Source organism: Semicossyphus pulcher, unplaced genomic scaffold (genome assembly GCF_022749685.1).
Source record: "Semicossyphus pulcher isolate SPU_LCO1_2020_fin unplaced genomic scaffold, fSemPul1.0.p SCAF_4, whole genome shotgun sequence".
In the NCBI taxonomy this organism is placed as follows: Eukaryota; Metazoa; Chordata; class Actinopteri; order Labriformes; family Labridae; genus Semicossyphus; species Semicossyphus pulcher.
This window is the reverse complement of record NW_027211715.1, coordinates 2212411-2284499: the sequence shown is the minus strand read 5'-3', so window position 1 is coordinate 2284499 and position 72089 is coordinate 2212411. Positions and strand designations below refer to the sequence as shown.

The 72089-nt window shown below is 46.4% G+C and overlaps 1 protein-coding gene across 4 annotated transcripts; it reads right to left on the bottom strand.

Moving 5' to 3' along the window:
- Positions 1–22302: 22302 nt before the first annotated feature.
- Positions 22303–71530, bottom strand: lnx1 (ligand of numb-protein X 1). Of its 4 annotated transcripts, none has more exons than XM_069680392.1 (11): positions 71338–71530; positions 62579–63089; positions 38962–39215; positions 34827–34982; positions 32781–32989; positions 32068–32496; positions 29652–29786; positions 26322–26499; positions 24991–25237; positions 24155–24313; positions 22303–23280 (listed from the first exon to the last, which is right to left on the bottom strand). In XM_069680392.1, the coding sequence occupies exons 2-11, from the start codon at positions 63031–63033 to the stop codon at positions 23145–23147; spliced, it is 2358 nt and encodes a 785-aa protein (XP_069536493.1). In that variant the 5' UTR covers positions 63034–63089; positions 71338–71530; the 3' UTR covers positions 22303–23144. The 4 variants fall into 4 exon arrangements, with proteins under 4 accessions (XP_069536493.1, XP_069536494.1, XP_069536495.1 ...); XM_069680393.1 differs by having other exon boundaries at positions 38968–39215; XM_069680394.1 differs by lacking the exons at positions 62579–63089; positions 71338–71530 and adding an exon at positions 53796–53931.
- Positions 71531–72089: the final 559 nt, after the last annotated feature.

Here is a 72089-nt window from a genome sequence, read left to right as displayed (position 1 = left end):
CACACACACACACACACACACACACACTGCCTCTTATGCAGTGCATGATGTGTTCAATGAGGCTCTGATACAGCAGCCGTCTCTTTCTCTGACAGACTGAAACATGATGTTTGCTTAAGGAAACTCGGCTGTATTTGTTGATCTGTGTGATGCTCTGCGCTGGTGCTGCTTACCAAGCAGTCTGTCTGTCCCCTGGGATGGGAGTGAACTCAGTCACGACGTGTCCCCTGTTTTAGATTCTACATTCATGTTGTATCAGGATGTAAAAGAAACAGAGTGTTCTCACTCTACAAAGACATTGTGTTAAAGTTTGAATGTAAGCTGAAACGAGCAGAAGAGACGTTAATGAGCTGCGAGCACGTCTTTATTCAGACGCCATTACAGGAAGTTCTTTTTTTCTCTGCCTTTCTCTTCTGCTGATTAAGTCCTAGTGACAGAAAGGGGTTAGTGTCCCATCTGTGTGTGTGTAGTGCACGTGTGTGTGCACGTGTGTGTGTGTGTGCGGGCTGGATGGGGGTGGGGGGGATATTTAGGACTGTAAAGGGCTGTTTTTTGAAGAAGGCGAGATGACCCAGATAATGAGGTTTAATGCGTTAGAAGACCTGCGGGGGGTTGACGTAGGGACATGTGAAGTGAGATCAGGACAGAGTACGCGTGTTACACAAGAACAGCACATGTATCATATAAGGTGAATATGATAACGGACTCTCTTTGTGGCACTGTTCTGTAGTTACAGACTGTTTGTCATTCGACCTCCTCCACAGACAGTCGAGGGCCTCTGATGTGATTGGAGGACGACGTGGACCCAGCAGAGTTAAAGAGCACAGATGTATCAGTGATGGAGGAGATAATCCTCAGGTAGAGTGTGTACATGTGTGAGTGGGAGACGCAGACACAGTTGCTAAACCAATAAAATGTTATATCTACATTGCAGGTGGTTCATGAGACGTCCGCCGAGGAGCATAGAGTGACCCCTTATGATCTGCTCTCTCCGTCCAGTGTCGGCTCTGTGTTTTCATTCAGCCCTTCATCACGTGAGTCATGCTTGTTTACATACGTAATGCTAAGTTTGTTCAGACTAAAAGCAGAATGAATGTTTGCATGTCAGGATGACGTGAACGGTCTTTGCACAAGTAAGCATGACTGCCTTACTTCCAGCATCCTTTTGACCCTTTTATCGCAACTAAATATCAACAAAATTGCTTTATTTTGGCTTCATAACGCTGACGTAGGTCAGCGAAAGTTCAATCTAAAGTCTATAGTCTGAGACGATATCGCCTCTGGGCACACCGGTGAACGTGCCGGGCGGTAAGCGAAAAACGACTTCCGGTCAAGACTTCCTTTTCCGCGTGCTGCATTGTTACAGAAAGAGAAACCGTTCTCTTGTGATGTACTTGTTATTAACGGGTCTTACCTTTCAAAGATTCAAGCTTTGTCAGGTCTGTCCTCAAGAGGAGAAGAAAACCATTAAATGCTCGTTTGTTGAACGGAGGTCCGATCGATCTGATGCATTCGACAAAGTCGGGAAATCTGAACGCTGAACGGCTTTCGTGACACAGCGTCAAGGGAATTCATCTCAAGTTGAATTTTTGATCTAGAACAGATTGTTAGCTGTTAGCTGTTAGCATGCAGATGTTTATAGAGATTAATAAGAAGCTAAATCGTCGTCAGATCACGCTGATGGGAGCCGGGATGGCATTACGGCGGATTACGTTCCGCGTGCTTTTGCTCTCCACATGGACAGTTTTTTCTGCATACGCCGCAGCCTGCTGATACGTGCATGCTACAGCTCGATCTGCAGCAGACCACAGCCAGCGTTGTGCTGCTGCAGGCTAACGTTAGCACACTTTACTTTATGTTGCAGCTCCCCGCTAGCATGGTTAATTACGCTACAGAACACTTAGCAAGCCAGCGTAGCATTGAAATAAACAGTGAGTTAGCTATCGTCCCTAATGTTACTCTAGTACATGACTCGAGTGAAACGGGAACACGGAGCCGCCCGTCCATGTAAACAAAGAGCTGAGAACGACACACAGGGAGTCTGACTTCACTCTCTTTTAGGAAGTTATTTTTCCAGGAAATATTTACAGAAGACATACTTGATTTCCGACATATTACTGTGTAAAATGTCACATATTAAGCCGTGGAACAGAACCCAGGTAGTTGGTGTCCATCCCTGAAATCCTGGTACCGAGCCTGACCAAGCAAACAGGCCCAGAGAGGCAGTGGTCAGCCTTTAGCAGCTGGAGACGGCAGTAAATTGAACCCACACATCGGAGAAGGTGATTAAATTAATGGAGCTGTGTGTGCTCTGGGTGATTTTATGACATACACACTGAGTATATCTGTAAGGGAGGATATTTGTTGGTTATGTTAAACCGATGCAAATAAGCAGAATTATCCCGCGGTCAAACTCGCAGGAGAAGTGCGAAGGAGAAAATGAGCTGCTCCTCCGGTGTGAACGCAGCTTCAGACCTAACAGGCTGCTGTTCTTGTGTTTTCTCATCTAATGCTGATTATGAACACACGAGCTGCCTTGTAAAAAAGCCTGGGGAGCAGGTTTCTGTGAAATATGGATATTCAGGTGCAGAGGGCCCCGTTAGACCCCCTGTGGGCCACATCACGCATCACGCAGCTGCACGAATGACTAACAGCAATCTGAGCGTGTTTGTGTTTGTGAAGCTGCAACACGTGTCACAATAAATAATCCTGTGGGGTTGAAGGACAGAGGTGAACATGTGTGTGTGGATGCGTGTGTGTGTTTAGATGTATGTGTGCCATCCAGGTGCTGTCGGTCTCCAGACTTCCTCTTGGTGTTTGCAGTGAATCAGATGGAAACCCATGAAGGCTCCCTGACCTGAGCCCACAGCTGGGCACATGCCGTATCTTCATCTTCAAAGGTTCCAAAATAGATCCGCCGGTTTAGACCCCCTTCTTGCCCCTCACACCCCCCCTGTGAGCCCCATACAGCCGGGTGAACCCTTGCCAGAGCCGCTAATACAACCAAAATATCAAACATCCTGCCGACTGCAGCTTTGAACAGTCCACTCCAGCTTTGAAGTGTATCTGTGTGACTCTCGTCCAAGACCCTCCCCTTTCTTTAAGTTACAGGCCCGGCCTCCTTTTGTGATGCAAATGTGTAACATGATAAAAATAGCCCCCGGTGAAGAAGTGCAGGGCCAGCATATTGTGGCATGAGAAATGTGCTGAACAGACGGAGCGTGGGGAATACAGCGGAGGGAAAGAAGGGCGGCCTTTTCTTCTGTTTCAGTTTTTGTTTGTCTTTCATTCAGGTCACATTAAAGCGGAGTGTTTGATCGCTGCAGCTTTTGGAGTGGAACTGTGTCATTGCAGGTTGTTCTTGTGACATCTATCAGTGCAGCACAGTCAAGGTGAGGCCGTCTGCTGCTCTGCGCTGCGGCTAACGCTCTCCACAGCCGGTTAGTGGGTCACTACAGTCAGTGCAGAAACACTGTGTGTGAGCGTCCTCTGATACACTGACTGAAGATCAGAGCTGAGCACATGTGCAGACCTCTCTGAATCGACCACTCACATCAGGGTATTGACGAGAACTGCTGACCTCTGTGGCCCTTATCATTAAAGGGATCATTTCAATTGAAACGAGGATTAACATCACTCACATGCTCTATTAAAACACCGGTGACATTTAGAAGACAATGAACATAAAGTATTGCACCTGGAAGCTCACCTGGTCCACGCTGCAGCAGCCCCAGGTTAAACTGCAGCTCTCATTTCCCGTCTCTCTGCAGCTTTAACGATCTTATGAAGGCAAAAAGGGCCAAATGATAATCGTTAAAAAACAACTGCATTAAGCTTCCTGCCTCGCTGTCATTCCCCAGAAAACAAACGCAGTAATTCCTTTCTCTGATCGATCACATACATAGAAAGTCGCTCCTTGTATTGATTTTCTGAGCTTTAAAAGCAGCTTTTTTCAGGGAGCAGCTCGTGGCTCTGCTGCTCCCACGTCAGGGCGACTCGTGCACATCTGTCCGTGCAGATTGCTGTATCTCAGAGTGCAGGCGACAGCAGCCTTTACCTCGACTGTAGTGCAGATCGGCAGCATGTGGTGCGACGTGAAATATCAGCTCCATCTTAGACCCTGCGGCCTGGAGTTCTGTGAAACATTAGCATGAGACAGAAAGCCACGCAAGCACAATTAGCCCTCAGCCATTAGCTCTCTCATACGCTGCCAAGCATGCAGCTCCAGCCCTCATCAAACACTCAGCTGAGATCTCCACAGGTAGAAACAATTACTCACTCACGCTAACATCGATGCCGTGTGTGTGTGTGTGTGTGTGTGTACAAGCTGCTGTTTACACTAAGTGCCTGTGTCTGCTTGTGTTTAAGTTTCAAACACTCTTTAACACATATATCTGGTATTTTATCCATGCTCAGTGATTTTAGGAACCCTGAGCGTCGCCTTAAGCCATCACCATATTTGCTTGTTAAAATAAAATCAGTTGGTTTTCATGCAGCACGCTCCATGTTCCTGATGAGTCACGCTTTTGTCTCTTGGTTTGCCTTCTTGTTAAGAACAGCCTGAGGTCGCCCCTCAGCTCTTCACCTCAGGCCTCTCTTTCTCACACTGTTGTAGGAGTTTGTGTATGCGTGTGTGTTTTTCCTCGAGTGTTACGTGTGTCTGGTGTCTGAGGCCTTGCCGGGTCAGTCTGCCATACAGAGCGGTTCAGGCCCTCTCACCTCTGTGGGACGTGTGTCTGAAAGGGAAGGACGATGTTCGACCTTTCACGTACAAAGCAGCGGAGCTCTGCGCTCCTGTTATTCTTCCTCCAGTTTCTAACATGTTTTATTCTTCTTTATTCCGCTCTCACGTTAGGGTCTTTATGGAAGAAAGTCGGGGATGGCATCCAGATGTGGATGTGTGTGTTTGACTCAACTCTTCAAAGGAATCTATGAGTGTGTGTGTGTGTGTGTGTGTGTGTGTGTGTAAGTGAGTTTGTACATGTGAGTGCAGCCTAAGTGTGTGATTTAGAAGTGATTGTGTTGCCGTGCACTCAGGCGTCTGACTTGTTTTACTGACGGGGGAAAATGTTGGACTGTTTCTGTCGCTCTGACGTTTGAGGCTGATCTCATTTCTGCACGTTCAAAGGAGCATCATGAATTATTAGGACACGTTGCTGTAATGGTGATGTTTTTAAATTAGTCGCTCTTGTTCCTGTTGTTTGTTCCACTTATGAATGCTGGCTCACGATATCGCTTTTTGCCCTGCCTCGTGTTTTTGAGGAACCGCTCTGAGCGCCTTGAGTTGAAAATACTTTCTGATTGTCCAATCGGTTGATAGGAGAGGCGGGCCTTCTGTCAGTTAACAATATAACGATGAGGTTAATGACAGCTATGATTCAGTAGTTGCCTTAACAACAGTAGAAAAAAAAGTCGCAGCGAGCTGCTCTTTTTTTAACCGTAGGCTTCAACAAAAAAGGCAGTGCGGTGCGCCTCATGTTTACAGCCTGCAAAACGCGTTCTGTCCGATCGGCACTTACACAGACTCTGTTGTTGCTTTTGGCTGTTGTGTCTGAAGTTAACTTCGTTTTCTAACAGCTGTTTCTCCCAAATACATCAAGTTTGTTTTTCACAAAGCAAAGTGAAGAAAATGATTGAAACTTTGGGATTTGTTCTAAATTTGTAACTTTTGTTGCTTCTGTAATTTTGCAGGGATGAGTTGTTTCTTCTTCACCTTATACACCTTGTTAGCTTGACATCAACAGACCACTTTGCAGATACAGATCAGTCTGAATATCTCATTTTATTTTCAGTTACTGAAGGGCGTTAACAACAAGTGCTAACCAAAGGTCCCTGGACACAACAACCAATCAGATCAATGAAACGCTTGACTTAAAAGTAGACTACTCGGCTAAAGGCAACACTTACTATTTGTACGTTACTTGAAGTACCAGAAAGTTCTTTAATATTGACATGATAACAGATTCACAACAAGCTGTGCCCAAAGTCAGGGGCTGCATCCTTCGAAGGACAGATTTGAAGACGTCAGAGCTGCGCGTTGACAGCTGTCCCACTTTGAAGGCTCCTTCAAATGCGTCCTCCTTTTCCCGGGCCGCAAAGGATCCATCGGGTGCATCCTTCGCGGCCCAACGTATCTCGGGATTCATTGTGCGCCACTTAAAATGAGACGGCGGCCGAGGAACACACTTTAAGATGTAAAAGTTTTTGGTTTCAACTCAATTGAATAGCTGCGACACAAATTTTTAAAAAAAAAAAGGTCTTTAAAATAATATTTATGACAGTTATGACAGCTAGTTAGCCCGCTAGCTACCTGTTGCTAGGCGACAGGATCCACATTTGGTGACGAAAGGTTAAGGGCGAGAACAGCTGGTGACGCAAACAGGAAATCCTCCATAGACCGGACCGTCTCATTTCAGTTCGGCTTTAGCATCTACACTTGAATGACTCTTTCGAGCGCGTCCTTCGAAGGCTGCAGCTCCTGGACTGAGACACAGCTAACATTTTACTTCAGCAGCAGCCATCTTGGTTGTTTAGCAGACGCCTCCACGGCCCATAAACCCGTCCCACATTAGAGGAACAGGTGTTATTGGCCTGAAGGGGAGGGGATGAACAAATTGTCTGCAGATTTTTTTCCTTGAATTGTTTCTTTCTGGCTGAAATAAACAATAAAATCTGGCTAACGACGCCAGAATGATGCTGTGTTGATGTGTGCGCTCCATCCCCAGGCCAACATTAGAGTTTACACTGAAACTGAGAGCGTTGCATTCAGAGTTCAACTAATTTAAAATGAATAAAGGATCATAATAAAGTAGATATAGTATCATTGCAAGTATTTTGTTTTGGAAAAAGACATATCAATGTGTTTTTTATGAGCACGACTCTCAGCTGTCTGGTGAGATTCATATTTTCAGGTGGAGCGTAGTCACAATATATTTACTCTAATATATAAACCTGGTCAGCTCTAACAGTCATGTCCTTTTTTTCCCACAATGCAGCTGTCCTTTCATGGCCAAGACCGCCTCCTCTCTGCATACCTGCTACAGACAGGTGAGTCCGTGAAGATGTCATAGTGGAGACATGTTTCTGTGGTGCCGTCAGGGTCTGTGTATATGGGCCAGGAGAAACAGCAGGGGGGGGCAGAGACAGTGTCAGGAACACAGTACACAGATCTCTATGCAGATGCAGGTTTGACTCAGGTGCAGATGCAGGTAAGAAACAAATTCAGCAAAAGCGTAAAGAAGAAATTCATTAATCAGACCTGGACTGTGATCATTAATAAAAGCAGCGTTAGTGCTGAAATGTTAAAAGAACATAATTGCACTTGGAAGCAGTTTTCTCCCGTCTGAGGGAAACCTCGTGGCTCTTAATCGACACCAAACACAGACGTGTTTGTTTCTGACGTTTCTGAGCTGATCGGAGGAAACTCTGCACGCTGAGCTGCTTTCTGCTCCTGCTGCTGGACTTTTGTCCAAATAAGGTAGAAAGCAGGACAGGAACCTCGTTTGTGCATATTTATCAGCATCCGAGACGTCCTCCACTCCCCTCTTCCGATCTGTGTCCCTACGTGTCTGCAGACTCCCACATTTCAGCTCTAATTTGCACTATTCAGATCACAAGTGGGCCACACTGTACCCCAGGCTCTTCTGCCTTTTCTTACAGGACCCTGAATGCAGCTCCAGATTTCAGCTTGTTTCTCTTGGATGTTGTCTGTTTCCAGCCTGTCTCAGTCCATCTCTCTGTTTGTCCGTCTCTCCAGCTTCCTGTCCCTTCATCTCCTCTCTGCTCTCTCCCTTTCTCTTAATTTGCTGTGTCTACATGTGCCTGAATCCACTCTGTACTCGCTCCTAAAAGATGGTTTCTCTCAGCCCATCTGCCAAATCCTCACTTCCTTCAGGGACTTACTGTTCCTCTGAACTCTGCCAACCATCTCCAGTGCGCTTTATGAATCATTTCCTTTTTAACTTTTCTCCAACACACATGTGTGGAGTCTTCACAGATAGTCCCTGCCTCGCTGATGGTGCTCAGCCTCTCCCTCGGGGATATTAGGAACAGCAGGTATTCCTGGCACGATGTGGCACCTGGCTTCCCGTGCTGCGTGGAGGGCCAAGGGCCCACAGGGCTCCAAATGTCCATATTTAGTTTTTGAACAAAAGTTAAGTTCTTTTTGCCAATAACCTGCCTTCAGAGGAGATTTGTAGTATCACTGTGCTTCTTTACACGCAGTCTCCCATTCAGTCTCTAAATCCAGTGTAAACGTTGAGCACGTTTATGAAAGCTCTGCTGAATCAGTCTGAGAAACACCAGCAACACGACTGTTAGAGACGTTGTCCTATAATATGATGTGGGACATTATTGTGACATTATTGTGACTGATCAATAATCACAGGCAGATTCGGTGGATCCGTTTTAAACCATGTGATCGGCTCGACGAGGAGCTCCAGAAACATCAAAGGGAGGTTTCTCAGCTTTCAGTGAGTGAGTAAGTGGATTAATGTGGCTGCTAAAAACACACTCGCTAATATGAAACATCTCATATTCTGAAGTCGAACATGTTTTTGCAGAAAAATGATGCTGAGGCAGTAACTCACTCGACAGGCTAATAACACAGCGTGAGGATGGAAACAGCAACAAACAGGAAACATATTGAACCTCAGCTCGAGCTGATTTTAATAACTCTGGTTCTGGTCTGAAACACCTCCTCGTTCTCACTGCTTTGATGCTGTGAACTGAGGGCCGAGTAGTTCTTAGTTTCAGTGCATTAAAAAGGAACATGTGAATCAAAAGAGTAATATGGTTACCGATGCTGCCTAAAGAAATCATGTCTGCCGTATCAGCAACCACTAATTTAGCGTCTCATATTTCTGCTTTTATTCTCATTAAAGGAGCTGACGATGCGTTTTAGAAGCGGTCAGACTCATGAGTGTGTCTGCCGGCCGCAGGGTGAGAGGTGTGAGGTGTCTCGGAGCGCTGCACAGAGCGGTGATGAAGCGTTACAGTTATTATCCTCCTGTTCGCGTCCTGCCAGCAGCCACATGCTCACTCAGCCACACTCGCTCCTCCATTCACTCTGTCTGCCTCCATTCACAAACAAGCCTCTCCACCTCTCCACGGCTCTGTTACACCACAATAAAACTCCAGAGAGAGAGAGAGCTGGCCGGCTCGGTGCTGACGTCGCTGATGGAGCTGCTGAGTTCAGGATTTATGGTGCGGTGTGTTTGGACTCACACCTGGAGGGGAGCAGTGCCATCACACCACATTCATATTACTTTCAGCACACTCGGAAGCTTTCACTTGACGTGTGTGCGGGTCCAGAAGGGTCCACGTGGACGTGCTGAAGATCCAGATCGTATCGTTAATACAACCTCCCTCCGCTCCTGGTGTTGGCAAGCTCTCGGAGCCCTGACAACGAGCCAGTCACTTCAAACAGTCAGAGACACAGCTGTGCATCGGAGAGAGCTTTGATCAGACCGGCCACTTGTTTTCTCTTATTCACTCATTCATCTGTAAATGTGGCTCCTCGTTCTGTTTCCTGTTGCACTTATTGAAGCATTACCTGAAGTATTATCTGTACTTGATAAAAAACTGGCACAACATGTCTGCTAGAAATAGATATGGACAACACGAATACAGCAAAGAGCCTGGAAACAGTCATGTGGGACTTGAGATGATGTTGTTGTGTTTCCCTTTCAGAGGACGCTCTGAAGGCTCTGATGACCCCTCGACCTCACTGAAGCCCTCCTCATCAGGTACAGGTCTACCTCTGTGAAAGTCCGGAACACAAAACCCGTCCTGATAATGACTTCAGTCTAGGAAACAGGATGCACAGCCAAGAACCAAGATCTAAGCTGAGTGTTTCTTCTTGGTATTAAAGGGCCAGTTCGCCGATTTTTAACCTCTGTCCTGTTGTGCTGTCATGGGCAGCTAATGCCAAAATGCAGTTTGTCTCTGTGCCTGTGGAGGACGCTATTAGCTCCTCCAATGGGCCCTGGAAAACCTCCGGCAGACTACATAAAACGCGACATTTCGCAGACTGAACTACACTTCGTCAGTCAGAGGACGTTGAAAATCGTCAGGTTTAAAATGTCGACTGCAGACCTGAAGATTTTTTAGACAATCCACCGGTATGTTCTCGACGTGTTTCGGATTCTGTTCCGCTCTGAGCCGTTGCCTGCAGCGAAGCGGCAGCATTTCACTCCAGCGTCTCTTCCTGGGCCGTTCCTTTCAGAGGTAGGGGCACAATGCACTCTGGGTGTTGTAGGAATATAGACTGGGCGAAACCACGAGCTGTTTGTACAACTTTCTCCACAGCTATGGCGCCAATTTCAAATATTATTGCTTCTACTGATTACAGAGAACACCAGCTTTGACTGACGGGGTAATTTCTCCTTTAAGGCTTAAATGTGTTTAAAGATTCTTCTTGAGGATCTTGGAGTAGTGAGACACATCAGGACAATGAAAACATGTAGTTTGTGTTTTCTCTTCTGATCAGTTTGCAGCCTTTTGAAGGTTTGATAATAAGAAAACTCACCTGCCCTATTTATTCAGTTTGAACGTCCTGTGTCCTCAGTATGAATATTTATAGATGCTGCTGCTGAAACGTTCCCTCAGAACACCTTCATTCATCAAACATCAGTATTTTTATTCAGCAGAAAATAACTGTAAAGACGTGACAGGTGCTCTGTGACCTGGTGAGTTCTTCGTTATTACAGGAAATGGAGTGGATGGAAACAGCTGCCAGCTGCTGCTGGTCATGCTCCCCTTCAGTCAGCTGTCTGGCACCGCTCTGTTCTCTTCCTCAGGTGTGTCGTCCTTAATCCCAAAGAGTACGGCCTTCAGCGCCGCAGTGATCAGCACTACCAGGGCCCGGGGACCCCGGGGCCGCTTCCTACGGCAGGAGAAGAGAGAGGAAGGAGGAAACAGAGAGCGCGGCTACGACAGAGACGGGAAAAGAGGCAGCGATAAAGTCTGCTCCTCTGCTCGCAGCAGGTTGGTCCTGACATTATTAATATTCATGATCAGATCATCTCAGGTCAGTTTTTTTAGGCCCTCAAAAGTTGCATGTTCATCAAGCACAAGACGCAGCGCAGCCTCTTCCTTCATGTCCCTCTTTTAACTCGGGGTGCCTCTGTGGAGGATTAATGTAAATGTCTGCTGAGCAGCTGTGGTGCTCTGGATTGGGCAACATGCTGTACAGTGTGTTGGTTTAGGTCCAGATATCCAGTCTGTTTTAGGCTCCTCCAATAAGTGTGCATCTGAATCCAGCCTTTCTCTGACACACACTCACAGACACACACTAACACATGAACACATGTGTAGAGAGAGCATGATTTGCTGTTGAGTGATTGAAAACGTCAGACGAAAGACAAAAACAGAACAAAGAACGAGGAGGAGGAGAGGAGGAGGAGGAGAGGAGGAGAAAACGGTCTGTCTGCCAGGTGAGACAGGAGTATGATGTTGGCATGAGCGCAGGGTTATATTTCAGCAGGGATATAGCTGTATGTGTTGCTGAAGCTTCTACTGCCAGACTCAAGTGGCAGAGGACCAACGTTCAGAGGACACGTGGACACCAAACCTCTTGGATAAGAAAGCACAGGGTTTTCTTCTAATTGCACACTTCTTAGAGTGATTTGTAGCGTGTTGAGTGGCTTCATTTGTTCTCTTGAGTGTTAAAGTCTGAGATTGTTTAGTAAAAGTTGCAGCTGCGATCTTGCTCTGAGCCTGCCTCATATCTCCAGCTGATAGATGAAGTATAACCAGGTCTGACTGTAATGAGAATATGCACAGCTCAAGAACTGCACACTACTGCACAATAATAATAAACTATTGTGACACAAATCCAGACTATTGCAAGACCAGGAGAAATTGTTGCCAGCATGCAAACCTGCTTGTTTGTTCTTTGCTCCGGTTCGGCGACACGGCCGAGCTGAAATCTCCATGAGGGAATATTTTGCTGGATTCTTCCTGGAAGTAATGGAGTGTTCTCTGCTCTGCATGCAGCCTGAGCGCTTCTCCCCGAGGCTCACGGATGATAAGAGCCAATCGGATTTACACTCCAAATGTTCACACAGTGGCCTACTAGCCCACTGTCGCACCCAAACCCTCATGCTCACATACATGTAGCAGCCAAATCCTGCCCTACTTTCCCTCTGCACACTCTCTGTTGACCGGTAGCCAGATGTCTATTTAATTATTATCAACTGTGGCAGCTGCCAACAGTAATACACACAGCACTCTTTCCTCCTCCTCCTCTCAGACTCCTCGGCTGACCTGAGGCTCGGCCTGACTGAAACGTGAGTGTGACATTTTGCTGTGCTATGAGAGTTCCTCGCTGAACGTGAACATGTTAGTGTCAGGGATGCTGCAGCCACCGACCTTGACCGAGACACTGAACTCTAGTGTCAGACTGTCACTGTCTATTGCCTCTCAACAGTTCAAACTACAACACGCAGAGTCCTGAAATGTGGACTATTTTTTCAGTCTGAGGTATCAAAAGCTGTAATGCTGTTTATAGCCATGAAGCCCTGTGTCAGCAAGAGCTGCAGCTTCAGCATTAACGAAGCAGAATAACAAAGATGACAGCCGAAGTTTCTCTGCGCTCTGTTCAAATATCCTCCGACTCTCTTCTGCTTTTCAGCACTTCTCCTACTTACGGTGAGTTTGTGCTGCTGTGTTTGTGTGTAATGAGGACTGGCTTCAGGTTCGCGTACAAAGCTCAGAGAGAACAGTCTTGTGGGTCAAACGAGGGAAGTGGGACACGAGGACAGCTGGGACGCTGAAGGCGAGCGGCGGAGGACAGAAAACACAGGACTCACATGTGTGTGACAGACGCAGAGCGAACGCACAGGAGAGCTTCACATCATAGATCTGCTGCCCACGCCCTCTGCTGATGTGGTGTCCTACATTGTGGTCACATGATCAGCCTCACACTGCGCGTGTCACACACGCGCTCATACGTACAGGTTATGTGTATTGTGTTACAGTGATTTATGACTGTGCTAGGAGCTATTTTTAGACCGCAGCCGGAGGGATTCATCGTTACTGCGTGTGTGTGAAGAGAGAGAGAAACAGATGGAGCCCTCCATCGTGTTGTTTCCAGCCACCCGTACTGCTCATGTGTGAGGTCACTGTGAGGGTTACTTTGTGCTTTTGGGCTGCTGCTGCTGCTGCTGCTGCCACATGTCCTGCGCTGACTCACTCCCAGGCAGAGTGTGGCACGGCATCAGCTACTGGTTATCAGCTGTGGTTGTGACCGCAGGCCTCAGATTAACCACAGCTAATAGAGTCCATAAACTTGACACTCACATTTATGACCACAGATTTATCCACTGAGGGATACACAGGGCTTCTCACCTCCAACACCTTCTACTGTTTACCAAGCGGCAACTTCCTGGGCTGAAAGAAGCTGCAGTTCCTCTGGTGTCCACTTGAGGCTGTCTCCAGCAGTGAGTCAGTCCCCATAGAGCCCCATGTTAAACTTTACAGCAGAAATAAACATGTTTACAGCCTGGTACAAAAAACACTTTGGGTCTCTATAGCTCATTTCTCTCTTCATGACAACTGTACGGGGAGAATCTTTATACAGCTCACCTGTTTACATTATATTAAGGCTTAAAGTGATGCAGCATTAGGGGCGTGGCCTCTTTGAGTGACAGGTGGGAGCTGCTAGCTGTCTGCTAGGTGTCCCCTCAGCTAACTCAGTCACTGAACGTAACCTCTGGGCCGTGTTTGTGCTGTTGGAGCCTTTTGGAGATTTGTTCATGTAAATATCAGACAGATAATCTGTGTGCGCTTTATTGGACGAACAGACCGTCCAACACGTCTGTGGATGGTTTTCGGTTACCTTAATTCTAGCATTTATTTTATTTGTTAGCACTAATTAAAAAGCCGAGCTGAGCTGTGGCCAGTTACACCTTCTTGTCCAAATATGGTCCCTTCTGTTGGAAAAACAACAAGGTGACAGCTACGATGCAGATCTGAAGGCCTTCACAAGTCAGTTGAAAAACCAATGGCTGACTTCATGGTGGCTACATCCACTGTTTTTACAATCTATGACTTTAACCAGTGAGTGCAGGCCGAGGAGCTGATGAACATTTAATCTACAAGACTTCAAGTCACATCTCGTGACAAATTCAGATCCCATCGGCTATAGTCTGAGGACGATATCTGGGGACAACGCTGAACATGCCGGGCGTGTAGCAATAAACGACTCCCTTCTCTGTGCGCTGCATTGTTTACAGTCCAGTTAGCAGCTTGAGAAGCGACCGTGTGTTCAGGTCTGTCCTCAAGAGGAGAAGAAAACTAATTTAACATGACAAGCTTGTTGAACGGAGGGCGGAGCCATCATTTATGATGCATTCGAGGAAGTCTGGAAATCTAAACGCTGAACAGCATTCATGACACTGTGTCAAAATAATTTATCTCCAGTTGGATTGTTGATCTAGAGCAGATTGTTAGCTGTTAGCTGTTAGCATGCAGATGCTTATAGAGATTAATAAGAAGCTAACTCGTCGTCAGATGACGCTGATGGGAGCCGTGATGTCATCACGGTGGATTACGCTCCGCCTGCTTTTGCTCTCCACACAGACTGTTTTTTCCTGCATACACTGAAGCCTGCTGATACGTGATTGGTCAATACTACTCAGACTAAATGGAAACCAGAACACTTGCCGTCCCTAACATCCACGTCCCTGCCCACAGATTCTTCATAAATAGAGATTACGTCTCTGGATGATAAATGTTGCTCTCATCTTTCCAGCTGGCACCCCCTCAGACTCTGTCATCGTCTCTTTCATGTGCACATATGCACACACTTACACGAGACACTGCCAACGCACAGTATCCACTTTTAATGTTGTTCCATTTCCTACACATGGCACAGACGCACACGTTCAAAGAAACCTCTTTTAAACACCTTGGGCAGCAAAGCGTTCACACAGAAGTTCACTGGATAATAAGAGTGTAGAATTCTCGCTGCGATGAGGAAATTAAAATGATAATTGTGTCCCTGCTTAAACGTGCACTAAAAGCTTCATTAGAAAGCGCTGTGAGGCTGGTTCACTGTAACAAAGGCTGACTCTGAATATGGAACAGGAAGTGGTAATTGAAAAAAGGGCAGCTGTAACACAACGCAGAGAAACAGAATTAGGGCAACGCTAATTCACAACAGCTAAATCTGGTAGACTTTACAGCCTCCAAACACATTAGCACCTGTCGACAACAACAGCCTCATCCCGCCTGATTCAGTGCACAACGGAGACAACTTTCATAAGTCCTGCCTGGAGTTCAGAAACAGAGCTCTGACGGCAGCCATGTGTTTTGGATGAACAGTCTCGTCTCAGTTCCAGTTTAGGAGGCGCGGTGAGATCCAGACTGCAGCTTTGCTTCCACCGCAGGCAGAGATGTGGAGGTAAACCCGTCTTTTACTTGGTTTCCTCGGATGCTTTTGTGCCCAATGCAGCTTTTATCCCGGCTTCAGGGTCCGTCTTAGAGCTTTTACATTCCTCCACCTACATCTGTTTTTATTCTTTCCCTCCCAAACCAACTTATCCCTTAATGTGACATACTTTTTCTCTTTCTGACTCGACTTCAGGCATGAAACTCGTTTCTTTCCAGAGCTCGTCTCAGGGTCTGGACCTAATCTATTTAAATGTTCCCTCTGCAGGGCTGAGTTTCAAAGCATTGGGCCCTACAGTCTGTCTTTATACATGAAACACACAGCATCACTTCTTGTCTTAGCTTTACACACGTAGCTGCATTACATTCCTGAAGCTTCTTTTTCCTGCCATCCACACCCAGCAACACTTGCTCACCTGTTTGCTCTGCACAGGTGATCTTTAACAAACATGTTTATCTGCTGACCCGCTCAGCGTCAGGTTTCACTTTTCTTATTTTATATGTTTAAATCGATCTGAGGCCCCATCTCTGAAATATCGGCTTCTAAAACCTCTTTCCCACCTGAACTTATCGTGTTGACGCAGGTTTTTCAGATCTGGGAAAACCTGCTTAGAGCTCTGCTCGGACGGAGACGGGCGGAGTTTGTAGCTGAGATGACGAGGAGTCGCAGAAGTTACGGAGCAGGGGGCTGAGATTAGCGAGACGACACGGGTTTTGTGTTCCCATCAATGCCGATCGGAGCCGAGGCGATAATTACCCGGGTCTACTGCAGAGTCATGTGACGCGGGTCTGAATGCTGATTGGAACCTTTCCCACTAAGCAAAAAAGACGAGTGTTAGCAGGTTTTTTGACCAGTGGGAAAGCGGCTTAAGTTGCACTTTTGTTTTGCTTGGATCAAACTGATTCACATCGGTGCTTTTACACAAACATTGTTTCATCTATAATCCAGTAATGTTTGGCCAAATAAAACCATGGGGTAAAAAAAGTAAAGCAAAGTATCTGAACAATAAAGACATGAAAGAAAACTTCCAGCAGCAGAGTTCTTCCTGACAGAACCAAACCTGTTATACAAAAAAGTTTCACCAATTCAACCCTGAACATACATTTAGAAGAGTCGGACATCATCCCTCACTTCCAGCGTTCCCATTGAGTCTTTGCTCGGTGGTTACGTTTTAACACGGTGAATATTAGGGAAAGTTTTGGATTTCTGTTAAATGTTAATAAAAAATCTGATGTCAAAGTCTCTGCTGACTTTTACTGTGCAAAGGGTCTGTGTCTACTCACGGTGCTTTTTTGACCTCAGCTTCAGAGCGCTTCTCACCGGTGCTTACTGTTGCTAGGTTACTAAAGTTGTCTGCTGGCACTTCACTGGTAGTGACCGTTCAGTCTGTTTCAAATCACTCTGTGCTTCATATTTGATTTTACTCACATTTTACAGAGAAACATAAAACAATGAGAGGAATCGTGTCCCGACGTTAGCAGCAGCCCTCGAAAGAACGAAAGGATTAGCTTCTCCTCCGCCATTGTTGTTCACAAAGTTGATATAGTAAGTCCCGCCCCTTCTTGATTTTGATTGGTCGGTGAGGGAGAAGTGACATTGATGAGTGCGGCGGTGTTTAACTGTTCTCCAGCTGACTCTGAGGGCGCTGCTGAGCGCTGAAAACTGCACTGTAAACGTAACCGTTAAATATGTCCTATCAGTCACTCAGAGCCGAATCTGTTCTGCAAGACGGATTAAATTAGTGGAAAACAAAAAATAAATACAATGTGGCAGCCTGCCAGGTATCTCACTGAATATTTCCTCAATATGTGAAGAGAAAACTGTGATGTCATTAAAACATATTCACCGTTTAATCTAACACAGAGCTGCCACCGACCAATCAGCTCTCTGCAAAAATACGACATGGACTCTAGTGTTCAGCTTCTAATGAAATGATGAGTAAGAAGAGATTTTTATAGATCAGTAGAATCGCTGAATTCTTCCCTCTGAAGCAGCAGACAGAGGGACAGTTTAACATCGACGGTTACAGCTGCACTTTAATGTCTTTCATCCCGACAGTCACAGCCTCTCGGGCTGCTCAGAGGGACTGAGCGGACTCTGAGGGGATGTTAGGACGTGACAGACCGACGGCTTTTCTTCTGCACAAACAAAAACCTTTAACTCTTTATACGCATCACGTAGATGTATGTGCTTGTAATGATATGATTATTTTAAAAACATTTCCTGGTTGCAAACAGAGGCAGCTGATATCTGTTCATATTCAGGATCATAAATGTTACTAACCTTAAGAGAGCCACACTAAACTACAGGCTAGCTGCTTCTGAGGGTTTGCTGGTGCACTCAAACATGATGCAGGACATCATTATAAACCCTCGGATCAAACAGTCCCAGAGCCTTATTTTTCCAGGAACACAATAAATAAACAAACCTTGAATCTTGTTATTTTCTGCATCAATAAAACATCTTTATTTTACCATCCAAAGAACTCACACAGCTGCTGATCAGTTTCATGGTGCGTCGCCGTCCTCACAGCAGGTGTGAGATCTTATTTGTGACACTGAAATAAAAATGTTATTTGGTCTCTTTAATAAAAATAATTTGATGCACATTTAAAGGAGCACAGAAGCAGGTGTCATTAGTCTAAGTGGGACTGACTGTGCAGCTCCTGTTAGACACACGGCACCATGGGACGTGTCGGAGGGTCGTATTAGCAGAATTAACATATTAATTGGCTGTTTTATGTAAATATGAGGCATGATTATCACTGACATGAATGTGACACGGGGACAGGTGAGGATAGAGGCAGAGGGAGGGATTGGAAAGCTGCATCATGGTTTAGGAAGTATTTTCCCTTTAAATTCAGCTGTAAAGTTCTGCCACGCTGGAACAGGCGCTCCAAACTGTAGCTGAAACACCTCCTGCTCCCCGACTCGTCACAGCCCCTCCCTCCACTGGCAGCTGCTGCTTATTTCTGTGGATATTACTTTCATGTTAATTGTGTCAATCACAAACTGTGTTTCATATCCGCAGTGAGGCTGCTGGGCGTCTCGGCTAAACGACTGCAGGGACGGAGAGGCCCGAATTACACGGCGCTCAGGCTCAGTCGTCTTATGAATCCTGCGACTGTGCCGCCCTGACAGGCCGAGCCTCCTCTAATGAATCAAATCATAAAATGTGAAAACAAATCCTGAGGCCGGCCAGCGATAATTTACTCCTTCTAACACGGCCTCCTTGGGAACTGTTTGACTGTGTTCCTGGTGTTATGCGAGCTGCTTGTTTCTGTGTTAAAGCTAATGGCTCTGAGCAAGAACAAATGCGGGCCTTGGGTCCTCATCCAGCTGCTAACAGAGGAGCTGTCTCCAAATATTGAATATATTTAGCTTTGTACTCGCAACAACTCTGCCCCGAAGGCTCCCTCTCTGTTCCGTGGAGCAGTGAGTGGGTATAATTACTGCAGCCATGTGTGAGCTGTTTGTGTAGCAGTGCAGTATCTGTGGACTATTTTGGGCCGAGATGAGACTTTTATAGAAGCACAGAGAAATGTGATGAATCTTAAAGGTCAGGCCGATTATTCTCACACTGCCAGCTGTGCCAAGTTGAGGGCGAGAGGGAAGCAGTGGTAGACTGTAAGGTTTCCTCTTTAATGCAACAAACAGCCTGCAGTATTATCTGTATTCAGTGTGCTGTGTTTGGGCCTGAGGGACTCTTCTTCCTCCTCTATAACAGGAGCATCACTTCCCAGAGATGTGCGTGTGTGTGTGTGTGTGTGTGTGTGTGTGTGCAGTTTGTTTATTGAGAGGCAGCTCAGGATACACTGCTCACATTTCTCCAGATAAAACAAGGTCGAAACAACAACTACCAAAGATTCCTCCTGACGTTATGTAACATCATTTACAGCTGCTGTAGATATTCTCTAATAATCCCCGTGCTGTGGAAGCAGTCAGAGCGGAGCTGCTGCTGCTGCCGTCCTCGCTGAGCGTTTGTCTCACACACTTCCTGCAGAAAAGTTTACATAACCGATTAACTGCAACATAATGAGCTGAGAGTCTATTAGTGCTAACTTGTAATTATGTTGTCGTGAATCGTGTTTCCGGAGGAGACGGTGTTGCAGCTGACCTGCCTCTGATTACCTCTGAAGGTCGCCCTGTAATAGGCCGCATCCTTTAAACATGGCAGCTGCTGAACGGGACGCTGTGCAGGTGGCTCACAACGTTTTAAACCATCACTTGTCTCCTCTTGCTTTGACACCACATGTTTGTCGGTTTTTGGTGCAGATGAAGCATTGCATTGTGGGACAGTTAGCTTCCCGTTTAGCACTCCGCTAACATTAACGGTGATTAAATGTAACCGCGCAGCACTTCTCGACCTTCTGATTGTTTTTGGACCTAATTGATCAGTTTGTGACAGTAAAGCACAGGAAGTTGTAATTACACGGTTTGACCAGAAGGGCTGGGTTTCGATACGGTTTCTCAGTTGGATTCGATTCTGATTCACAAGGTCCCGATCCGAGTTGATATCGATTTTTGTCAATCAGAACTGACCCTAAAATAAGTTACATCACATACTTTTTATTTAACATGACCAACACACAGCAGTCAACACAATGTTAACAATTTATGAATTAGACAGATTATTAACTTCTTTTCCATCCGTCTCTTGGTTTTGATTAAACAAATTGGGCTTCAACTTGCGCGAGATTTGGCCACGAGATCCCAAAGCGCGAAGAAGAAAACCACACGAGAGTTTTAGGGAGAGGCATCCTGTGTCATGAGTCGTCATTGTTTAGTTTTGTATTTAGTATCTTGTGTTCCTGTCTTGGTTTAGTCTGGTTTAGTGATGCATTTCGTTTAGAGAGTTTCCTGTTTTACTTTGTAGTCCTGCGTCTGGTTTCTAGTGTTTCCTGTTTTATTTTGTAGTTCTTGCCCCTTGTATGTCATGTCTTGTTTTACTTCCTTCCTTTGTTCCGTTTCCCGCCTTTCAGATTGCGTGCCCCGCCCTCATTGTGTTCACCTGTGTTAATTAGTCTCACCTGTCCCTGATTATCCTGTGTGTGTTTAGTCTCTGTGTTCCTACCCGTCTGTGCGAGTTCATTGAGTCTGTGTCCGTGACCTCGTCATCCTTCATCCAGTAACCTTGTTCGTCGTGTTTCCTGTGTGGACTTTCATCTTGGCTCTTTGTGTTTCTCCCTCAATGTTGATACCTTTACTCTTACCGAATGAGCCTTTTGTTTTGCCTTGTTTTGTATTTTGTTTTATTTAAATATATCTTGTCTGCGTCTCGGTTCTCTCAACCTTCTTGTTTCAACTGAAACCATGACATATTGTATAACAACATGCCGAAAATACATGACGCTAACGAGTAACATAAACTTCAGTGCAAAACTAACTTACATATTCATGGACGCACACACGATAAAAAGACTCGGACAGCGATCCCTGATGTCTCCGTAGTAGGTGCAATGAACAAGTCCGGGCATGTCTCCCCCACTGCTGTGTTTTGGGGGGATGCGCTGGGTCGTGCTGCATTCAGATACGCTCAGAAACGTGAGTGATCAGACACATTTTTACACATATTTTTAAAGATCAATCTGGGGATTTATTAATCGATATTGGGTCATTCAAATAAGAATCGATTTGATTCCAAAAAATAGATTTTTTAAACCCGGCTCTATTGACCAGTCTGTAATGTAGTTCTGAAGCTCGGCGCTGTTCCCGGGGGGCTTGAAGCACTCGGATGGTTTCAGAACTTCTGGGTATCAAATAATCCAGTGAGTCACTGACTCGCAAGTCACAACCGCTTAACCAGCGAGTTTCTGACTGAGTGAGTGATTCAACTTGTGTTCAGCTTAGGGAGCGAGCTGTGCTGGGCGAAGGACTGCGGGAGCAAGTACGTTGAAACAAGTGGTTGTTTTTCTCACAGGGCGACGCTTGCAGGGTGGTGTCACCTTAAAGTCGCAGTTTGCAGTGGGTAGTAACACGTAGGAGGGCTGAGGCAGTGAACAAGTTAGTGGAGATGAGGACTCGTGACGTGTGAAGTGATGATCAGTCTTCTGCTCTGAATATTAGATTTATTTAGCGTGGTGGAGACTGCAGCACGGCTGCTTGGCTTTAACGTAAAGCTCTTGCTGTGACTCTCGTGTTAGGCTCGCTGTTACTCAAAGCCTTTGCCGGGGGGGAGGCTGCAGAGGCTCAGGCAGGCAAACAGCAGGCCCTGTGCTTCTGGTTCTGCTCCCCCGAGTTCTGACTTATCTCTGTCCCAGTGGAGGAGAGGGAACAGAGCAGCCGTCTCATTCCAGGGCCATGAGCTCTTTCTCCTTTTGTGTTATATCCCTCCAGTTTCAAAGATACGCTCCGTGCATGTGTGATGTTTCTCAGCAGGGAGGAGCAACGCAGGAGGACGACAGAGCGAGGACACAGACGGCGGGGTTTAGAAAGAATCAGCAAAGGAAACAGAGATAGAGAGAGAAGGGACAGAGACGAAGAGGGGGGATCGCAAACATCATCATACAGGTCACACACACACACACACACACACACACACACCCACACGCACATATACTCCTAATGAAAAAGATTAAAAGACGACAGATGTATTGTGATTGTGATCTTTGCTTTGGCCGTAGCAGCAGGAGCAGGAGGAGCAGGAGGAGCAGGAGGGAGGCTGGTGAGGACGGAGAAAGTCAGAGGAGCCGCAAACACAAAAAGCCCAGAAGAAAAAAGAAGGACAAGCAGAAGAAGACGTTCTCTGCTGACCGAGAGAGGAAATTAAAGTCTGACTGACTCTCAGCCTCATAATCTGTTTAATGAGCAGAGCTGCCCGCGGCGTCGCGCTGAGATCTGACTTTATGAGAGAAGCTAGGAGACTGTGCAGCTTTTAAGTGACGTCTCACGCACATCTTTGTTTTTCAAATGACTTTATTGATCATTTAACCAAAAGTACCATCAGATATACTACACAGGCCGAAGCGTGACAGACAGAACCACAGCAGACGGGCCTCAGACCGTCCACACACAAACCAAGTCAGATTTTTTTCTTAAAAGTAAGAAAATGAGTAAGGCCTCCACAATGTCACCTAATTAAATATCTTTTTTAACATCTTATGAACACACTGATCCTTATTTTTTATATATTTTTTTATTGCCAGTGGTTTGATAACTAAGCAGCTTCTGAAACCAAAGAAAAAAACCTCAACACAGACTTCTACTTGGCAACGTGTCGTCAGGTCAACGGATGAAGATGACAACCACTGTCAGTACAAACAGGATGGAGCCTAGTTCAAAGGCCATACCACAAACAAACAGAAGAAACGTATTACAAGTGCTTGGATCAGAACTTTTTTTAGACACCCAACATTTACAGTAAAGAAATGTGAGTCCAACTTAACGCATACCCTAATATTTAACTACTGGAATTGGCAACGTGTTGTGTCTCCTCTCCATCCACCCCTCTGGGTGCTGTGCCAGAGAGTGAGCGTGTCCTCTAAACAGATCTAAACATCCGAGCTTGAAGTGGCTCCGTCGTGGATCCTCCCGCCTCAGCGTTCCTGGAGGGGCAAGTCAACCTCTGGTAAAAATCCAGTCTCGTGTTTGTCCCTCTCCAAACTCCTGGAAAAGTCTCAGCTGTCCGTCAGAAGTGAGAAATCCACACATGTACTGCTCTATTCTAAGCTCCTCCCACACAGCGAGGTCTGAAGCTCCGCCTCCCACATTCATTGTTCGGTGCCGCTGGCGCAGCGCTGGAGGGCGCAGAGCTACATCAGGCTGCCCGGCCACGACACGATGGTCAGGGTGATTCTGCCCCGGAGCTCCTTCAGGAGACGCACCAACGCCGTGTGGGTCATCCCCCATGTGCTCTTCCCGTTCACCTCCAGCAAAATGTCCCCACACCTGCAGAGCGACAAGGAGTAAAGAGTTAGCTTTAGTCAGGATTATTGAAATAACATGGGAAAGACTGAGCGTAACAAGAAATGAGGGCTGAAACGAGAACACCTGGACCCCGCGGGATCCGTGTCCGCCACGTTCCGTGTGCACGCGCCCTACCCCACAGGAGGCGTTTATGGACCGCGGTGCAGCGGAGCGCTGGCCCACGCAGCTAGATTAGCAACATCACAAGATCCCGGGAGAACTACATTGCAAAATCACGCGATAACAATGTTAAAAGATCAGTTTGCACATCCGAGATAAACTTCCCATCGTGGCGTAGAGTAACCTCTGGGACCCTCTGACTGACTGACTGGCCTTGAGTCACCGTTTATGACCTAATGTTGATATGGTGAGAGGATATAAAAACGGTCTGTACATGGTGTTAAATATACTCGTGTGTACTTTTAGCAGAGCAGAGTGGAGAGGCGCTTCTGGGGCGCGTGTTGTGGAAACACGAGTATTGACTAGAATGGGCACGATCAACTCCAGAGGTCGTGGCGCACACGGAACGCAGCGGACACGGATCCTGTGGAATATATGAGTAACCGTTATTCTTGTTATTGATGCATTTTTCTACGAGAAAGTTATAAAACTCAAAAAAAGTCCAATAAAAATGCTTCTTTTGTCAAACCAACACGTCAAAACCCAAAGACTCTATAATACTCTATAATCCTTACATTTAAAAAAGTGAAACCAGCAAATGTTTGACAATATTGCCTGAAAAATCACTTAAATTTGAAATTAATTTGTTGTTGCAGCACTAAAAGAAATGATTTTTGATCTTTCCCGACACATCGTGCTCATGAGCAGTACAGAGAGACAAACAGAGGCTGAATACCGTATCCTGCCGTCGTTGTAGGCCGGCGTCCCCTCCACGATGGAGCGGATAAAAAAGGATTGATTGCAGTTGACCTCCTCCTGACCTCCCACGATGCTGAAGCCCAGGCTGCCCGAGGTGCTCCGCCGCAGGACGATGTCTTTGCAGCAGTAGAGATGCCTGCACGAGCCAAGAGAGAGATTAAAAACACTAATCTCTCTACTGCAACTTTAACTTTACACATACTGTGCTGTATATCTATAGACTGAGTGTGTGCTGAAACCAGGCGTGCTCTGAAGACAAAGGCCGGGTTAATCTTTGAATGAAGGTGTGACTTTTCCTCCCAGGAGGTGAGACACAAAGAGGGCAGTGCGACTTCTATATCAGCCTCATAAAGATAGCTCAGGGCTGAGTGAAAATTATATTCAAATCCATTTAGTGTCCCCGCTGGTGTGGACCACGCTCCCGTGGTGGCTCAGGACTCAGTTTAGACTCCTCGTGAATTCAGTTTGAAGAGAAACATTTTCATTTCACTTCAGGCAGACACAGTATTTGTTTCCTGTCCTCCTGACGATGCAGTACAGTAAGATTAATTCCTATTTTCATCTAACAGAAAGTTTCTCACTCTCTGAAGTTCTGCTGATAAAACAGCCGTGAATATTAAGGCAGAAAAGTTAGTTTGAAAGTATAATGAGCTCTCTCCCCAGCTGCCTCTGTCATAATGTCAGTTGGCACCAGCTGGCAGAGGTCACAGGGACCAGTGAGGGGGTGGAGATTAAACTGGGCTCAGGAAAAAGAAGCAGAGAAAGTAGAAAAATGTGTTGTGCGTGGAAACAGAGACAGTGATGGGCGCTCACCTCGGTAGCTGCAGCCATGACACCCACAGTGGGGAGTAATCGTCGTTGGGCAGTGGGCTCTTGGTGCTGTCTGTGGGTGAGGGTACGAGACAGGGCGGCAGCACGCACTCCTGCAGGCTCTCCTCCGGAGGACGCATCTCCAGGACCTTGAGCACGACAGGAGAGGAGGTGTTCTTCAGGTTTGCCACGGCCTCGCCTCGCGTCACCCCCGTCAGGTCCACCCCGTTCACGTTTAGCAAGATGTCGCCTGCAGGGGAGGAAGTGAACAGCACAGCTCAGCGTCTGCCCGGGGTCTCTGCCCTCATTAAATGCTTTTCAAAAGACCTCACAGGGCAGGGACTCATCATCTGCCTGATTAATATTCAGCTATCTTCCTGCTTCACACAAAGGGATGGAAACCAGGCAACACCTGCGCTTTAAAAACCTCCTAATGATGAAAGTGGTGCAAAGAAAAGCAGACAGCACAGTCCAGCCTGCGAGAGAGCAACTCAAAGGACACGTTTGCTCTGTGCAGATATGCAAATGAGAATGAAGAGTCCACCACAACACACAAACATGTTTCATAAGAACACAGGGACAGCTGCTGCTGCTGCTGCTGCTGCGTCCCATATGAATACAGTGATGTGCACCTTGAACCGTGCACAGGACAAACAGACTCAGTTTATGTCTCCAAAGCAGCATTTCTCTCATTCCTCTCACAAACACATCCTGAGACGGGGATGCTGAGTGTAATGACAGGCCTTAATATGGTAATGTTATAGGGTGGATGTGCTGGAATCAGCAGTCTGGGCTGAATTTTCTCCCCTTCCTGCCTTCAACTGTATTACACCTTATCAGGACTGATGCTCTCACAGCTGTTTGTGTGCAGCTCCGTGTTTTTGCTCTATTTCAAAGCTGACTGATTCCATATAACAGAATAATTAGGCACTCCACAAATCCTGCTCTGGAACACAATAAGTCCTGAGTACTGCTCTGCTCGTGTTTGTTTGCCTTTTTGTTTAAGTGTGTTAGAGCCAATTTGCAGAGCAGTGAACCACAGCAGCACCGCTGAGTTCCTCTGCTGGTTGAATAAACTTCATAATGAAACATGAATCTTAAGTGTTCATCAATCATCCCGTCTGTTATATAAAAAGTATTCATCATCAAAGCTGAATCCCTGACAGTCTGCCAGCCTCACAGAACAACACTCCATTCTATCAGTGAGTAATTATCTGCACAAAAGCGCTGAACAAGACATTGTCATAAATAACGCGAGTAATGTTCTGATAATTATTAGACTGAGTGTGCAGGTAAGTCATAAAAAGAGTCATTAAGGAGCAGTTCATTATTACCTTTGCGGATGGAGCCCTCCTGTCCCACCACTCCGTCAGAGTCCACGTTTGTGACATAAATGGGGAGGTCCCACCCTCGGCTGGACATGCCGCCTGCCACCGTCATACCCAGAGAGTCATACGGCTCCTTGGTCAGAGTCACTGTCTTCTCATAGCATGCTGGCTTCTGACAGGCGTCCTGAAGCAAACAAGGAGAGAGCGCCTTCAGGTCAGGTTCAAAAGACTGGAAGTATATTGGTAATATAAAAGCAACAGAGCTGTTTGTGTCCCAACACTTCATGTAATATTTTTCATATTTTGCAATAATTACGTTGAAGAGTGGACGTCTTCAGGAGGGGCATGAAAGTGATCCCCCATTATGTTCTAAAAAGTGAGAAGACTGTTGACACAAATTGACCATGTTTATTTTATGGACATTAGCAGTAGCTCGGCTAGCAGCCTCTTTAGCGGACATCCTGTGTCCGGTAAAAAGTGTTGGAGAGACACGGATAATTAACCTGAAACTGCTTTATTTAGTGTTTTTACTGGCTTCACTTACTGGATCTGTTTGTTTTGAAGAGTAGAAATCCTTGTGAAGGATGAACACTGCAAAATTTCTATCGCACAACAATCTGAGCTAATAACAGGATGTCTGGTGAGGAAGCTGCTAGCCGCTCGGCAGACTTCCTGACACTCGCGCTTTTTAACATGAAACTAATTCGTTTCACATTGCTTTGCATAGTAGCAGACTTTATTCAGCTTTGTTAAAAAAACAGAAAGAACTAAAACAAGTTAGAAACAAGCTTAGCTAATGTTAGCAGCAGCTTGGCTAGCAGCTTCCTCACCACACATCCTGACACAGATTTATCTTTTAACATAAAACTGCTGTATTTGGTGTTTTACTGGGTCAAATTGTTTTGGAGAGGAGGAGATTATTTATTTTATAGATTTGTTAAAAAACACATGAACAATGAAATAAATCAAGCTAAGCTAGAAACAAGCTTAGCTAACGTTAGCAGAAGCTTAGCTAATGTTAGCAGAAGCTCAGCTCTCCTGCTCACATGCTGTCTGTCAAAGTGTTGCAAAAACACTGATGTTTGAAGTTAAACAGATTTATTCACACTATTTAACAGTTTTGATTATCTCTACTAAAGACAGAAACAATACATTTGTGGTGTTTGTGCATGTCGCGTGAAACATCCGTTTTTTCCAAGCCTCCACCATTATTAGGAAACTCTAAACTGGCAGCCTTATCCGATGTTATGTCTTGATCGATATTTAAAAATTAATCAATATACAACAAATAATTGAGGTCCTATTTGTTGCCACATCCCCCAGCCCTGCAGTGGTAATAGACATAAAAGGACGTTTATAATCAATGTTGTTTTGTCTTACGTCTCTCTCATTGTGTATCCACATTTTAACAAACACAATAACTCAAAGCAAACATGATATTAACTTAATTGTTACACCAAGGGCACCTTCTATACACTACATAATCTAATTAGATTCAGAGGAGCACATTTGCATATTAATAAAGTCTGTTTTCTCAGGGACGTGTGATCGCCTCCCTCATTGTAGCAGAATTCACATGAACACCGCCCATGCTGTGCAATGGGACCAACAGTCCAATGACATAGACGCAGGTGGTAATTAATAAATGACCTCATTAGCATAACTGGTGATGTATAATATATGATGGTTATTAAGGCATCAGGCAGCTCAAGTGCCTCTTCATTTTGAGTCCACGTTCGATATAGAGGAGATGATTTATTCATAGACGTCATGATGTGCGTTTTGGTGAGCGAGTGAGTGTGTGGGACGAAGCCAGTCGGATTTTATTTAGTGTGTTTGTGTGTCAGACGGGGGACAGCCACGCAGAGCAGAGTAGTAATGAATAACACATGGACACATTGAGGTTGATGGGATGTAGCTTGTGCTGCGTCGCTAATGTGCTGCATTCACACATTTCTGCAGCGCTCACACGAGGAGATCGCTCACTGTCACATGACTGACCCCGGGGCACGGCACTGAGTATATCTGCATGAACGCTGCACACACACACTGTGGGCTGTGGGAGTGTAGTGCACTGTATGATAATGTGTGGGGTGTTATGTGCATGCTACAACTTTATGAAGGGCCAAGAGTAAACAGATTAGACAGTTAGGTTTCTGCATAGTTTACAAAGTCTGTCCCATCCAACTGAATTACAGTAAACAATAACACTAGAGCTAACAGTCAATTAGCTTAGCTTAGCATATAGACAGGCAGTAGGGGATAAACAGCTTGCGAGGTAACTGCCATTTTGGTTAATAGGTTTATTTTCTTTCTGCAAGATAAATATGAAGCAAAGATAGACGACATGACAGCTTCCAAAAAGTGAAGCCAAAACATCTCTATCGCCCCCTGCTGCCTGGCTGCAGTGTAGGTCATAATATATCATATTTGATGCTTTAAAAAGGGGGCGTGACCTCATGATTGACAGCTCTGTTGACAAATGGGGCTCCTGCAGCGTTCTGTTCCCGAGTAGCTGAGTAGAGGAGGAACGGCGAGAGGAGACGTAACTAACACTAACACTACAGTCATTGAACTTTCCATCAGCGTGAATATCTGCTTCAGACCGACACAAGAAGCTGTTCTGCTGCAGACTGAGCCCACCTGAGGGCTCCAACACACCAAGGCCACAAGGTAAAGGTGTGTTTGGGTAGAGGAAAGGGCGGGATGTCGATACTGCGGCTCCACCAGCCGATCTCTACTGCACACACTCTGGATACAGATGAGCAACATGGCAGCGCCCGCTGGCTTTAGCATCACATTTAGTGTTCATACATGAGAATGGTATGAATCTTGTAATTGTACTTTCATCTAGTTCTTTCCAAATGTCGATGTATCCCTCTCACAGGATGTATCCTGTCTGAATGAGATGCATTTTTAAGGACGCTGATCTTTGGCTGCTTTTATAACACATTTGTTATCATATATTTTCTACTTGAAACTACTAAAAACTGCAGCTGTTAAATCACTGTATGAGTCTAAGAACAGGAGACGTCACCAGGTTCAGTGAGGAAGTGAAAATCTTTCAGCGGAGGATGGCGGAGGATAATCTTAATCCTGTGTGGGGAAAAAAAAACACGGCTGATGTGGATGCTACAATTCCCTGAGAGGAGAAGACTGCCGGCTGTACAGCTTGAATGACACGCTCTGCTTTGATGGGGGAATAATACCTCCACGGATCATTTGCACCTGAAAGGGAATATTTATCATGGGAAGGGGAGACGGAGGAATAAAGCTCCCCTCTGTGTATCGGTGCTGCTTGTGTCTCATGTGTATGCGTCTGTGTTTGCTGCTCACCAGGAGTGTTTGCTCGATATCCACGGGGGAATATGGTGGGGGACCGTCCATGGCCCACGGAGCCTCTTGCAGGATGTCTGGGGTGGGCAGGCAGATCTGACGAGACACGATGAAGTGGACGCGCTCCTCGCTCGCCTGCAGAGCATTAAAAGACAACAGAAAAATTAGACATGAGAAGCGAATGATAAATAAGTGAAGGTAATTTTAAACCAACATTGAGAAGACTGTTCCATTTAAGGCTGCAGCAAAACAGCGGTTAGCTTAGCACAAACATGAGAAACAGGGGGAAGCAGTTAGCGAGGACTGAGAGCTCCTGTAGGGCTGTATGGAAGTTTCAATACTCTTCAACACCCCCATATTTTGTTTTCGGACACTGTATCTATTCTAAAAGCTTTGTCAGAATTTCTGTTTACATTCAGCTGAGACAGGATGGAAAAAGCACATATTGCTAGCTTAGAGAACAAAGAACACATGTCTATGAAACCGGCATAAAGAGCACAATATATTGCATCGCTTACAATATCACGACAGATGATAATAAACAGTAACCTGTTTATCGCGATTCGTATCATATGGACAGATCCTTTTTAAACATGGCCCGTCCTTACACACCATAAATGATTTGTTTTATTCCTTTAATAACCAAAGTGTAAAAACTACAACGAGCCAGATGTTGGGCAGCTAGCAAGAAATGACCGGTCGTCGTCACGAAATGGTTTGGCAAATATCGCCTGTAAAACAATGACCTCTGGCCCTACACTGTGGTTAGTTTATTAACCTGTTTAACTTTGTGCTGGTTGGTGGATATTGTTAACTTCAGACTAACTTTTTATCCCTGTTTCAAGTCTTTATGCTAAGCTAAGCTAACCAGTTGATGCAGAAGTCTTTTAACAGAAAGATGAGACGAGATAAAGAGCTCCAGAAGAGACTCTCGGGTTCCACTATTTAATTTAGAGGTTTGTTCATTTGCAGAAAGTGACGACTGGTTAAGAAACCAAAAGCTTGAAAAATGCAAAGAAAATAAGTTCATGTTGAAAGAACAGAAAGTTTTCACTCAGGAAGAGTTCACAGATCAGTATCTGGTGAATAACCTGGTTTTTAATCACAGCTTCAACAACAGTTTTAATGGTTCACATCTGGATCGGGCGGCCATGACATGTAGAGAGAGATGCTGATTTAAGGAACATTTGGAGTGGGCTCTTTTTTTTTTAAGATCATTTTTTAGGCTTTTTGCCTTTATTTCACAGGACAGCTGAAGATAGACAGGAAATGTTGGGAATAGAGAGTGGGGGGTGACATGCACCAAATGATCGGCAGACCGGGAGTCAAGCCTGCGATCAGTGCGTCCAGGATTGTGGCATCTGTACATTGGGCGCCTGCTCTACCAACTGAGCTAAACCAGCGCCCCTGGAGCGGACTCTCAATTTTTTCCGGAGCTGAAAATCTTCTTTTCTGACAAAAACTAAAGTATTCTGTTTATTCAAAAAATGATGAAATATTCCATCAAATCTGGTCATACTTCACTGTTTTTGAAGGTTTGGTTCGTTCACATTAAAAAATGTAATTTCATTTGTGCTCTCGGCGTTGAAACGTTTCATTTTAAAAGTCGTTTTAATCAAACGCGTTTTTATTCTGTGAACACCACAGATGAAATTGAATTCACCTCCGAGGCAGAATAGATCAACATGTTTTTGTAATTTGTTTTACAAGCCTTCTGAGGAGACTTTAATCTTGTAGTAACCTATTTTGTAAGACTGTGACTCAAACTGCCGGTCCAGACTCTCATTCACACATTCACATGCAAATAGTCCAACAGACACAGACCGGCTGGCTGCTTCTCTCTCCCCCTGAGATCCCTCTGCTCTCTGCAGCACTGAGCTGACTCCTGAATTAGCCAGTCCGGCCCATTATTGCCTTAATTGGACTAATTTAATTTCTTCCCTGCCAGTTCTTAATCTCTGACAGAAAGTGTCTGCTCGCAGAGGCCATGTTGGCTCCACTGAGACCCACGAGAGCCGGTCAGACTGCTCCGACAGGAACTCCAGACCCAGAATCTCTGCACACTCGGCCGCAAACGCACTGCAATTAACCACGATTAACCACAAACACACCACCAGTGACTGGCATCCACCAGGAACCAGCGGCAGCCGCATGGCCCGCTCCATCAGGGAATCACTACAATTAAATACCATTAACTGCAGTGAGTGCAGACACGACAGAGCAGCACAACACAATTAGCCTGAATCACCACAATTATCTTTAATACCTCGGGGACCCGCGGGAGACCAGAGCACAGTTGTTTATGGTCTGGAACAACATGTGGACTCATTTGACTCCAACAACTGTGACCTTTTCTGTAAAATGCTGAGACCTGCGTTCACACTGAAGATCTTTAAGGAAAGACCCTCTGACTGACCTGGATGAGCAGAGCGGCGTGTTCTGGTGCTCCGTAACGTAGATCGTGCCCGTTGATGGCGAGCACGCGGTCCCCGACACACAGCTGTCCGTCCCGTGCCGCCAGCCCGCCCTCCAGCAGGTGAAAGATAAAGACCCCGTGCTCGTCCGGCCGCCTCACTAGCTTGATACCCAGCTGCTCGTCCGGGGCGGTTTTATTCAGCACCACGTGGATGCTGTCGTCCCTCAGGGGAAGGTGTGGCAGGCCGTGAGACGGGTGGCCCCCGGCGACATCGTGGCCGTGCCCGTGGCCGTGTGGGTGGCTGTGTGAATGTGAGCGGTAGCGATGGCGCTGTTCTCTGAGCACGGTGAGCCGGAGGAGCTGGCAGGGCTGTTTGAGGGTCGCCACAGCGAAGCAGTGCGGTACGTTGCTGATGTCAATGCCGTTTACCTGAGAGGGCAACAGAAGGCAACAGAGGGGCAGTTTAGAGCAAACAGACTTCAAACAGTAAAGATGCAAGTTTGACAGCAAAGTCAATGAAACTGGTTTAAAAAACATCAACATGTTCACACTTTTTATCTGCAGTATGAACGCAGCCTTAGATCTTTGCTATTATGTACAAAAGTCCCTTTATTACATATTTAAAAGACTTTTGGGTTTTCGTTGGTTTTCATTTGAGACTTTCAGCTTTGATGCTTCTGACTCATTTGTGAAACCATCTTTTACAGCGATACCTTCAGGATCATGTCCCCAGGCAGCAGGCGTCCATCCCGGGCGATGACGCCTTCTCTGTAGATGTCCTGGATGAGGATGCGAACCAACGGGGTCTCGTTCCCGCCGACGATGCTGATGGCGAGCGGTTCTGAGGGATCCACCCGCGTGATCTTAATACTGGTGAGTTCTCCATCAGGGATCAGGTGATGCAGCTGAGGAAGAGCCAGCACTGAGGGAGAAGAGAACAGGCTGAGTTTAGTTCTAACTGGAAGACGACAAGAAAAAACAAATCTGACAAACAGCCAAATAAAACAGGAGAGGAAGTGGGAGAAAAAGAGAAACGTGGAGCGAGAGGAGAGGTAGACGTAGTGGAGAGGTTCAGCAGTGGAACCAGCTGTCTCTACTCCCTCAGGTTACTAAAACAAACTTGTACAAGCCAAGAGGGAAAATTCACTTGGCTGATCATCCCCCTCCATGTTTGTTTCATTAGTCACATACATCTGCAGCAAGTATGCTTGGGAAAACCCTCCATTTCAGATTTCCGCAAAGTTATTACTCAGGCGGGGATGAAAGTAAAGTTACAGAGTTTGTGTTTTTCTTGTAAGAACCAAAATAATTCTGCTCACGGTGCTCAGAAGTACGATTGCTCAAATTTGTTGGAAATTTTTTCACTTATTTTCAGCCCAGCATACACAGGCGTCTTCTGAACAATAATTAGATAATGAGATTTGTGTGCGCACAAATCTCACTGCAAACCTCAGAATCACACAGAGATACGTCCTTGTCTGCTGGTTTATCTCCCTCTGTCTGTGCAGGCTCGCCTCCCCTCATGCCAAGTGGTGAATTACACTTCACAGCAGAATGACACATCCTGGATTGGACCATTTGAAGGTGGGTGGGGATCTTTTTGTGGCCATTTTGGCCAACAGCCTCGGCCAATAAATGACAGAGAAGATGTATTCACCCCCGTCTTTTTTCTTTCCCCTCTTTCCTTCCCTCAGTGGGCTGTCTCGGCTCCGTAACCTCGGCCGTTCGTTCTACTCACGCTGCACTTTCTCCTTTCCAAAGTCAATATTTTGTCGTTATCGCAGCAGATTGCTTCCAGGGTGGAGACCACATTAACACGGGGACCTGCAGCTATTATGTAACCCTTCTTTCTCTTCATCACACTCCCTGTCATTGGCCTCTCCTCTCCTGCATTTATTTGCTTCCTTATCTCTGTTGTCTTTTTCTGTATCCACTCCTCCCTCCATTTGATCTTCAGCCTTCCATCCTCTCCCTCCATCTTTGTCTCTCCAGCGCGGCCAATGAATATTTAATCTATTCTCTCAGTCATTGATGGCCTCAGTGAATAATCTAGTCCCCGATCATTCGTCATCCTTCATCCTTACGTAATACCACATTCCTTCTCCTCTGCAGTTCTTCTCCGACGTTACGCTCTCTTAATGGTCGACTATATTTCCTCCACTTTGCTCTCACAAGGGTCTGGCTGTGGATATTACATTAAATACCTCTGGAGCACATTTTCTTCTCTACATAACATCTTATGGATCGAGTATTTCAAGAACACCGCTCTCCTTGGGGACTACTCCATCAGGTTGGTGCAAACTTGTTGACCCTGGCTGTGCTGGAGGGAGATAAAGGAGGGGATGAAAAAGGCAGGGAAGGACTGGGGGTTGAGGAGTGATGGAGGACGTCATCAGCCACATCTCCAGTGACCTCCTGTGTCCCGTCCCGGCCTGAAGTGCCTCAGGCTACCTCTCTCCCTCCTGGTCCGCCTCCTGTGATGCACCGGTGGACTTATGCAATCTGCAGCTGAATTATTAAAGCAACATATGCTTCTGTTACACTGTGGGCTCCCAGCCGTGTCACCCTGCTCGCACAGCTGAGGGAACATCACACATACGCACATTTGGTCACACGTTGTGCCATCACTGGACCGTCCTCGGGGGAAACAGGAAGTGCAGATGCAGCAGTGGCATCACACCACAGAGGCACGCTACAAAGGGCACAAAAATACACACACTAAAGACAGAAAGACAACACATGCAGGCTCTGATCCGTACCTTCCTGTGGCACACTGGAGTTCCTGACGTTGTCCCGCTCCTCGGACGTCTCATTGCTGACTGCGTTGCCGCTCTTGGTCCTCCGCAGGACGCTGAACGCCCGGTTCAACCTCCTGAAGGATCGGCTCCTCACTGAAGACCGGTCAAAGTTTCTGACTGTGAGGAAGACAGGGGAGAAAAAGAGGCCTTTTATAGTTTAACTCACCCTCAACATGCCCGGACATGTCTGAATCTGCCTCCTCACAGCCAATCAGAGGCCCCCTCATGGCTCAGTGACTGTTTGAGGCTTGTGTTGGTGTGTTGCTATAGGTACTACGAGAAGCCGACATACCTGTTTGATCAAAGAGGTCCAGTTTGAATAATACAGTCATTAGTTTCAAGGTTTACCAGACGCCACAACGAGGCGACTAGAACCCTCCACAGGTCTGCATCCAAAGAGCTTTTTGTTTAACAAGTGGGCGCCTGTTAGTATGTGCACAAGGACACACACTCGCAACATAATAAAGAGCAGTTTTTTCAAGCTTATCTCTGTCTGTCAGATGTTTGGCCCCTTTGTACAGGCAGGAGCGTCAGCCTCCCTGTTCTGTAGTAAAGGTACGACGATGCGATGAGGGGGTAATGTTTTTCCACTGTTATCAGGCGGGGGGGTAATAACAGAGCAATTTAAGTTTTTCTGATGCTGTTGTGTAACACTGTTGTGCTCCTGGAACGCCTCCTAAAATCACACAGTGCAGAAGGAAGATGCCCGCGTTGTTTATGCCTTAAAGCCGGGGTAATGACGGAGCGTCTTTACTGCGATATCGTGGGATCTCTTTGTTTCTCTGGGGTTCACTTTGTGCTCCTACAAATACTGTTGTTCTTTGCACACGAGGGCCGTCATGTGCTGTGTGGTTTTCTTGAAGATTTCATCCCGTCTTCACCTCAGCTCATATTCTGGCTATGAAAGTAAACTTTTCGTGGAAATGGCATCCCAACATGTGAGCGCAGAGGACTTTATGGATGAGGACACACTTGATGAGAGCTATTGCTGACTTGATATTCTGCTGGATTTATTTAAATCAGAGGAGACTAAGATCAACTTTATTGTCATTAAAACTACAGACGACATTCCAACGAAATTACTCATTAATAAAAGTGGACAGTAAACTACAACAGGAGCACTCTATAGCTACAATAGTAATATAATAATGTGAATATATACTGTCTATATAAACAACAAAATGCTAAGAGTAAAAATTAAAGTGTCTAAAATGCTTCAGGTAACTGCAGCACAGTTATCAGTATATTGCAGAAGAAATGCAGGCTGCTCCATTGCAATGCATCCTGGTACATGTAGGCACTGCTGGCATGAATTTGCAGTCAGTCCGACTAATGTCTACACTCCGAGAATCTGTGAGCACACATCTCATACCAATTCTCTGTGTGTCCAAAGTAAGAATCTGTGTCGATCGCTGTGTGGAGCTTGGTGGAATAACTTCATGTAATGTAGCATGAGTCCACGGCCTTGCCCTGCAGCTTCATCACCAGTGGGTGGTGCTCAAGAGCACAAAACTGAAATATCCGAGATTGTATCTGTAAGATATTCAGAGGTATAAAAAATGAAACATTAACATGTTTTAACAGTTTTGAAACAACTTGAAGGGGCGGCAGTGGCTCAGTGGTAGAGTCTTCCAATCGGAAGGTCGGAGGTTCGATCCCCAGCTCCCCCAGGCTACATGTCGAAGTGTCCTTGGGCAAGAACCCCTGAGACTGAACCCCAAATTGCTCCAGGTGGCATAGCCAACGGGTATGAATGTGATAGCTGATAGGTGACAGTTGGGCACTTTACGTAGCAGCCTCTGCCATCAGTGTGTGAATGTGTGTGTGAATGGGTGAATGTGACATGTAGTGTAAAAGCAGCTTTGAGTGGTCGCAAAGACTAGAAAAGCGCTATATCAGTACAGTCCATTTACCATATAAGGTTGGAGATGCAGTTGTTCAATCGTAAGATCTCGGTGAGAAACACTCGATTTAAACACCTTTGTTTACGAGGAAACACAGCGCACCTTTAAGGAGAACCTTGAGCCAGGTTCGGCCTTTTTGCCCGAACACTGTGTTTTTCTCCCGCAGCCTTCTGTATGTGGACGCTCGCTGTGTCGACACAGCGCTCTCACTGAGAGGAACAAAGAGTTTGTTTTTTTATCCTCCCGTCCATCCTCCCCTCCCAAGGTTTATTTAGAGAGCTGCTTCCAACAAGCTCAAATAAAGCTTCCTTTCTGTGGATGGAGGAGCTTTCAACTTTAATTAATAATTCCAGTCTGTGCCGAGTATAGTTACATGGTTGCATAACTACAGAGCAGTGATGTAACACGCCATGGACTCCAGAAGAGACCCTCCCAGAGCGACGGTTGTCTCGTACTTCTCTTAGAAGACGACAGGCTGGTTCGAGGAGGCTGCAGAGGAGAGGCAGCAGCCCCAGCCTGGCTGCACTGAGCGGGGCACAGAGAGCTCCTGCAGCACCCCCCTCCCCTCCCTCCCTCCCTCCCTCTGCAGGCTCGGGAGATGCGAGGCCTCCTGACAGCCACATTATTCTTTAAAAGCGCCAGCCGCTTCTGGAGCTGACAGCTTGTTCAGCAGTAGTGGTGCTTGTGGTGGTGGTGGGCGCTCAGCCGGCCGGGCCTAAAGTGCTGGTGCAGCGTCATTTGGTGTCCCCACTGCCTGCACGCTCACGCTAACGGGGGGTGGGCTGAGGGAGGGAGGAACACTCGTGACTGCTTCCTGGTTACACAGGTGGGAGAAATGGAGGGAGAGGGAGATGCATTAACACGCACCAGCATCGGCTATATTTAACCTCCCTCTCCTTCCAGTTCTCCTTGACGGTACAGCGTCCCCGCCCTCTCACTGACTCGCTCTCGCTCTCTGTTTTTCTTTACTGTTTTCCACAAAGAGAGATTTTATGGATTGCTGGAAAAACAAGGCAGCACAGCTAATTGGCTAACAGGATTTCTATCAGAGAGCATTAGAGAGAACAAAGACTGTATTTGAGGTTGAACGAGCGCCTGGTTACATGTTGCAAATCTGCAGGAGTAAATCTCACATCACTTACATCGAGAGGAAGTAACAAATCTTTTGTTATCGTACATCAGGAAAGTTATCTGTATTATATAATAAGAGCAATATAGTAATTATTTTTACAGGCTGCTTTAATCTTTTGACGAGATTTATGGATTATTTGTTTACATTATTGCGCGCCTGACCTGTTTCTTTCTCCGTTCTTGCGGCAGGTTGTGGCCGAACTTTTGATGCCACACGCTTTCACCATGTTTCCATTTCAAATGTCACGCTGTAACCGAAGACATTAGGGTAGCGATATTAATTAATGGGGTGACGCCTGCGAGCTAGCTCAGGCAGACAGCTCGAGCTGCACTGATTTAATAACTGATATGCGTCACTTCCACAGTCTCCTGACAAACCTTTCCTCCCAATTGGCGGTCTATTTAAGCTGCAAGATTTCTGGAGTCTATCTCATATCAGTGATTCCTCTGCTGGTTGTAAGTGCAACAAAATCATTGGTCAGGACGATTCAGTAAGTTCTGGATATCCGTAGGAACATGTCCCCACCGTCCCTGCCCAGTTCTACGCCTTCGAGAAGAGACGGGGATGAAAGTGAAGCAGCCAACATGGCCGATGATGAGCTGCAAGACATTCCCCTTTCAACTGATTTATACGCTGGAAAAAAGTTAATGTTCATTATTTTCACTGTATTGTTTTTATGTTATTTGAAGTTGGAATTATTTCAGTGATATAGTCTCCAAATATGAAGTTAGCTTCAGTTAGCTTAGCACAGAAACAGCCAAAGGGACACGTCTTACTTCATACTGAGGACTGAAATCAGTGCTTCTACTTTTAAAAGAGTCTTTTAAAACAAACATATCTGTAGTGTACTTAAACTGTGTACTTTTTCACCCCTGAAGACGTCTGGTCTGACTCAGACACTCTGTGACTAGAAAGCTCCTGAATCTCTATCGACTATCAATCTGTCATTCCTGAAAACACACACTGCCTCCATCTCTCTCTCTCTCTCTCTCTCTCTCCTCGGGTGACATCATGCAGGACTGGACACGACCACACACAAACACAAACATCGCCCACTCACACTCACTCTTCTTGGTGCTGCTGCGGGCGGCCAGGCTGGTGGTGCTGCCCGACTGACTGTTGTCCTCCATGCTGGGGTCGAAGGCGGGGTTGACCAGGCCGGGCTCGTCCGACAGGAGGGCCACGGCGGCGGAGGTGGGGCCGTCGTTGGGCAGCGTGGCGATGGTGAGCTCCGACGTGCTGTCGGTGCACTCGCCCTCCTGCGAGCGTCGCTTCCTGTCCGCTGAGAGCCCATAGTGAGAGGCTCCTTTACACCTGCACACAGGGGTCAAAGGTCAGTCTGATTACACTCAGATGAAAGAGTGAAAGTACTTCTGGAGATGTTGATGAAATGATGCTGATTCTGTGACATTGAAGCAGCAGTGAAGAGCGTCACTTCCACAGGAGAATAAAAGTCAACAGGTTCGTGTTAACGTAAACTGAAAAGGTCACTTTCAGACTGCAGCGTCTCCTCCAGCCCGAAGCGCCCTGCACGCTCACCTCTAGCTCCTGCCTCACACAGAGGCCGCTTATCTGACCTTAGCACTCACACAGATACCACACAGCCGCGACAATAACAACAAATGCTCGGGCAGAATATATTTTCCTGGAGCTCTCACTTAGAATTCAGGCAGCACCTCTCTGAGAAATGTCATATTTACCCTCATAATGAAAGAAAGAACACAATTTGTGCTGCTCGCACGCCGTCTTTGTGTCTTTAATCACATGTGGGGAGGGTTTTCTCTGAGGCTGCGAGCGCGAGCATCTCTGACAGATGATTGAACACAAATGTAAGGAAGCTCTCATTAGAGCCGAGCGGGGGAGGGGAGCTGACACAACATTTGAATATAAAACAGAGACCCTCTGAATGTTGTTTTTCTCTAAAACAAATCTAATTCCTAAGTTCCAGATGTCGTCTTCCTGTCAGCTACACCACCACAACAACAACAGTGTCTCTCTCACACACACCCAAACACACACACACACTTGCTCATACTCTGCACGCAATAAAAGGCTTTTCACAGGCACATTATTAAATTGGGAATGTTTGTGTGTGAATTAAAGATATCCCTACAGAGCGGGGAGTCGTACTGTTGGAGCATTTCTTCCCTCTGTAAGCCGTGAAGGCTCTGAGCCGACGCTCCATCAGAGGAAGAATAACACTGGCGTGTCTCTCCGGCTGTCTCTGCGGAGCCATCAGCACAAACATTAACTGGGTTTTAATGAGCTGGATCAGGACCAGGCTTCACTTCAACAGGAGCTCAGGAAAACAAAAGGAGCAGCATCCATTCTCTCCGGCTGTAAGATGTGCCGCCTGCCACCAGATCCTATACGGAGGATATTAAACAAAGAGGCGGGGGCGAAGGGTAATTCTTTAAACCAGGGCTTTATTTTTTACATATATTAGGCTCTGAATGACGTTTTATGATTGCTCCACTAGATTGTTAAGATGGAAGCTGCAAAACAAGCTGTAATGGCTGCAAGGTAACCTGTGGGGGCAAATTCAACCAATTAAAACTTCTTATTGTTTCCACTGACAGGCTCAGATTGTTATTCTAAGTGTCTGACAACATTACAGAAAGGATCCCGACAGAGACAGACCTTTTTGGTAAATGTTACAATTTCATGTAGAAGACGCTTTTGTCCAAAGCGACGTACATCTGAGAGTTAATGATCGATGCATTCATACCCGATGGGAGCAATTTGGGGTTCTGTATCTGCCCAAGACACCTTCCGATTGGCTGAGCCACAGCCGCCCCTTAAAGAGGAAGATGTAGAAACACCCAGTACTAATCTCCTCAAAGCCACCAGACTCCATTGATAAAAGCAGTAATTTAACCGTGCAGAACACCGGAGTTGCTGGTCTTCAGCTGCCTCACTCATTGAGTTGTTTTTGTGTGTTAGACAAATGCTGTGTTTGATTCTAACTAACCCTTTAAAGCAGAGCAGCAGCTCCAGTGTTCTGCGAGGTAAAATTACTGTTTTTGTCAGTGGAGTCTGGTGGCTTTGATGAGAGCGATCGGCTGTTTGTGGTTTTAAACAGGAACTTCCCTGAATCAGAATGTCTCTCTCTCTGTGGATCTTTTCTGTAATGTGGACAAACACTTAATATAAACATCTGAGCTGGTAAACAAGCGGTTTTCAGTTGGCGTAGTTTGATTGATCAGTGATCAGTGATCAGGCTGCAGACATGACGGCCGTGTTGAAGCTGCCGGCTGAAGATCTACTGAAGCAAAACATTTGGAACCCATTTATTCTCCAGTATGTATGAACTTGGGCCCGTGGTTAACACTATAATCCCCCTTTAAATAAAAGCAAGGCGAAACGGTGGCCGACATCAAAGAGTCACTGAAGGACCAGACTACACGCTGTTGAGCCACTTGAGCTGAGGGAAGCTGCTGCCCCCCCTCAGGGCAACACATCACTAGAAGGGGCATTTTGTCTCAATAGCAGAGCTGTCAGAGCGGGTCGGGCACTCTGTCCGTATTTCACAGGGAAAATCATTTCATCCTGAAGTGGGCTCTATATCTCACTTGTTTCCACGAGACTCACAGTTAGAGACAGCATCACACAGAGCTGAAGCACCTATTGATCTCACTGTGACATAACCCTGAGAGGCAGTGTGTGCGTACATGTGTGTGTACCTGTGTGTGGGCAGCACCATCCTGAGTTATTCCTGTTCATTCAGTTAGTAAATTGAATGCTATCAAGCATGTCTGTGCAGCAACATAGCACTTCACTGAGTGAAGTGGTTGAAGAGAGCAATATTTCAATCAGCAGCAGAGGAGAGGGCAGCGCTGCAGTCTGCAGAGGGCGGACGCTCTCCTCCTGTCACTCACATCAATTAGAAGAATTAAAGCTGTACGCAGCTAAAAAAAACTCTGGTACTTACATAACTGTCTGCAGTGACACAAGTAGCTGTAAAAATAGTTCCTCCCCAGACTGATACCTGTGTCTACAGTTAGTCTGCTCAGACAAACAGTATGTGTGTGCAGGCTCACACAGTCTGCGTGTAGTATGATTTAACTACAGGATGGAGCAGCTACAGTTGCACTTCTTAAGTTTCCTTACCTTAGTACTGTTTTTATTAGCACACATGACTTCAGGGATGACAATGCTCGAGCTATAGTTAATCAGGAGGAAAGTGTTTTGCTTTAAGTCATTAGCTAGCTAGCTGTGGATGACTGTTTGATGAATGGTCATAAACTTTGCCACAAATATTGAAGATCCCTTGGAGGATAATCCAAAGGACTTTGGTGATTCATCTACAGCCACAAAGTCAAACGTCAGTTTGTCCAAAACTTTACTTTATGACCAAAAAGAAACTCACCAGAAATGAGTCATCTATGATTTCAGTGCTAATATGTAGCCTGCAGAACTAAGATGGTGAACATAGTAAACATACATCACTATCTTAGCATTGTAATAAAGACATATTCGTATTAATGTTGGGGGGTAACACGCTAAAAAGTAATCTGTTACTCGGATTACTTTCTTGTTGTAACGAGTAACATAATGTGTTAGTTCTGCAAGTCAAGTAATTAGTTAGTTACAGCTGTGTCAGTGCGCATGTGTAGCTAGCTAACTCAGCTAGCGAGCTGTCAGAGAGGACAGCGTTTACTTTGTGTAAATATTTACATTATTCTGAATGTTTGGGTGAAAGGGACGAGAACAACATGACGGTGAAATGTAAGCTGTGTCTGGAGGAGAAGTGCTCGTCAGCTGAGGAGAGCTCGACTTCAAATGTGAAGCATCTGCAGCTAAACACAGCTCCACAACACTGGTGGGACTAAGAGCCCATGTTGTATTGTTGTCATGGAAACAGCTGTGCCTAATACTGTACGCCTCTGCCCAGTTCACTATCAGACTGTTAGCAGAATAAAGAGCTGTTAAGGTTATACTGCGTCTGTCAGTCCTGCAGAGTTACAGATTATGGGCCGTAAACGAGGCGACGCAACGACGGTAGAGCCGATACATTCACAGGTAGACGTACAGCAGGCGACACGCCGTCCTGATGATATAACAAACACGTGTAACGAGTCGCAAAGAGGGTTTAATTTTTGGTAACGCAACAGTTATCTACACTTTTAAAAGTAACATTACCCAACACTGCTAGTATTAAGTTCGCTAGCGGCGAACGTTACGGCCTCATCCAGTTATAACAAACAGTGCTGCACAGACGAGGCCAGCTGGGGCCAAACGTTCCTTCCTTTTCTGCTCCATTGTTCGTTTCCTTCTTCTAAATTTCCACCAGGAGCATGATGGGAAATCATTTTAACAATAAATCTAGTTGCAGTCTTGTAATTATCGACCCTGTAAGAATAAAATGTCTTTGTCACAGTGTTCTCATGTTTGCTGCTGTTACACATGGATGTAATAACAGCCTCTTACTAAACAAACATCTCAGATTCCAGCTTTAATTGTTACACAACTCCGAGCTGCTGTGACCGTTTCTGTGTAACGTCCTCGTTAGCTTTAATTTCTCCCAGCTGCTGTTAATGTCTTCATCTATATATAGATCACCAGCAAAGTGTTCTGCTGCAGAGCTCACTGTAGACACCGGGCCCAACAGTAGCTTCCTTTAGATTCCCACACACACACACACACACACTGAAACACACTTGAAAAGGACTCGTGGTGTACGCTGACTGTATAGAATTGAAGACTCAGACACATTCCCGTGTTTCAGCAGGGTGAGTGGAAAATGTAAAACCACAGTCGGCCGTGGAGATCGTTGAAACAGGTTCATTCAGTTACATAAATCTCACAGACCACCCAAAACTCTGCAAAATGTCGGTCCAAGTTTTAATGAATACACAGAGCAGCCGAGCTTTGAGTTAGAGATCTTTAGGGGTTCATTTCTAGTGCGCGTACTGATATCTGAGCGCTCCGACACTGAGGATAAAACCAAAGAGTAAGTATATTTAGAGCTGTCGCCGGGAACAACAGATACCAGTTGAAGTTTTTGATCAGTCCCAGAAGCAGAGCGGCCGTCACAACACTGAGAGTCCCGAGACAGCTGCCATTGTTTATGTGCGGCTGCTTTATTAAAGGCTTTGTCTCCCGTTAATTAAACGTCCTCCCCCCTGCAGGGGATGAGAGCGAGCTGTAAGACCTGCAGCTATATCTCAGCCGCTTACAGTTTAAACGTTAAGGCCACAATGTGCTCTTTCTGAGGTTAACGGCAGGGGAGCACGACAGAGACCCCCTTGTCTCGCTCTCAGCAGGGTGGTCCTGGAGTCTCAGAGCCGAGGTATGGAGAGCCAATTAAAGGTGCAGAGCGCCGAGGGAGGGATGCTCGCAGAGACATCCACACGTTCCCATTCTCTCGTAAACAAACATCCTTCTGTGTTTAATGGTGGAAGTCTGTTCTGATGCTAGGCGCTCCGTTTCTAATAATGCCTCATTTTTCGGGGGATGATCACTGAGCTTAGAGGAGCTCATTAGCGCTGCAGTGTCCATGTCTCGGTCAGCACAGCCTCGGTTATCACAGCATCTCTCTAAAACCTCCGGATCTGTGCCGAGATAAAGAGCAAAGACACAGAAACATCCTCCCCTCCTCCCTTATCCTCCTCTTCCTCTACTCCCCTTTCCCCCCGCTCTCCCCAGCGCTGCAACGCTTACCCACGATGCTCTCTGTGACGTGGTGCTCGTGCTGAAGCGCCCTGGCTCTGACACAAACAGCCCCGTTCTTGTGAGGTGAAATAAACACCAGCTCACAACTCATCAAAGCCTGTGAGATTCTACAATCCTCTTTAGGGGTGAGTGGATTATCCTTCCTAACCCAAATACTCTCTCCGCTCCCTGACTGACTGCCACGGCGGACAATCGTGTTGGGCCCGACTCCACAGACAGCACAAATTACCTCCGCTGAGGTGACGAGTCCGGGTCAGGCTGTCGGATACAGAGCCGTGTGGCTTCTCCTGCCTTGAAATGGTTTTGATTCTAAAGCAAAATGTATTCAGTGACTAATCAGCTGACTGACCTGTGGCTGACCCACGCGTCTGACTAACTCCTCGTTCCCTTCTTCCTTATTATTCTGAGAGCGGCAGCAGGCAGTCGTTCCTGACGGGCTCTGACTCCAAACTTTCTGACGCTCTTGAAGATATTCTCCCGACACCTGACGCGCAAGAACCCGAGAGAGGAGGAAAGAATATCGGGTTGCACCAGGAGGGAGCCTGCAGGTTTTTCTCACTGACAAATAGAACGTGTGGCGCACAGAGCGTGAGCGTGTGTGTGATATACGGGGGATTTCTTTGTGTGACAGAGAATGTGTGGAGTTTATTCCTGGAGCACTAATGAATGCGGGGATGCACACTCGCTTTTTACTCCCAGCTGAAATCTTCTCTTCTTATTAGAGAGCGAAAAAAGGCCGTGTTAATTTAATTTAACTGCCTGTGGACAGTTTTACAAATTCAAAGCAGGCGAGGCCCCTCGATCCCTTCTCCGCCGAATGCAAAGAAAACAACCTTTAACCAAGAGAGGCTTTATTAACTGATGTTCTGAGGTTGTATGCTGCCAGATTTCACTGTCATGTTTTGGCTTTACGAGTTGGTTCAAAGTGTTTTGGAAACAGCCGTTACTTCGCTCTCTTCAGAGCCACCAGACTCTGCCTTGAACACAGGAGAGCGACCACTGCCTCACTCTGTTTTCTGTGTTATTGTGTGTTACAGAGGCGGCACGGTGGTGCAGTGGTTAGCGCTGTCGCCTCACAGCTAGTATGTTCTTTGTTCGAGTTTGCACATTCTCCCCGTGCATGCGAGGGTTCCCTCCCGGTACTCCAGCTTCCTCTCACAGTCCAAACACATGCTCGTTAGGTTCATTGGTGACTCTAAATCGCCTGTAGGTGTGAGCGTGAGCGTGAAAGGTTGTCTGTCTCTACGTGTCAGCCCTGTGATTGACAGGTATAACCTCGCCTCTCACCCAATGACAGCTGGGATAGGCTCCAGCCCTCCCCCGTGACCCTGAACAGGATAAGCGGTATAAATAATAGATGTATGTTACAGAAATGTTGTACAATATTAACTAAACTACAAAGTCAAACAACAACAGCAGCAGACCAGCAGCACCTGTGTTCTGCAAGCTTTAAATGTTTTTGTAAATGGGGTTTGGTGGCTTTGAAGAGAGCGATGTGACGTGTGTTTCTGGTTTTACAAAATCATCTTCCTCTGAAACAAAAAGGTGTCTCTCTGTGGGATCCTTCCTGTAATCAGATAACAGCCCGATAACAACGAGGGTCTGTCAGAGGGAAGACAAGAACTTTTAGTGGAAGTGCGTCGATCAGCACGTCTGCCCCGGAGGATTGTGCTGCAGCCGTCAGGTCTGCTTCACCTTTAAGTCATTTAGGCCCAGACATGCGAACAAATCAGAGCATGTTTCAAATTATTGGAATCCCTGTTTTACTAACAGAAAACAGTTTTTCCATAACAGCTTCGGCTGAGACAAAGGAGTGACTTACTGAAGAAATAAGAACTGTGATTTAGAGAAGCACCTGTGGTCGCACACACAGACGCAGATTTTAATTGAATTTGATTTAAGGATTGAATCGAGCATTTTGTCTTGATTCGTTTAGTATTAGTCAATTCCTCCTTTATCACACGGCAAACACGTAAAGTAATGTTTGATGGGGGAACAGACAGACTGAGAGAGAGATTCATGGACAGAGAGGAAAGAGCAACGTAAAGATGGACAGAGTAATCCAGTTAATGATGAACTAGAGGAGTGTTAATCAGGGGACGCGCTGGTGTGTTGATTGGATCCGCCTGCTGTGAGGGGTAATCCCATCTGCCGCGAGAGGAGGGGGGGGGGTGAGACCGCAGCTCGGGGGGACGGTCTCAGCTGTGGGAGGATATTTTGGCTGAGCTTGTGTCCAAACGCAGATCTGCTGAAGGAGGGGGAGGCGAGGCGAGGCTGGGCGTGCCTTCTTACAGGACATGAAGACGAATGCAAACACAAAGTAGAAGTGAGCGCGCGCACGGCCCACGCAGCACATTCATCCCGTCTTTGTGTTCCGACTCTGGCTGAGCTCCCATACAGCCAGCAGCCGCTCGGCAGGTTTGGCTTCATGCATCTGTGTGTTTACGAGTGCGAGGGCCTGCCAGGCGAGTCAGCCGGTTAGCTGCAGCCCAAACTCTGAGTCATGCTTTTTCAGCCAATCAATACACACGATCATCAGTCCAGGCCTGACCTCATGATCGGGCCGGGAGGACGTTTATGCAGCTTTTATTGTGTTCGTATCTGGTTTCAACCCACAGAGCAATCTCATTTTTTGTCAACAGAGAGGAAGAGCACAGGAAGTAGTAAAAGTGATTTATTGTCTGCTCTCCGTCAGCTGGATCTCTGCTTACCTCACACATGTCCACCTCTACAGGGCTTTCTTCCAGCCCTGCAGTGAAATACTACGTGTACCTTTCTCTCACTGAACCGAGTCTAACTGTAATTCTCTCCACACGACAGTTCGCGATCACAGAGAATCCCCACTAGGCTGCTGTCCCATATTGCTCTTGGCACCCTTTAGCCTATATTTCTCGCTCTGTGCCACACTAGCCCTTGGCAGTGTCCTGTTTTCTCTACCTCCACGTGCCACGGTACAACCGCCTGACACACAGCCAGCACTGATCAGCCCGTCCCCAAACCCTGGCGCTCAGCGGGGCGCCGTTCACGTGAGAGATTAACTCCACGCTGCTCTCCTCTCCGCTCTGCAGGACGCTCGCATCGTACCCCTCCTCCAGATTAGCCCGCTGCAGACAGGAGGCTGTCGAAAATGTTCCATGTTAAACACGTCAGGCCTGAAAGAGCCCAAACAGCAGCCAGACTGTGAGCCAGCCAGGGGCGAAGGTTAACACACGTCTACTTCCACAATACACACATCCTCAGTGATACGGGGAGGGAACGAGGGCAAAGATTCAGCACAGGTATGAAAGTTCTCGGCAGTGTACAAAATAAATCACTTTTAAATAAGGCCCATCAAACTATCTCGTTAGAAGATTTATTTAAAGTTTAAGGTGGCGAAGAAAGACTACATTTTTACTTGATTTGGAAAAAGCAGACAGCAGAAATATCCAGTTCATCTGCATTCTTTTGACAGAGGACATGCCAACATTCTGAGTGAAACGAGGGGAACGAAAACTCCTGTTATGCTCCAAAGAAGGAGGAACTTGTTGACAAAGAATGCTGACAGACGCTCAAGATATACGATTTTCAGTTAAATAAATGTCTGTTAAGTCTCTGTCTCTATATCTATCACCGAATGAGGTAACACAATGGTGACTGAGCCTGTGGCCCACTGATGAAAGCCTTTGCATTTGCAGTATATAGTATTATTATGGGCTGGGTGTCTGTGGCGCCGCCCAGTTAGTGACGCGTTTTCCATCAGCCAGCAGTGGTTGGTCTGCCAGAGAGGGTAGGCGGAGCTAAGCGGCTGCTTTTCCGCTCTCTGCAAGTGTTGCGAGTAAACAGTAATCTACTATGGCTGAACAAACAAAGAAAAGATGGATGACTACAGATACAACTTCAACAAGAAGTGAAAATCCAAAGAAGAAGAAACAAACTCGACGCTCAGATGAAGCAAACAGTCTGAAAAGGAAAGCGACCGTCAGCCAGGAAAATCAAGAGTTACAACCGGAGCCGACCGTGGACGTCACACATGCAGCACTGTCAACACTGTGCTTCTGTAATTACCATTTATCACCACAGGTGCCGCCAAAGAGAACGAAGCTGAGATCTTCAAGATTACAACTTTAATATGGACGTCAGTGGCCGCTCAGCTCGCAGCTTCCACATCGGATGTCTTGTGTCCACCAAAGAGCGACACAGAAACACAGATCATTAACATGAAACTGCGTTTGTTTTCTGGGCGTTTGTCTCTCTGAAGTTCATTAGTTTGGTACAGGAGGAGACCTGAGTCGACTTGGCTCCTGTTAAACCCTCATGATGGATGAAAACTAAAGAACTCCCGACCTCGAAACAAGCTGAGCTAACGTTAGCAGCAGCTCAACTCACAGCCCCGCCCGACGTCCTGTGTTGGCAGAAGAGCACAGAGAGACGCCTGTTTTAAATGTGAAACTGCTTTATTCAGAGTTTTTACTGATTTTAATTACTTGGTCCATTTATTTTGAAGAGGAGGAGAACTCTGGGTAATTTGGCTCCCATAAAAAGCCTCATGAACACTGAAGGAATCCTAACCCAGAAAGAAGCCGCCTCTCATCCCCTCCTCTCCTTCTGTTTGTGTGAGAGCGACAGAGACTCAGATTCTTAAATGACTTTGTAGTTTTTTAAGAATCTTTACTCTCATAACGTCCAACAGCCTTAAAACATGTGACAGAGTTCTGTTCTGCAGCGGCTCAGTCGGGTCTTTAAACCCTCTCTGCCTGCTGACACTAATCTCGCTCACCTTGCTGCTGTTTCTGCTCCAGCAGAGACACATCTGACAGGAAGTCTCTGCTAAAGTAAACACTCTGACCTGCTACTCACTCCTTCATGAATAATGCATACATACATATATCTTCTGCGCTTATGTGAGCATGCATTTACACATGCAACGTGCAAACTTCAATTATACATCGTGAGACGTGTTTATGTGTGTGTTTGTTTCCTGAGTGTTTCATGACATTTATGCATCCACTGTTTGTTTGTGCACAACTTCAGTGTGTCCTCTGCATGTGTCCTTGCAGCACATGTGTGTGTTACGCTCTTGCACACTTTGCCTACCCATGCATATAAATGCTCCCACAGCTGACTCACTGAATCTGCTTCATGCAAAGAGAAATAATTAAGCTGATTTAGTGTTATCTCTTTTCAGAGAGCTGTGGAAGTTGTTGAGGGTGAGGAGGAGCCTGATCCGTATCTCTCAGCCGATCTCCCCCCGGCCTTTGCTGTATTTCTGGCCTGCTTGATACAGAGAGACAGGGAGAGCTGCCTCACTACAGAACACGGATTAAAATTTAATCCAAACAAAAGTGTAATTAGTGAAGCCTGCCTCACACTTGAAGCAGTGCCACGGCCACAGAGAGCACAACATTTCACCCGAGGTGGACCTGGCACAAAGAGAACGACTGGTATTGTTCAGATCCGGCTTGTGTGCGGCGTCCGCGCGGCTGTAATCCTGTTAGAGAGCGCCCATGCTGAAGACGTCCGGAGAGCTGTGTTGATCAAACACCCCGTAGATGAGGCCTGAAAGGGACGGAAGCTAAGCTAATCATAGTGTTTAAGACGTCCCAGCACAGCCCCAGAAATGAACACAGATTAATCATTAATGCTCTACAGCACGGCGCTGTGATTATCAGGGGAGGCCATGTGGGCTGGGGGGAGGGAGGAAGCCAGGTCTAATGTGTGTGTGCATGAAGTCAGGAGTGTAGAAATCACAGTCTCGATGCTGTCCTGTGTGTGTCGGTGCTGCTGTTTTATTGGCTGCTGCTGACAGAGGGAAACGGCAGTAACCACATTAAGCATTTCATCACAGAGAAACATTTACTCTCCCCGTGCATTGTTAGCCAATATATTCTGTATACAAGCCCGCGCACGCACGTTTATGTGTGAGCAAGACTGATCGCAGCCACTTTTACTTTTCCCACGCAGCATAAACTGACTGTGGTAATCATTTAAATTGAAACAAATCAGGAGAGAGAGGAGGGAGGGAGATGAGTGGAGAGAGGAAGGAGGATAAATATACGGTGGTCACACGGGGGGAGCTGGAGGCGGCTCCTGTCAACAGTATGGATAAAGACAAATGGAGTGCCACTGCTCTCCAGCCAGGCAGAAAAACACCACGTCCGCGATGTCTGCTCCTGGTTTGTCTCTCTGTCATGTCATAATCAGCAGAAAGCTCACTGTCACAGGAGCAGAAACACTCCAGCACACACGCCGTCTGCCGGACTGTCGATAACTCTCACTCTGAGGGAAACGTCTGATTTACAAACGACTCCTCGTGCTGGGCGTGCTCAGTGCCATCAACACGCTGGATTATGTTTAACCCAAGCAGCAACCGATGTGGACGTACCAAAAGCTGCAGTTCCTCTGGTGTCCACTTGAGGCTGCCTCCAGCAGTGAGTCAGTCCCCATAGAGCCCCATGTTAAACTTTACAGCAGAAATAAACATGTTTACAGCCTGGTACAAAAAACAGTTTTTTACTAACCCTGTCTCCGCCGCGTTTGTGACGCAGCAGAAAAGAGACCGACAGGAGTATAATTCACTGGCAATGGGAAAAGAGACAATCTGCATCTTTAAGCGGGTCTCCCCGGGTCTGAAAAACCTGCGGCAACACGCTAATTTAGGTAGGAAAGTCGTATCAGAGAATGGCGTGAGCAAGCAGTGAGTTTGCTACGATCCACGAGCTCTCTTAACTTCTTTAGTGTGATAAATAAACCGCTGTGGTCGGCTAACACCACAAACAGAATCTCCCTCTGTGGCAGCCATGACGGTGAACTTGCTCACGACTCTTCAGCTCCGATAACTTAGCGTCTTTGAACCCCTCGCTCCTCTCCAGCTCCACCCTCTCATCCAGACATGGCCACTTCTGGATCCAAAACAACAACATGGCCACCGCCACTAAGTCAAAGTCAAGGCTTCAAGAGGGCAGTCAGCAAACCAGTGGATGATGTCACAGTTGCTATGTCCATTATTCATACAGGCTATGGTATGGCCAGATGGGAGGCAGGCACAGGAAGTGACCTTACACCCTCCTGTCTCCTCTCATCTCCTCTTCCTCCCTTCCTCCACTTCATTTCCATCCTCTCCTCCTCCTATTCTTCCTCTCTACAGGATTTCATCTCGCCTCCTCTCTTCTTCCAACCAATTTGCCTACTTCGCCCTTCTTCCCGCTCTCCCCTCTCCTCTTTGGCATCCATCGCCGTGCAATATGGGCTGTTGGTGTCTGCAGGAGCCAAAGCCCCGCTCAGCGGAGAGCGCATACAATGAAATGAGGGATTTGTGAGGCGCTCCATTGTTCCATGTATTCATGCAGTATAATGGGACATTTCCGGCAGGCTGGAGAGCCGAGCGTATAGCCCAGCTCGGGGATCAGAGAGCTCTGGCTTCACACGGAGCTGCTGAATATAGTCGACATTAACTTCCCACACAAAGAGCGTCTGAGGGCCAATACAGAGCGAGAACAACACTCAGAGGACGAGCAGCCAAGAGCAGAGAGGGAGTGACGTAGGCTGGGAAGGGAACAGAAGTCTGCTGGGTTTTTATGCTTCAGCTGGCTGATCAGATAATTATTCAATGAGCTGTTTTCATCTTTATATATTCAGTCACGTCGGATTCTTAAAGAAAACACCTGCTCAAGATCAGCTGCTTTTCTCTGTTTTATGTTTGTGAATGGAAGATGAAGACAAAAAAAGCAACATGAAGACGTCTCTCTGAGCTCAGAGGAAGTGAGACGAGCGTCTTTATCACTTTCACCTTCTTTTAAACTAAACATGAAGAATAAGTGCAGAAAGATCAACAGATTAATAATGACATTATTGTATCTTTAGGGGCGTCTGTCCCAGGTGTCAACATTCATCAACAACACCAAACGTGCTGTCCATCTCTGCTCTGCAGCACTCAAACGTGAGGACTCTCTCTGCTTCAGATCTTTGTAAACTGAATATTCTTGCGTCTGGGACAAAGCACCAACAGAACAACGTTTTCCTCCAGCGGATGGAAACCAAAACAATCATTTTTTTATATTTTCAACGTCCGCTCAGTCGACAGATGGACGATCAGGAGAGTAATGGTTAGCTGCAGCCGTGATGTTGATGCACAGGATAAGACGTTTGTTTCCATGGTGTCAAAATTCACAACAACGTGCTCTCTGTGTTTGTCGATAAAAACTGCTCATGAAATATTAATGAAACACAAAGAACTGTAGTGAAAATGTGCAGCAGCTTCAGCACTGATGGTGATAAACAGATGAGTACATAAAGGATAGTTTACTGTGTACCGAGGGTTGGCTGCTTCTCTCTGTGTCGTATCGTCTTCTTACTTTGACATCCTTTGAACAAAACGATCAACATGTTCGCAAACATGGTTAAAAGGTCGGCTGCTGATGAGGTCGATCTTTGCTCTAATGACGAGACGCCGACACCAGCGTGCCGTCCATCTGTGTGTTTGTGTCGATACATGAAATATTAATGAGATGGTGATCAAATGTGCACCAACAGGTTAAAGTGTTATTTATGTACTGATGTGGATGGTGGCGTGCACGTCGTACACTCTCTGCTGAACAGCGTCCACGTGACAGAAGCAGCTATGAATGTTTAACGCTGAGGTGAAAGTCAACAAACACACCGTCGCTACAACCGCCCTTATGCTGAGCAGGAACACACACACACACACACACACACACACACACACACACAAACACAGTGTAAAAGCCTACAACTGTGAGCAAAAGCGTGCTGACATTTCACTCAGATCAATACACACTCACATGCTGCTGGAGAGACACACACACACACACACACACACACACACACACACACACACACACACACAGAGAGAGAGAGAGAGAGAGAGAGAGAGAGAGACCATGCTGCAGTGCTGGAGCATCACAACTGTCCTGGACAGCACAAAGCTCAACCTGCTGCCTGCAGCCAACGAGCAGGGCACCAGGAAGCCGTCCTCACCTCCCGTTCACACCACAGAGAAACACTTGCTCTCTGAGAGTGACGATACAACATGTAAACACCAGAGCTGAGCCACACACACACACACACACACACACACACACACACACACACACACACACAGAGCCTGATAAAAGTGACAGACGTGCACAACAACACAGTAACGTGGCTGCTGATGGAGGGAGGTGACGATGGGGGGATGTTGATGGAGGGATGCAGGCGGATGCTGACTGTTGTTGTACTCACAGCTCGGAGTAGAGGATGTGCAGGTTGCCCAAATTGTCAGTGTAGTTGGCCGGGCTGAGCCAGGGCAGCACCAGCAGCAACAGAGCCTTCATGGTCAACGCTCTCCTCTTTTTCTCCCTTCTTCTTCTCCTCTCTGCGCTGAAGTCTCTCCTCTTCTATTCCCCCCTCCTCCCCCTCCTCCTCCTCCACCTCGAATTCTCCGAACCTGGCCGTGCTGACCCCCCCTCCTTCCTTCTCCAGAGGCGCTCTCAGACAGAAATAATCCTTCTCTTCCTACCTTTAGAGCCTCTTTCTTTCCCTCTGCTCCCCCTCTTTCTCTCTACCTCAGTGTCTGTGAGCGGAGCAGGTTCCTCCTCTGCCTCAGGCTGGCTGCCTGGTCATCTCAGCTGCAGAGGCAAACGGGCCGGTTGCCAGAGATTGAAGACGGAGCGGAGGAGGAGGAAGAAGCAGCAGAAGCAGGTGCAGAGGAGAAGTCCGGCTGTGGCACAAGAGGAAGAGCAGAAAGTGCAAGAAGAGGAGGAAGGAGAGCCATGCAAAGGTGGCACATTTGGAATACAATTTGAGATGTGCAGCCCCTTAATCTGCTCTGGGCACTGGCGAGTTGTAAGAGGATTTGCGCTCGTATGCGTGTGTGTGCTTGTCTGTCGCCCTGGTTGGTGCGTGTGCGCGCGTGTGTATGTCAGAGCGAACAGCGCAGGCTGTGACTTATACTGCAGCAGAAACCACTGAGGGGGGAGATGGAGCAGACCAAACACAGGCAGGAGGGGGGAGAGGTACCTGGTGCTGCTCTGATTGGCTGTGGCTTCTTCACACGCGCACACACACGTACACTCAGAGATACACACACACACGTACAACCTCTGCATTCACCTCCCCCCTCCTGCACATATGTTGGCCCGTGGAGGGGAGGATGAGGAGGGGGAGAATATGCTGCCTGAAAGCCTCACCCCTCCCCTCAGCGATGGACTGCTCCCTGTGCAGCAGATTGGTCTGATCGCTCTGAAGAATCTGCCTACATGTGTGGAAAAGAGAGAAAAGACCAAAACACAGCAGCAGATCGATGTGCTCGGCTGTGACGGAGGCTCGGCACTCTGAGTGACAGCAGAGACACAGAGAGGAAGAGGATGTGCAACACATCTTTAGAGGAGTGCACATTTCATTCATGCAGGCGGTCATTCATACAATCATTTAATCTAAGGGAACACACACACACACACACACACACACACACGGGGGGGGGGGGGTACAGGAGGATATGTAAACACAACAAGGAAGAGGAAATGTTCAGCGAGCAGTTGTTTTACAGGAAAGAAACTCTGCTACTGATTTAATAATGATTTTCATTCCTCCGCTGAAGAAATAGTCCCTCAGATTCTACAGTGGAAACTGCTTTAATGGCAGCAGTACTCTGAAGCCTCCTGAACATGAGCCAACTGTTAGAAGTTACATTTAACTGAACATTTCCACTGACGGTGACGGAGACGAGGCGAACAGGACACAAGAATCAGTGCATCATTCAGCTCGTCTATGTGAACGTCTCTTTCTTTCTCTCTGCTGTTTTTCTCTCTTCTTTTTCCCAGTAAACCGACTGACATTTAATTTACCGGATTCTCTCTGCTGACTGAAGAAGCAGACCTTACAATCGAGAAAGAAACCGCTGTAACATTTCCTTTCCATAATTGATCGATTACAAACTCGACATGGTGCAAACAGATGGCAGGCTGTGATTTCTGTGTTTTGAATGCGTAATGAAAGAAACTGAAAATAGAGTTGAAATAACTTTTAGACGTTTTTATTCATAGCTCACTTTTTGCCTGCCCACCAAAAAATAGACTGCGTCTTATATTCGGGTGCGGCTTACGCACGGATCACACAGGATCCGTGTCCAGCGCGTTCCGTCTGCGCCGCGGTTTTGGTCCGTCAGACGGTACGAGCCCTCGTGCGTGTCTGATCCGCAGCGCAGTGGAGCGCTGTCCTAAGCAGCTGGATTCGCGAGATCACAAGATGACGGGAGAACTACGTTATCGTGCGAGAATTGCAAAATCACGCGATAACATCGATGTTAAAACAGAGCAACACACAAACAGTTCAGGTCGATCATCGGCTCATCTGGAGATCATTCTGTGATTTCTGTGCTTTTACCATGGCTGAGGACACTGCTTCATTCAAAGTGTTTCAGTGTGTTGTGATGAAATCGGAGATAAACGGGAGTCTGTACCGGTCTGTACATGGTGTTTTATTTTGAAATGACCGGATGCTGTGTGCTGTTTTCGTGTGTGACTTCCTGTTTGGAACGATCTGCTCCGTTCAGCTTGAAGCGTGCTTGAAGCTTAAAGGCTCCAGGTGGTTGCAGGAAGGTGTGCAAATAGAAGCCAACAGTTATTGTCCGTGTCGGCGTGTCAGAGCACGAGTGTGTTTGAGTTACGTTTATCCGTTTTATGTTGTGTATCACGGATCCCTGATTTTGTTTAACTGGATCGCAGCATCGGAACTGGAAACACGCATGTGGACGTTGGTTTTGTTGCTGCAGCCAGATTTGACAGGACTCCTTTCTGCAGTCTGATACGACTCGGTGTGTCCCTGAGATCAGGTTGAATCAGAACATCCCTAAGAAACGTCTGCTGTACAGAAAAACAGATCGTACAATGCTGTAACTAACCAATCAGGGTGGAGTATCCTACCCAGCGGGGTAATAACAAAGGTTAACCACATCTGTCATCACTTCCTGCTCTGATAGGCTGCGCAGAGCTCCTGGGAAGCACTTAGAGCTGACGGGGGAGAGGTGTGTGCTGATGGACTGTGCTCGCTGTTCATTTGAAGGTGCTGAACACAGGTCGCTCTGAGAGGCTGTTAGAGGCGTGTTTGTGTTTCCTCTATCGTCCCCTTCTCTTTCTTTAATCTGTTCCCTCTGTCTTCTGAACCAAACACAGATGCTGCAATTCTTCTCATCTATTTTCATCCCATTAAACGTCAAATCTCCCCCTCAGTCCCTGTCAGACAGTGTTTGTTTGGCTCTTTTATTCTAAGTCGAGGAAGTTTTACTCGGCATCGTGCAGCATTTTCCATCCCTTCCTTTCCCCCCTTCTTTCCTCTTCTTACCTTTTTTCCTGCTTATCCTATTTCCACAGCGCTGAGCTGTCTGCTACCCTGCAGAAAGACACTTAACTGGTGTAAATACCCTGTCTGAATGAATATTTCATGGGTGGAGGTGGTGTGGTTACAGGCAGGGTTTTGTCTCTGTGTGTGTGTGTGTGTGTGTGTGTGTGTGTGTGTTAATGCATGCATGTGTGCATACTGAGCTCTCCTGCGGTATTTGAACAGTACGCACAGAAACAAGACCACAGGGCGCGCAGGAAATGGAAATGTAATTGGATTGTGACAGGAAGCAGTTTGTGAACAGAAGCCAGCCTGCCCCACAGGAGTCGTTACAAACACCAGCACATTAACTCACACACACACACACACACACACACACACACACACACACACACACACTCGCACACTCGCATCATTATTACCTTTCATTACACACTTTCACTCTGCCAGTTCCTCACACTGAAGTGAACATGGTCTTTTATATGACACAGTAAATGCCCTCTCCTCGGTGTGTCGGGATCATACGTGAAAACCAAGGGGCCTGTCTGTGCGAGATACTGACTACAGAAGATAAGGTAAACACTCAGACAACGTGCAGTATTAAAGGAAAAATATCCTTTACTCAACTAGCGTCTGTGAGAGTGAGCAGCATGCTACAGGTGTCTGCTGGGTAATAAATGATGTGTGGTGATGTACAGCTATTCTCTACTGCAGAGGGATTAAAGGACGACCTGGGGAAGCTGCCTGAGAGCAGGGTAAGGTTCAACGTTAGCTAAAAAGTTACAAAGTTGAGGAGAGACGTCATGTATGCATAACAAGTAGCTAGCAGAAGGAACGACAGTGTTATGTATAAAGCCGGAGATATTCCCAAGCTCTGTTTGGTGCATATGAGCAGTAGAGGCAGTGTAGAGGCAGAGGGGACGCGACAGGGTCAACTCAGCAGCAGGGACAACAACGGTCAAACAGCTGCAGACAGATAAGTTCTGTTTTAGAAGTCGCCGTGGAAACCTGCAAAACTAAATGGGAACAAGTCCGGGAGCATTACGTCCGAGCAAGGAGGAACATGTTGGAGAGACGGAGCGGGGACGGAGCAGACGGTGTGTTCTGTCTGAACACACAGAAGCTGTTTCTGCTGTGACCTCAGAGCGAACATCACAGTAACCTCCTCGAGTGTCTCCATGTCTGTTGTTTACATCCTGCACATACAGTGGCTGCATACGGCCTGAGCTCTCAGGTGCGCCCTCCACCACACGTGTAGTGCAGTTACGTTCATGGCGGTTGTGTACGCAAAGTTACACAAAGTTAAGCAGCAAGTATATCTGCAGTCGGCTGTAAGAGTTGACAGGTTGTGGTCATTAAAAACACATCCAGCCAATGACTTTCTGAAGGTTTTGAGTCAAATCAACCTCGTTTTTAACTCTTCAGAGGAAAAACATTAACAAGCCGAGGAAATGTTTGCAGCAGTACAGCTCACAGTCGCGAAGCCACGACCAGGAGGGTCGTAGAGACGCTGATTGTTAAAGTAAAACTCCTTTGTACAGTGTTTTACCGGTTTTAATCACCCTGTCTGTTTGTTTTGGAATGATAAACAATTAATGAATCCAAATCTAAAATCAAGCAGCTCAGCTCGCAGCCTCTCCTGACGTCCCGTGCCCGTCAAAGATCTTCAGAGAAATAACAATTTTTAATTTAAAACCTCTGGAATGATAAACATCCTCCTTTTGAGGCTGCTGCTGCTGCTGCTGCTGCTTTGTTTGTTTGCACTGACGTTGGTTAAAAACAAAAGTTCAACGACTGAATGGACAAAACTCGCCTTCTTATGAAGCCACGTTGGAGAAATATATGAAGTCAAATAGTTCATGCTGCCTGCACATTTTAGGGCGTAGCTTTCAAGGAGTAAAAATCGGTAGGCTGAAAGCTCTAAGTGGATGATTTCAACATATTGACGGAGGGAAACATGCACTGAACATTTGACCTGAGGAAAAACATTACTGAGAACATGAAAGTCTCCTTATTGAGTCATACTGAGAGGATATCGAGCTGAGGAACACAAGACCCCGGCACCACAGATACACTCAGAAAAGCTCGATGGAGATGTGAGACTCTGCAGAAGCTGCTTCAGTTAAAGGAATAACCAAAAGTGTTGCTCAGAATTTGCATGAGGTGTCGAGAGGCTGGGAAAAATGTGGACAGTAAAACAGGTTAGCTCACCCACCTGCCACGAGGCAGCCATGGCTGGAAGGTGACCTTACCCTTCCTCTCAGTGTCTGTACCTCTCATACAAACATGCACAAACAGCACGGTACACAAAGGGAGAATTTTAACATACAGAACTACATTACTGTAGCTGCCGTCTTTTCCAAATGTGCACACAAGCTTTGAAGAATTCCTCTGTGGGCTTTACTTAAAATAATAATAAGATTTTCATTAAAAAAGAAGCAGAAAGAAACCATCACGCTTCAGGCAGATCATCAGTAAAACACACACATGGAGCTCGGAGTAAATCCACTCGACTAATACAAAAAAGATGAGAGCGAGAGGCTGCTGGAGCAGGGAGAACCTGTTTAATGCATCACAGGCAGAACGTGCACATGTAGCTACATGTTAACTGGCTAAAGAGGAGAAAATACCTGAGCGGGTGGGGACGTTGTTCTGGTGGATTCTGTGCAAGCCCTCACAGGACAAACTCATCAAACCGACTACATAAAGTGCTGAAGATGTTGCTCCTGTTGCTCTCGTGTGTCCGGAATGACAATTTCTCCGAGCAAAGGTCGATAAAGGTCATGAATGATGAGATGAGTGTGAAATTAGCTGACCAGATGGCGTGGCTGTCTCAGTCATTACCACTCCTGACCCACTGCCAGATTACAGGGTATGACTTCAGACAAGAGTACACACACAAAGATCCGGATATAAGAATGATGTCATTTACAGAAAGCACAGGTGTGTTCTCTCTGTGCCGTTAGAGAACCAGAACATGTTGTGTTTTGTTCTGAGAGATTTGTCAGGCTTTGTTCGCCTGTTTAACATGGAACAATGTTTTTTAACCAGCGAGCACAGCCCTGTTATGTCTTTAAGTTATGTACGGAGAGGAGCGGCACAAACATCTGGAGAATCAGACAAACTATCAGATGTCATCGATTCTGCAATAAAAAGGATCATAGAGCCAACATGTTCAATCTTTAATATTTAATATACTTCAGATAAATCTACCCAACATGACGCGGGGTCACTGAGTGCTCTGTTACTTTGATCATCGTGTTGATTCTCCTGCAGACCGACATGTAACTGTTTCTATCTGACGAACCTTCTGCTCAGTCTGGTCTCATTCAGTGTCTGTACCAACTAAAGTCACGCTGTATAAATCTTATATAACCCACATAATGGGGAGCCATCCAGCATGGGGGAAGTCAGCTGATGGAGTGGAAAGACCAATAAAGTCCACTTGGGACGCCAGTCGGGGGTGATGGATGGGTCAAACAGCGCTGGTTATTATTTAAACCAACACCAGGATGTGTGTCCTCAGCTGAAACGGCCCAAACCAAACAGACCTGGAAACAGCCGCTAAAAGATGCTGGTGCATCTGTTTGGCATGGAACAATTAGTGGATAGACAAACCTGTGTATTAGTACCTATTGTATTATTTTTTTCACATGAATAACTTGGTTCAGCTGTATTATGGTTGAAATGATAAGCGCTTCATCATTTTTAGTTGACGTTTGGCTGTTTACAGGAACCACTGTTGACTTTTCAGTCGAAGAACGCAGGCTACGAAGAATGCCTTAGACCGCTGAGGCCAAACTGAAATGAGACGGTCTCGTAGACGGAACATAAGAAGTGTTCGCAGCCATCTTGGTTTTTTGGAGCCAGTAGTGACGATGTTCAGACCAGAGGGTGGAGCTGGAGAGGAGAAGTGAGTAAGCAAACACTACGCTTGGTTAGCAAGGTGCATTTGTATTTCACTGTAACCAGTTTTTAGCTGGTATAATAAATAGACTGCTGGCTCGACGTGACCTACAAAAGCATCCTTCAAAGGACGCGACCTACAGAGGATGAGTCATTCGTAGCCTGCGTAGACGCTAAGGCCGAACTGAATTGAGACGGTCTGGTCAGATAGCTATCTGGCTAACTAGCTATCATAACTAACGTAACGTCACTTAACCTGTACTTTAAAGATAATTTGTTCTTGAGCCAAAGAGGTTACCACATGGTTACACAGCGCTCACTAGCATAATGAACTATGATCATCACCTGATGAGGGATCATCTTTAGAAATAACTTTTGTGCTGAGCTGTTTTTTTCTGCAGTTTCTCAACCAGCAGATATTCGGCGAACAACAGTAAACAGCTTTCCAGAACGAAAACGATTCAGAGCAGGACAAATACACTCGTCTGTATAAACAGCAGCCACAGTCACTGGACCATGGTTAATAAGAACAGAATAGAAATGTTGAAATGGGTTTTCACTGAATTCTCTCACATCCCTGCACACACTGTGTATATTCCTCCCTCCAGACGTGGCCTCTCACCTCCACAGATAACACCTTCTAACTACAGGAGAGCAGCTGAGTCCTTCTGGGAGTCGGCCTCAGAGCTGCACACCTCATTATGACACTCACACTACAGGAAGAAAACGAGTGGGAACCAAAGGAGCAATGTGGAGGGAAGGATGGAGCAGAGAGGGAGGCGTGAAAAGAGGAGAAAACAGAGGAAATGGTTGGATGTGTCGGTGGAGGGTGGAGGCAGAGAAAAGGACGTTTCTGAGTTGGTTTTGTGTATATGATGTTTTTAAAGTGCAACACTTCTCTGCCTGGGTGTGATGTGTGGTGAGATGCACTAATTATCCCAGAGGTCTTTAGGATAGCAGGGTGTTAATGAGCATTAATGAAAACACACCCAGCCTGAGAGTTTTAATGATAAACAGGAGCTGGACCCGGTTTAGATGAAAGCCGGGCTGGAGGGAGAACTCTGCCGGTTAATGACAGAGGGACGAGGAGGGTGGGAAACCTTGAGTGCTGCAGGTCATTGAAGTTTTTTTCCAGATAAGAAGAGCAAAGAGAGATAAGAGAGTAAAAATAGGAGCTCAAGTGCTTGTTTACTTTTGTAATCAGGCCACTGATTAGAAGCAGCAGCTGCAGGGAGGGGGTGGGAGGTAATAAGAATAAAAATGTTATCTTTACACGGGAGAAATCAAATTAAAAACTACACTATTATCATATTTTATATAATGGTGAGGAAGGTGATGATGATGGCGGCATGTTCTGTGATCTGATTGGTTGGTTGGTATCATTGTAAGTCTGAAGTATAGCATGTTTAGTACAAAGACTGTATGTGAAGATGGACGACGCGTCTCCATCTGCTCTCATTGTACAAAATTGAAGCCAAAATACTCTGTGTGATGGGCGCTGCCATCGTGCACTGATGACGTCATGTGGAGCCAGAGCTGCAGTTTCCACGGTGATGGAAAGTCCAATGACTGTAGTGTTAGTGTTAGTTATGTCTCCTCTCGGCTACTCGGGAACAGAACGCTGCAGGAGCCCCATAGGTGAGCCCGTAGCTCACCCAGTCACAAGTCTGCTGCTGATTCTATCGTAGTTTCTCCAATAGAAGATACCCTGCTACAGGCGTGGGACTGCTCTGAGGCACAAACTTTATAATAAGAGTGTTGGGACAAACTGCTCGTCTTACCTGCTCTTGATGTGGTCCTCCAGTTCACCTCGTGCCAGAGTCTCAGTGCAGTGTTCAGTGAAGGGGCAGGCCACGCTCAGCTTGTCCAGCAGCTTGTGCACCAGCAGGCTGGGCTTCCTGCAGCTCTGCAGCATGAGGGGCGTGCGGCACACGGGGCAGAAGTCGCTCTCCAGGAGAAAGCTGGTGAGACACTCCTGGCAGTAGGTGTGTCCGCAGGGCGTGTCCAGCGGCCGGATGAGAGCCTGCAGACAGATGTGACAGACCAGGTCGTCGTCCACCTCGTCTTTGTAAAGGTACTCGTGGTTCTCCTCCAGCTGGTGACTGTGGCCACAGGAGGCGCACAGGTCGGGAGGCGGAGACAGCAGTCCATATTCTGAGGGGGAGAGAGGGGGAGCCGATGCTTCAGCCATCGCTAATGCAGCTTCAGCGTATAAACTCTCCTCCCGGATACTCATCTGGAGGGCGGAATCAGGGAGTTTAATCCAGTGAGGAGGACATCAGCAGCAGAGATCTGTGGGGGAACAATGTGAGGAAATGTGGAGTCAGAAAGACAGTCGAGGAAAAAGTTCTCAGATCAAGTAAAAGTTCGGAAATACTCCAATAAGAATGTACTTTAAGTATCAAAAAGTTAAACGACTGATAAGTTATTATATGTGACAGATATTTGTGCATCCATTGCTCCTTTTCCAGACATCGTCGTTACTGTGAATGTGAACTTTCAGTCTTTGCAAAGTTGCAGCTGCAGACCGCTCAACCAAACCACCGAGTGACGACTTTAAGAGCTGTTAAACTCACTTGGCTGATTTGATACCAAAAAAAGAACCAGCTTCAAGATAAAATCTACAAGTTGAAATCCAAAGAGGAACATTTCCAGTTGGATGGTTCAGTCCGCTCTGCAGGATCAGTGACTTCTATGGGTCACAGGATGATTCAGAGGGATCTCCAGATGACTTATCGAGCAGGACAGCAGAAAAAGGACATTTTGGATATTGTCTTTAATCATTGATGTTTTTAAATGATGAGATATCGATACCTCTTTTGTCTTTAAACGGTTATTAAACAAAAACACGTGAAAAACGTGGAAGGTAACGTCTCTTCAGTGGAAATACTAACAACTCACAGACTTGAAACCTGGACAGTGGCCCATCTCATCACAGCTTTAGTGCTGGATCACAGACCAAACAGGCGTGGAACCAGAGGTTTAATATTAACCTGCAACAAGGTGATTTATTAGTCAGCAGGAAAAACTACTGTCCGGACTCACATAAACACTTGGTGGAACGCTGCAACATGGGCCAATGAAAAACACATTCACATGTGGAGCATCTGACTCAAACAAGGAATGATTTCTGACTTAAAGTCTTCTGTAACAACAAGCTGCCGTGTTCATGACGCTATTTCAGTCACTGCGTTTGAAAATTTGAACATGATATAAAAGTTTTCTGCTTTTCACAAATGCATGTTTAGTGTGTAAAATGTTTCCAGTTTAGAAGTACAAAATAAATGCATCGCTGAGATTATGTTGCTTTATTGAGAAACAACTACATTTGATACAATAGATATAGTTTATGCTCCACGGTGTCACGGTTTGGGTAAAAATAAAACGGTAAAGAACCCAGGTGCAGACTTAGATATATGACTTAATTAACAAAAGGCAAAAACAAATCTAGAAACCAACAAAAGACAAAACAGAAAACCAAATGGTAGAACAAAAAGTCTCGCAGTCAAGGTAAAAGAATAATCCTGAGGAAAAACTGGAAACACACAAAAGCAACAACAGGGAGCCACGAGGGAACAGGGACAATCCACAAGGGTGACAAAAGTCCACGACAGAGGTAACACGACAAAGACACTGAACCAGCACAAAGACAAATACACTTAGGAGGTGAGGCTAATCAGACACAGGTGACACAATCAAGGGGCAGGTGAAAACAATCAGGGCAGGGCACATAATCAAACAAGTGGGAAACACAAAGGCAGGAAGTGGACCAACACAAGAGACAAGGTGACAAAGTAAAACAGGAAATGATCGAACCAAAGAAATACAAGTGAAATACTAAACAAGACTAAATACTGACAAGAACACAGAATAAACTAAAGTCAACACTAAACGATGAGAACTCATGACAAGAGACAAAGTGAGAAGGTGAAACAAGAAATAATAACAGAACACCGAAAACAAGACAAAACCAGAACTAAACCAGAAACACGTGACACACGGTGGTGCAGTGGTTAGCGCTGTTGCCTCACAGCTAGCAGGTTCCTGGTTCGAATCCCGGTTCAGGCGTAGCCGTCCAAAGACATGCTCGTTAGGTTCACTGGTGACTCTAAATTGCCCGTAGGTGTGAATGTGAGCGTGAAAGGTCTGTCTCTTTGTGTCAGCGCTGTGATTGACAGGTGACCTGTCCAGGTGTAACCCCGCCTCTCACTCAATGACAGCTGGGTCCCGTGACACTGAACAGGATAAGCGGTAATGGAACAATGCATCTATATATATGTATATATATATATCCAGCTAAATACAATGGTTACAATGCACATCTGGTATCATAGCAGGCTGGACTACTGGCCTTTAGAGAGTGCTCTTCTAGCCCTACTATTTGGGGGTATTTTTATTCCTTTAATGAAAGAGAGGACAGTGGAGGGTGTTGGAAACAGGGGAAGAGAGAATGGGGGATGACACGGCAAAGGGCCGAGGGTGGGAGCTGAACCCGGGGCCGCTGCATCGAGGACTACAGCTCCGTAGATGCGTGAGCTACACCTGTGTTGCAGTGTTAAAAAGCTGTGTGCAATATTTACCTCTGGGATGTTGATGATTATAATTGTTAAGTAGCACTGAATGGAAACACTCAGCTGAAGTACCTCACGATTGTTCTCAGGTGCAGTACTTTAATAAATGTAAACAGGCTGTGAAGATGTTCACAGGTTGTGTTGCAGAGCTGGATTGTGTTTGACTCTTTCCCACATGAACAGCAGCACACGGTGTGTGTTCGTATGGCTGCAGTCCTACAGTACAGACTGTCTCTTTCTCCGTGTGTTTGATTTCCTCCGCGGGCGCACAGCAGTGATATGGAGCTGCTGAGATTTCTTCTCTGGATGCAGAAACATCAATACGACTCATCTCAGCAGCAAGTGTTGGGACAGATAGACGCAGATAAGTCTGCAGCTCGCTCGCGTACCGCATGACAAACTCTCTGACTGCACGGTTAATCCACCGAGGCCGTCACATGATGCACAGTGTTTTTTCTAAATGCTTCACAGGTTTACATTGTGAGTGTGCCAGTTTACACGTCATATCCAAAGCAGGCAGTCCTCGAGCACATGGACACGAACAGATGGGCTCAGTCAGACACACGTCACCTTGGCAAAAGCCTTCATGTTGGCGCTCCGCTCGCTGTGTTTCTGGACCCACTGCGGCTCCTTGGCTGCTTAATGAGACACTCCATGTTGTAAAAAAAACAACTAAACTTGTGTGTGAAGTCTACAAACACAACAAAGTGCTGGTTCTGTTTTAATTGGACACATTCCCTCAGTCTAACAGAGTCTAACAATAGAGTCTGATGTGCATCCTAATATGCTAATGCAGACAAATATAACTCATTACAAAGTACTGAGTAACCACCGGGCTGTCACACAGACAGGCCGTCTTCATTTATTTTTACATCAGAGTTATGAAGATGACGCACGCAGTTGTAACATCATAAAAGCTCAGTGGCTGCATTCCAATACCTGCTCCTCCATCCTCTTCAGCACGCTATAAAAAGATCACAATGTCCCCTCACATATACGTCAAAAGGAGGATTCCAAGCAGTCAGGATGGTCTCACGTTTCATGTCTCATACACACATGCATACACCACTTTAGTGCCATGCAAGGAGACGGTTCAAATAATCAGAGATTGTTGTGGCCAAAAGCGTCTGATTTTGAAGCAGCTTTTTTTAACAAGAGGTCAAAACCTGTGACTGTGAAAACCCATGTGGCTGACAAATGATGCTTTTGTGGGCAACACTGGAAGCGTGGCGTGTGCGTGACGGCTGCAGGACGTGTTCATTTTCATTTGAAATGCAGGAAAACAGATGAGAGTCTTAAACTGCTGGCGTGCCACGAGTGACTGACACGCCGAAAATGTAGAGAATAGGAGGCTCACCTATTTTAGACCGTGCGCGGTTCTCAGTAAAAATCCACGGTGAACATGAATTGTGATGAGTCCTTTTGATCTCTGACAGGAACATTAACATCTCTTCATGTCATAAGAGTCACAGGCATGCAGAGTAAAGTAGGTCCACACTTCCGGGATGCTTTTTCAAAGTAAAAGCCCGATCTGGAATTCTGACTCCCCTCGGTTTGTGCACAATGCTTTTATTTTGAAGTGTTTCCCAGGCCGTTGTTGTTACTTTCTTTTTACTTTTTTTTGCTCTGAAAGTACCGTCACTCACTCACTCACGCCTGGATCCCACAGGATCCGTGTCCGGCGCGTTCTGTCTTTGCCGCGGTTCTGGTCCATCAGGCGGCGCGAGCCCTCGCACACAGGAAGCATGTCTGATCTGCAGCTCCCAAGCAGCTGGATTCGCGAGATCACAAGATCGCGGGAGAACTACATTATCGCACAAGAATTGCGAAATCACGCGATAACATAACAGAGCAACACACAAACAACAGTTCAGTTTGACCTCCGAGGTCGATCACCGGCTCATCTGGAGATCATGCTGTGATTTTTGTGCTTCTACCATGGCTGAGGACACTACTTATCTTATCTTTTTTCAAGATTTCAGTGTGTTGTTGTGAAAAGGGAATACAACGGGAGTCTGTACCGGTCTGTACATGGTGTTTTATTTTGAAATGACCGGATGCTGTATGCTGTTTTCCTGTGTGACTTCCTGTTTACAACAATCTGCTCTGTTCAGCTTGATGCGTGCTTGAAGCGGCCTCTGTCAACAATAGACCCGGGCGCAGAGAGACGCTTCTGGGACGCGCCGGAGACAGACCACGGCGTGTGCTGTGGAATCACGAGCATTGACTTGAATGGGCACAATCGACTCCGGAGGTCATCAAGACACACTGTCCTGTGAGCAAGTCTGGGTTCAGTACACTTCTCTATGTAGACTGGAGGAGCTGGGGATCGCACCACCGACCTTCCATTTGCAGAGGAACCCACTAAACCTCTGAGTCAACATGCAAGGACCCACAATCCTCTGCAGCACAAAATACGTCACAGTGACTGAGTCGTTGAGGGAGCACAGACACGTTCTTTTTTAACTTTTAAACTTCAATCTGCAGAGAATCAATCTTCCAGACAGATGTGTGAGGGAGAGGGGCAGTTAATGACAAAGTAGTCTGCCCCAGTTGAATGCAAACTGCATGCAAAGTGTGGATTCTGTCCGAGCAGCTCCTCACATAATGTAGCTAAAAGAGTGTGTGATTGTGCAGGCGGGGTGAGTCTTTGTTTTCTCTGGGAGGGGAGGCTAATAAAGGAGGCGGAGCCGTCCTAACAGAGATGAACTTTCTCACTGAAAGCCTGCGGTAACACGGCTGATTCATCACACACTGTGGCACCTGCTGCGACGGAGGCCTGGCCTGATCTATGGAGCGGAGCACTTTCATCACTACACAGGAAGAGCGAGAGACGGAGAGAGAGAGAGAGAGAGGGAGAGGGAGAGGGAGAGGGAGAGAGAGAGAGAGAGGGAGAGCAAATATCTGCCAGCAGGAGCAGACAGGAAAAAAACTGTTTCAAAGTTAAACGAAATGAAAAATGAAGGTTTGATTTTGTCTCCGACTCCTGATACGAGCAGAAGAATCTCCTTTAACTTTGTTCTACTTTCACTTTGCTGTTAAGGAGAGGAGATAAGTCCACACTGAACATAATAAAGGAAAGGGATCAGACTGAACGTCTACACGCTCGGAAACTAAATGGAAAACAAATTCACAGCCGACTGAAACCATTAGTAAAAAATACTTTCTGTTGGGAATGAAGACCAGACAATAATAACACTTTTCTGCACACAAACACATGCAGAGACATGCACGAGGACGCACACACACATGCATGCCTTCACACACCCACTCACAGAGGGCACATTCAGAGGACACGCCCGCGCCTGAGGAGCATCAGCTCTCTGCGGCTCACTCCTGATCCCTGAAGTGACACGACAACAACCGTCACAACCGTCCTGCTCTTTGCCCCAGAGAGGCTGAACTTCCACATAACTCTGATGTCTTATTAACAAATACCCCTTAAATCCAGTTTCCCCGCCAGCAGGAGAGATGTGAGGATTTGATCTTGTGAACACAAAGCGACAGAAAAAGCAGTGTTTGGTTTGTGAACTCGACAGCGAGCTCAAAGAGCTTCTTTTGTCTCTGAACCAAAGCCAGGTCGAGCTCCGGCTCAATAGGCCGTCGCTCTCCAAACACTTGGAGCCGGGAGAGTTGTTTGTTTAAGACGACCTGTTCTTCTCCATCACACATTTCATGCACACGGAGCTTTCTGACCCTCTCTGGGGTCACGCCGCTGTGATCTGCGACGACTTGACTGGTTAATAATGACACAAGGCCGCGCCGCGTCAGCTCCTTTTCCTAACGATTGAGGGTGAAAAACAACCCAGTGACGAGCTAAGTGTGTCCGCGTCAGCACTCTCACCGTCCACGCTGAGCGAGCATGTCGCTGTGCACACATCCACTCCTCATGTTCAGCCGGAGAATCAAATGATTTCTGTATGAATCAAACAAACACGCCCTCAGAGCAAATCGTACAGAGCAGAGCGCTCGCATGTTTACTGAGATAAAATATAACTCAGTCTTCTTCTGCAGAATGCTTCGTTAATCATTGCAGATTTTACACTGATGTCTGCACTGCACTGGAATGTATGTGTTACTGTATATAAACTGGCACACCTGCTCATTGCAGTTGTCACAGGTGTGGTCGTAAGACCTTAAACGGCTCTGTGACTATATCTACATGCACTCCTGTATCGACGACTGAGCCTCTGCATGTTACACTGCCTCAGATTAAATCCTGATTAAAACACTGAGGAGGCACCATGTAAACAAGCTGAGCTACAAACACGCTGGGCTAATGTTAGCAGCCGCTCGGCCCGCAGCCTCCTGGACGGGCTGTGTCTGTCGAGCTGCAAGAAGAGAGACTTGTTTTCACATTAAACTCCTGACGTTGCTGTTTTTACTTGTTTAAATGTTCTTTACTAAAAAACTAAAGACTTCAGCATCAAGAACTTTTGTCCATTTTAATGAGCTGTTGTAAAGTCTGTTAGGTTTCTTAGGCCTCTGTCATTACCAGGATGCCCCGTCAAACTGGCAGCATTAAATGATATTATATATCATGATCAATATCAGTACAGAAACATTGATCATATTTTTTGCGATACGTCCTCAGCCTGAAGTGTCCTGACAGAAACCAGAATGTGAACACCTGATCCAGGTTTCTGTTTCTTTATCAGTGCAGAGCATCGTGACTTACATGATGAATACTGTAATAAACAGGTTTGTCATGTTCCAAATAACTATCATCCAAATCAGATGAAACCAGGATACCAAAGAAGATGTGAATGCACCCTGTGATTCATGTGAAAGAGAAACTCGGTCAGAGGGTCACCGCTGTCTGACTCCAGCACAGAGCCGGAGAGCAGGACATGTACCGGTTCATCCTCTGATCGTCACACACACAGTGACGTGCTGATACCAGATCAGCTCTGCTCGCTCTGTAAACATGAACACGGAGCGCAGAGCAACATGAGGCCGCCTGCAGTTACAGGCACAACGAGTGAGTGTGTGTGTGTGTGTGTGTGTGTGAGATCTGACAGTCACGCACATACTCTGCTGTGTTCAGACTTGTCCCTGAAACACTGAAGATTCCAGTTAGGCTTTTTTTTCACTTTCTGCAGACATCAGTTACACAACAAGCTCACAGCGAAAACAAACAGCGGAAAAACCAGAACCATCAGGATGAATTTCTCCAGAATAAAACTCCTAAACGTCCACATGAGGATAATCAGGACAGCAGATACTGTGTCACACGTTACTCACTCCATCAGGACCCGTCATCACCGGTTGTTTACTCGCACGTCTGCATGTTGCTGAAACATCTTAAACGTTCACGTAGCTTTAAAACAACTCAAATATTTGACTGTTTTACATTTTAATTGTGTTTAAATGTAGAATTCAATGTCCAACAGACAACATTAGATTACATAACAAACATAAACAGGAGTGTTTTCGAAGCAGAGCATCTCATTCCATTTAAAACGAACATATGGGCTGTGAAGCAACGTAATGTAATTCCTGCCCTTTCCATAACCTCCACATAAGGCTGTGTGTATGTGTGTGTGTGCCTGTGTGTGCTGGTCCCTCTCTGAGCTCATTGCAATCTCCACAGTGCGTCTGAGCCAGACCTGACACCTCGGTCTGGGAGAACAGCTGCAGGCAGATGTGAAGCTCTGTGAAGTGTCTCTCATATCAGGACGGCTGAGTGGACGGGCACAGACTGTACCGAGCACCAGCTGAGACACTCGCACGCACTGAGCTAATAATGAAGCCACACATACAGCACGATTACAGGCGCCATGTATCTCTAACATGCATGTGAAGGGAAGGTGAGCGCACGGAGAGCTCAGGGACACAATGCAAATCAAGACCATGCAAATAACAGAGAGCAGCTCCAGGCTGAGACGACAGTTTAAGATCACACAGAGACCATTTAAGACAAACGTGTAATAAAACAAATCTAATCGTAGTGGGGAGAGTGTACTCACAGGACTTCATGACGACGCTCACTTTCAGCAGTGCAGCTCACCTGGGCAGGTGTAACATTAAACCCTCCACAGAGGAGGTGGAGGCACAGCAGAGTTGAATGACTCAGGAAAGAGGACTTTGTCCCGCTCACACACTCTGCCGATTGGCTGCCTGTCTTTAAGTCCGGAAACTTTATCCCACCTGCCGTCCTGAGGGAATTCTGCAACCCAAAGCAGGAAAGACTTCCTCTGTGTGAGCGCAGGACCTGCTCACCTCTAACAGGCCAAGGTGATCAGGAAGTGGGCAGGGGGGCGGGGCCAGAGGAAAGGTAAACAAGAACTGCCCAAACCTGCTCTGGGAGCTCGGGAATTTCCTATGAAGAGTGGACAGAGGAACAAAAGATCGGAGGGTTATAAAAAGCACTAAAGATGTTTTAAGTGTGTGCCAGTACAAACAGACAGAAACACACAATCATTAGTTTGTAATGAAATATTGAAATGTGCTACAGAAGGGCAGCAGCAGCTCGAGCTACAAGTTCTGACACGACCTCGTCTATAAAACTGTAAAAGTTTATAACACACGATTACATAATTTCCTGTGATGATTGATTTCCTGTAAACCAGGTCTCTTCAGATGATGTGGGAGGGACAGATTTAAAGAAGGAAAGGGAAGAGAAGGACATTTCCTTTGGAAAGATCGGGGAACTTATGGAAAAAACAACAATTACATGTGTAAACAGTGCAGCGTTTTAAGCTTAGAAGAAGGTTGTTGT

Bases quoted from the DNA above. Each gene is read 5' to 3' on its own strand.
- lnx1 (XM_069680392.1), bottom strand. From the start codon at position 63,033: ATGAGTATCCGGGAGGAGAGTTTATACGCTGAAGCTGCATTAGCGATG. The intron at 26,500-29,651 runs GTGAGCAGCAAA...TGTTTGCTTCAG, and splicing joins ATATCGAGCAAACACTCCTG to GACGCCTGTCAGAAGCCAGC. The intron at 24,314-24,990 runs GTGAGCGCCCAT...TGGCTCGTGCAG, and splicing joins TCATGGCTGCAGCTACCGAG to GCATCTCTACTGCTGCAAAG.